Consider the following 72,089-nt stretch of genomic DNA (forward strand, 5'->3'; position numbering starts at 1 on the left):
TCCCATGGGGCTAAAACATTGTATAAGGCAACATCTTGTTGTGTGCCTTCAAGTTATTTCCAACTCCTGATGACTTCAAGATGAATTTAGTGTAGGGTTTTCCTGGCAGGACTGGTTCAGAGTGGGTTTGCAATGGTTTTTCTATGAAGCTGAGAGAATGGAACCCTCTTGAAGATGAATTGACATTTATAGAATCACTAGCTGTGGCCGGCCACGCGTTGCTGTGGCAAAGTGGTGGTGGTATTGGTTAAAAAAATTATTGTGGAATTTTTATTTGTATTTTTTAAATTAATTTTGTTATAACTTATCTTTTTTATTTATTATATTTTATTATTTTGCTGTATTATTTTTAGTTATTTTGTTATTATAGTATTTTGTTGTATTAATTTTTTAGTGTTTTTTATTATTTTTATTGTATTATTTGTATTTATTTTATTTTTTTATTCTTTTATTAACACTGGGCTGAGTGGGTTGCTTAGGAGACCAAGTGGGCGGAGCTTAGCCTTCTAACTGGCAGCAATTGGATAAAAACAATTACTCCTCTCCCTCTAATTAGGACTTTATTTTTCTTTTCTTTTTGTTGTCGGAACCTAGGGGCAAGGATGGTGGGTTGTGTTGCTAAATTTCTAGGTTCTGGGGTTTGTACTTTTGTTGTTTAGTGGGAGGGACGGACACCATTACTCTTTTATATATATAGATAGAGCTGGAAGAGACCTCATGGGCCATCCAATCCAGACCCATTCTGTCAAGAAGCAGGAAAATCCCATTCAAAGCACCCCCGACAGATGGCCATCCAGCCTCTGTTTAAAAGCCTCCAAAGAAGCAGCCTCCATCACACTCTGGGGCAGAGAGTTCCACTGCTGAACAGCTCTCACAGTGAGGAAATTCTTCCTCATGTTCAGGTGGAATCTCCTTTCTTGTAGTTTGAAGCAATTCTTCCGCATCCTAGTCTCCAGGACAGCAGAAAACAAGCCTGCTCCCTCCTCCCTATGACTTCCCCTCACCTATTTATACATGGCTCTCATCATGTCTCCTCTCAACTTTCTCTTCTGCAGGTTAAACATGCCCAGCTCTCTAAGCCGCTCCTCATAGGGCTTGTTCTCCAGACCCTTGATCATTGGAGTCACCCTCTTCCTCTGGACACATTCCGGCTCCCTCAATTGTGGTACCCAGAACTGGACGCAGTGTGGTTTGACCAAGGCAGAATTGAGGGGTAGCATGACTTCCTTCCCGTGGTTCCCAAACTTATTTGGCCTACCGCCCTCTTTCCAGAAAAAAAATATTACTCAGCGCCCTGGAAATTATTATTTTTTTAATTTTAATAGCAATTAAACAGAAAGATATATGTACCTGTGGCCATCACCGCTCACCTGGATTGCTGCTGTGCCCACCAGGGGGCGGTAGCACCCACTTATGCAGGTCAAAAACTGCATTGGCTTTTTTAGTTGCCGCATCACATTGCTGGCTCATGTTTAACTTAACTTTATTTGGAATTGGTTCTGGTACCTACCTCTCCCTTAATTACATTTTACATTGCACTACACGCACTTTCTCTGGCCCAATCCTTTTTTAGGAGCCTACCCAGGATTTTATCTTAGTATGCTAACTGTATATGTGATTTTATGATTTTATGTTTTATTGATTTGTATTATATTGTTGGGTTTTTATATTGTCTGTTCCGCTGGGGCTCGGCCTCATGTAAGCCGCCCCAAGTCCCTTCGGGGAGATGCGGCAGGGTATAAAATAAAGTTATTATTATTATTATTATTATTATTATTATTATTATTATTATTATTATTATTATTATTATTATTTTATGACACAGCAAACAAGATAGATATGCTGGATTTCATATCACAAAATCCCAAGTCGAACACTTCCCAAGTGTCTAGGACTGTGTGATGTATTTTCAGATGATGCGCGCAGATCCCAGTAGGGTGGCCTTTTGAAGTTGGCAGATCGTAATTTTGTCAATGTCTATTGTTTCCAAATGCCGGCTGAGATCTTTTGGCACGGCACCCAATGTGCCCATCACCACTGGGACAACCTGCACTGGTTCCTGCCAGAGTCTTTGAAGTTCAATTTTGAGGTCCTGATAGCAGCTGAGTTTTTCCTGTTGTTTTTCGTCAATGCAACTGTCACCTGGGATGGCGACATCAATGATCCAAACCTTTTTCTTTTCCACAACTGTGATGTCTGGTGTGTTGTGTTCCAGAACTTTGTCAGTCTGGATTCGGAAGTCCCACAGTATCTTTGCGTGCTCATTTCCCAATACTTTTGCAGGTTTGTGATCCCACCAGTTCTTTGCTGCTGGGAGGTGGGACTTCAGGCATAAGTTCCAATGAATCATTTGGGCCACATGGTTGTGCCTCTGTTTGTAGTTTGTCTGTGCGATTTTCTTACAGCAGCTGAGGATATGATCAATGGTTTCGCCAGTTTTCTTGCACAGTCTGCATTTTGGGTCATCAGATGATTTTTTGATCTTGGCCTTAATTGCATTTGTTCTGATGGCTTGCTCCTGAGCTGCAATAATAATAATTAATTATTATTAATTATTATTAATAATAATAATCATAATCATAATTATCATCATGATCATGATCATTATATTAATTTATTTGTCCCTGTGGGAACTCAAGGCAGCTAACAACCTTTACCAAAAAAAGGTAGTATGCATTATTGCTTTCAGTAACAACAATGGTTGTATTACAACATCGAATTCCTTGTCCCAATGTATAATGCTGAGTTTGCCCCAAATGAACCCCATCTCCTTGCTTTCCCGATGTTCTCTCTTGTAACCAATCCACCCCTTTGCATTTCCATGAGTTCCAACAGGTTGAATTCTTCTCTCTTGGATTCTCTTTCTTTTTTCCCCCCCACGTTTATCATTGGATATTTGGCTTAAGTACATTTTTTTCCCCCTTTAGAGGTTAAATTACAAAATTCTCTTTTCGGCAACAAAAGCCCCCCTGACCTACCACCAAAAAAAAAATTCTCTTAGCAACCAATCTCTTAGCAACAAGGAGTACCTTTATAAGAGAAAGAAATAAAGATGCTACATAAAGAGCGATCACCAGAAAGTCTTTTCTGATCTTTGAAAGGACCGCATCATTAGCCAAGGTAGCCGACTTCCCGGGTAGAAAGAAACCTAGGACAAGGTAACTTTTAAAAACTTTTTAAATTAATATTATCATATGTCTGGAGGGATGAGAAAAAAAAACATATTGTACAAATGTTGGAGTTTTTCGGAGATAATCGAGTTGTCTTTCGGCAGCATGTTCTGGTTTTACACTTTACAATTCAGTGCAGATTTCTAAACATACTTGTGAATATTTTTGAAAGTATTTCTGTCTCTTTTAATGCTAAGTCTTTCAAGAGGGAAAAAGCAGTCTTATTTCTGTCCTTCATTCACTTGGGAACCCATTCCCATTCATTAAAATTCTATGTTTACATTATTTAGCAATTTGAAAAGAGATTCTGAAATTCAGTTTCTGGAACAAGAATCCAATTGAGAGAATTGGTGATTATTTTTTTTTTTTTAAAAGAGACTTTTTAAAATTAAATTGATCATTGATCTAATAACTCCCTGTTCATGGTACTGATATTAGTATCAGCAACACTTAAAAACCTATAATTATTTGACAGTTTTTCATCTGATACTATTTTTAAAAGTACAGTAGAGTCTCACTTATCCAACGTTCTGGATTATCCAACGCATTTTTGTAGTCAATGTTTTCAATACATCGTGATATTTTGGTGCTAAATTCGTAAATACAGCAATTACAACATAACATTACTGCGTATTGAACTGCTTTTCCTGTCAAATTTGTTGTATAACATGATGTTTTGGTGCTTAATTTGTAAAATCATAACCTAATTTGATGTTTAATAGGCTTTTCCTCAATCGCTCCTTATTATCCAACATATTCGCTTATCCAACGTTCTGCCGGCCCGTTTATGTTGGATAAGTGAGACTCTACTGTATCGGCAACACTTAAAAACCTATAATTATTTGACAGTTTTTCATCTGATACTATTTTTAAAAGTACAGTAGAGTCTCACTTATCCAACACTTGCTTATCCAACGTTCTGGATTATCCAACGCATTTTTGTAGTCAATGATTTCAATGCATCATGATATTTCGGTGCTAAATTTGTAAATACAGTAATTGCTACATAGCATTACTGCGTATTGAACTACTTTTTCTGTCAAATTTGTTGTATAACATGATTTTTTGGTGCTTAATTTGTAAAATCATAACCTAATTTGATGTTTAATAGGCTTTTCCTTAATCGCTCCTTATTATCCAACATATTCGCTTATCCAACGTTCTGCCGGCCCGTTTATGTTGGATAAGTGAGACTCTACTGTATTGTGCAACAATGTGAAATAGAAAGTGTCAACTTCCAGGAGTGTTGAATTAAATGACACTGACCAAAAACACTAGAATTATTTGGTACCATTATTGAATAAATTGTTTCACATTATCCATAAGGACATATCAAACCCGCCAAAATAAAATTAGCCTGAAACTGTTTTTGTAGGAAAATTGATTTTGGTTCTTAAACATCTTGTCCCTTTTGTTTTGGTATCTTCACGTTGTTTCTTTTCCATCAGTGATCCTTTCAAATGCATTCACATCCCTGCAAACTGCCTCCCATTCATGAATTCCAAGTTTCTTGCATTCTGTTGGCATTTTCATGTCGGATGTCGATTGTTTGCTTTGAACAACAACAACAACAACAACAAGAAATATTCAGGTTCCACATCCAAGGATGTTGAGACACTTTCGAGATTAACAGATGTGTTATCATCATCATCATCATCATCATCATCATTTAATTACTTATTAATCGCCCTCCATCCAAGATGCTCTAGGCGATTTACAAGATAAAATAGTAAAGGATAAAAATACATACAAACAAATATTGATAAAATTAACATAGATTAAAAGCTCTAGTAAAGAGCCAGGTCTGTGTTATGACACAGGCTTTTGTGGATGAATTTCGAACATAGCACATTTTATGTTTCAAAATACTATTTGTATTTTTCATGTTGTGTTGTTCTTGTTGCAACAGATAGACTCTCCTGTCTTTTTAAAAGGCTTCAGGCTGTTGTTCTTGTTATCTGCTATCATGTTGACTTCAACTTATGACAATTCTATGAATGAGTGAACTCAAGTCACTCTGTGTTGTCGAAGGCTTTCATGGCCGGAATCACTAGGTTGCTGTGAGTTTTCCAGACTGTATGGCCATGGTCCGGAAGCATTCTCTCCTGACGTTTCTCCCATATCTATGGCAGGCATCCTCAGAGGTTGGGAGGTATATGTATGTTTGTTTTCTGTAGAGGTTGGGTGTTGGAAACTAGGCAAGTCGGGTTTATATATCTGTGGGAGAAAGAACTCTTGTCTGTTTGAGGCAAGTGTGAAAGTTGCAATTGATCACCTTGTTTAGCATTTAATCTAATCTGGCTACTGGTATTAAAAAAAACCTCTAAAGTCAGGACAGTAAATAAAGAGCAACACTCTGAAAACAAGGGAATTCCAGACAGGAAACAATCAGGGCCAGCTAACACCTCTCAACAAAGGATTCCCCCAGGCAGGAAGCAGCCAGGCTTTATTTATTTATTTATTTATTTATTTACTACATTTATATCCCGCTCTTCTCACCCCTGGAATTAACAAATCAAATGTACATGCAATATATTATTAGTATAGCACAATATAAGCATTAAATTACTATATTGTACTATATCATTATATGGTAATATTATTAGGAATATTATATTTAATATATAATATATAATTAATATTATTATATTATATTATTAGTATAATATTGTATTACATTGTAATATTATTATCAATATTATAAGTATATACAATATATTATATATTTATAAATTATCGTTTATTATATATATGTATGTATGTATGTATGTAAAATTAGCATAGTATGTTACTTTGGCACAGGAGACAAGATGGAACCATCTTTGAAGCTTTGAAGCCACAAAGTCATTAAATGCTAAACAAGGTGGCCAAATACAACATTCACACTTGCCTCCAACAAGACAAGAGTTCTTTCTCCCACCCTGGACATTATTCCACAGATATATAAACCCCACTTGCCTAATTTCCAACAAACCTCACAATCTCTGAGGATACCTGCCATAGATGTGGATGAAATGTCAGGAGAGAATGCTACTGGCTGTTAAGAATTGTGGGAGTTGGAGTCCAAAACACATAGAGGGCCAAAGTTTGCCCATGCCTGGGCTAGAGTCTATGTAAAGCTACAGCTCCCTTGATTTCATAGCATTGAGCCATGGCAGTTAAAGTGATGTCAAACTGGAGTAATTCTGCAGTGTAGATCCATCCTAAGAGCTGTCCTCCAGGATTGATATATGGTACAGTAGAGTCTCACTTATCCAACATTCTGGATTATCCAACGCATTTTTGTAGTCAATGTTTTCAATACATCGTGATATTTTGGTGCTAAATTCGTAAATACAGTAATTACTACATAGCATTACTATGTATTGAACTACTTTTTCTCCCAAATTTGTTGTATTACATGATGTTTTGGTGCTTAATTTGTAAAATCATAACTTAATTTGATGTTTAATAGGCTTCTCCTTAATCTCTCCTTGTTATCCAACATATTCGCTTAGCCAACGTTCTGCCGGCCCGTTTATGTTGGATAAGTGAGACTCTACTGTAGTTAAAAGTACTTTTTGGATAGGAAAAAAAATAGGAAAGAAGATAGAGATGTACTTACACACACCTTCCAAAAAAATAGATGTATCTGTCAAGGTACTAATTGTACTGGCTGTAATTGGTTCTTATCTATCTAATGAGACCATGCCTTTCTGATTCTCTTTTCAATGGCCCATGTTTGTGAAGCAATGTTCCCAATGTTCTCCCATAATAAGTCGTGGAGGCGAGAAAAGTACAAGGCGAAATTGTCACCTTTTTTGGAAGGGACTTCTCTTTATTGTTGGCCACGTGGAGGGCCTCTCTTCAACTCAAAGGTAACAAAGCCACCCTAATGGATGGGCTTTCAAGAGGGGACGAACAGGAAGGTATCGCGGTGGAATTAACACTTTGAGACGGAACATCTTGCCTTCTTCTTTGAGACGAGAGAGGCATCATCCGAACCGGTTTTTGTGCCAGGTTTCTGAATAGTATGTCTTGTACTCACATCATTGCTCTCTCTTATATAAAAATAGCCACTTAGATGTCATAATAGGTAGGTTGATGGGTGCACGTAATGCTCAGAACTGTGAGGTCTTCTAGGATTATATACAGTTAAGGTCTACCAATATCTGGTTATGCAGAAGATGTTTCTGTTGCTCCAGAAGACAGCTTGAAAGGGGACTTTGAAGAAGAATGGATGTAAAGACTGGTAGGATGATGCTCTGGGTGCCAAGGCAGCATAATAATAATAATAATAATAATAATAATAATAATAATAATAATAATAATAATTCTGGAACACAATACACCAGACATCACAGTTGTGGAAAAGAAAAAGGTTTGGATCATTGATGTTGCCATCCCAGGTGACAGTCGCATTGATGAAAAACAACAGGAAAAACTCAGCCGCTATCAGGACCTCAAGATCGAACTTCAAAGACTCTGGCAAAAACCAGTGCAGGTGGTCCCGGTGGTGATCGGCACACTGGGTGCCGTGCCAAAAGATCTCAGCCGACATTTGGAAACAATAGAAATTGACAAAATTACAATCAGCCAACTGCAAAAGGCCACCCGACTGGGATCTGCGTGCATCATCTGAAAATACATTACACAGACCTAGACACTTGGGAAGTGTTTGACTTGTGATTTTGTGATATGAAATCCAGCATATCTATCTTGTTTGCTGTATAATAATAATAACTACTACTACTACTACTACTACTACTACTACCATATATACTCAAGTGTAAGCCGACCCGAATATAAGCCGAGGCACCTAATTTTACCACAAAAAAATGGGAAAACATTGACTCAAGTATAAGCCGAGAGTGGTAAATTTCAGAAACAAAAATAGATACCAATAAAATTACATTAATTGAGGCATCGGTAGGTTAAATGTTTCTAAATATTTACATAAAGCTCAAATTTAAGATAAGACTGTCCAACTCTGATCAAATCATTATTCTCATCTTCTTCAATGTAAATGTGCTTATGTATCCTTTTAATAGTAATAAAGTAAAATAATACATGTAATGATAATAATAATAAATAATACAGGAAAATAATACAAGTAATAATAAATAGAGTAAAATAATAAATGTAATAATAATAATAATATTAGTGTGAAATAATAAATGTACTAATAAAAATAATAAAAATAGAGTCAAATAAATGTAATAGTAGCAACAATAATAGAGAATAATAATAATAATAATAATAATAATAAATGTACCATATACTGACCCAAATATAAGCCAACCAGGCTTATATATATTACATCCATTTCTCTTTGACAAGATTACTTTTCCAGCTCTGCTTTGGAGGGCAGGCTAGGACCGATGAGTAGAGAAAGGCAAGGAGAAAGACTTTAGTTGAACTTTGGTAGAAATGTCCTCAAAATTAGGGAGTTTTCTGTAATTTGGACCTAATTTCATAGGGTTTTTTGATGGAAAGACATAGATGGGATGACTATGTCTCTTGTGGCCAAATTTGGTGTGATTTGGTCCAGTGGTTTTGTTGTTTACTCCATGGAAATTATGCACATTTATATTTATATTTATATGGTTCAGTAGTAAAAGAGACAAACTGGAAATAACAAGGCCAAGGGAAATAAAACAGGACATCACAAGTGGGTTGTTTTCATTTTGTTTTGTTTTGCTTTTTCATGCAGAGATAGATTTTTCCATGGGCCAGATGGAAAAAAAAAGAAAAAAAAAGTCCCCTCCCTTAAGCAGTATTTTCTCTCCTCAAGTAACTAAAGTGAGAATTGCAATTGACTTTCATGGCCAGAATCACAGAGATGCTGGTTAGTTTCCGGACTGTATGGCCAATGTGTTCTAGCAGCACTTCTCCTGACATTTCGCCTGCATCTTCAAAGGATCTGAATTAGGGTGAGTTTTGAAAAAGTCGTAATTGAAAATAGCAAAAACAACTTTAATTAGATAATTGGTAGACTCGAGACGGAACAGTGCTTTGTGAGTTTCCAAACCACGTCTGGCCAAAATTGTTTTCTTGCCTGGCGCGTAAGAAAAGCTGCTTCTCACAATATGTCTTATAATGAACCTGGCAGGATGGTAATATTTTACATACTTTCCCATTGTTCTGGTATGGCTAGGCCAGTGCTGCTTAATCCTCTTTTTGTCCCATTTTTATGGCTCCTTATAAAATGTTCCAAAGTTTTCCTTTCCTCTTCCTCCTCCTCTTAGTTTCCGTCTTACTCCTGAACTTACTTCAATCTTTAAAAACTGAGTTCAAAGTGCAAAATAGTTTGTACTCAATTACATTCCATCTTTCATGTGTGAGATATTGGAGGGTCAGGATTTCCCTTTTAGGATTGCTGAGATTATGGTTGGGATCCTGTTGGTTTGCAAGTCTAGAGGTTATGGCTTTTCCACAGTGACACAATGCTGATTTCTGATAATATTTAGAAGCTGGAAGCTGATGCTCTCTTCTGCAGAACCATTAAAGTCCTGATCTTCATTCTTTCTGCTAAACTCCCAAAAAGATCATTCAAAACCACATGGGAGTGTTGTGTATATTTAATATGAAGTCTAAATAAATAGACACACTTTAGCTCCCGCTGCTGCCACATGTGCAGCAGACTTGCAGTTGAAAAACAGAACTGGATTGCTGTGCAAGATCCTCCATGAATGTAGTTGCATTTTCTTGGCTATCTTATGTCAAGATTCAGCTGGTTACAATAGTCCAGTTCATGCATATGTTGCCATTACATGTTATTGCACATCATTGTTGCCGCTTGTGCCTTGTTTGCATGGTTGGGCACGGTTGGGCTTGGCTGTACGTTGCACAGTATCCAAATTGGACCTCAAATCATAATTGTGTTGGAAACCCATACAAATGATGCTCTAGTCTGGATCAGGAGGAGAAAGTCTGCTTTGCTTCCCATTAGGGCTCAAGGAGGAGGATGTTTGTCCCAATGTTATGTTTTCGAAATCATATTCGCCCTGTGTGCCAAATAAATGGTGTTTCTTCAAGGAGAGCTGGTGTCCTTTTCAGTGGCTACATCCCACGCATTAGCTGCTCTTCGGCATCAAGTTCACCCATCATTTGTTATCCAAACAACCCTAGCCATGCAAGGACAATGGTACTCACTAGCTATCTCACCCTTTGTTTGGTTATCCAAAGAATAATATTTGAGGTAGCCAAACAAAAGTTCTTTCTACAACAGGAGTGGGCAGATCTTCCCACTCCCAGCAGCCCTAACCAACATTTCCAATTGGATTTGCAGACCAACAACAACAACAACAATAATAATAATAATAATAATAATAATAATAATAATAATAATCCAAGATCGAAAAATCAGCTGATGACCCAAAATGCAGACTGTGCAAGGAAACTGACGAAACCATTGATCATATCCTCAGCTGCTGTAAGAAAATTGCACAGACAGACTACAAACAGAGGCACAACTATGTGGCCCAAATGATTCATTGGAACTTCCCAGCACCTCCCAGCAGCAAAGAACTGGTGGGATCACAAACCTGCAAAAGTATTGGAAAATGAGCACGCAAAGATACTGTGGGACTTCCGAATCCAGACTGACAAAGTTCTGGAACACAACACACCAGACATCACAGTTGTGGAAAAGAAAAAGGTTTGGATCATTGATGTCGCCATCCCAGGTGACAGTCGCATTGACGAAAAACAACAGGAAAAACTCAGCCGCTATCAGGACCTCAAGATTGAACTTCAAAGACTCTGGCAGAAACCAGTGCAGGTGGTCCCGGTGGTGATGGGCACACTGGGTGCCATTCCAAAAGATCTCAGCTGGCATTTGGAAACAATAGACATTGACAAAATTACGATCTGCCAACTGCAAAAGGCCACCCTGCTGGGATCTGCGCGCATCATTCAAAAATACATCACACAGTCCTAGACACTTGGGAAGTGTTCGACTTGTGATTTTGTGATATGAAATCCAGCATGTCTATTTTGTTTGCTGTGTCATAATAAAATAATAATTATTATTATTTTATTTTTATACACCATCCCATCTCCCCGAAGGGACTCGGGGCGGCTTACATGGGGCCAAGCCCAGTCCACAACAATAAAACAAAGCAATAAAACAGATAAGTAACAATAAAAGCAAGTCATGAAAATCACATTCAAGGACAAAAGGTAAAATCTTGGATAAAATCTAGAAAAAACCTGGGCCAAAGTGCTAGTTTGTCAAAATCGTCATCCTGGAATGTGAATTCCACCGCAATTTAAAGTAACAGTAGAGTCTCACTTATCCAAGCCTCACTTATCCAAGTTTCTGGATTATCCAAGCCATTTTTTAGTCAACGTTTTCAATATATCGTGATATTTTGGTGCTAAATGTGTAAATACAGTAATTACAACATAACATTACTGCGTATTGAACAGCTTTTTCTATCAAATTTGTTGTAAAACATGATGTTTTGGTGCTTAATTTGTACAATCATAACCTAATTTGGTGTTTAATAGGCTTTTCCTTAATCCCTCCTTATTATCCAAGATATTCGCTTATCCAAGCTTCTGCCGGCCCGTTTAGCTTGGATAAGTGAGACTCTACTGTATCGGTGGACTTCTTACATTTGAAGCATCCCTGTCCACTGCCTCATCCCTAATTTTCACTATGTGCATGCACACACATGTGTACACTTAATGTTCCCAAGGCACACAATGCTAAAGAGACAGTGTTTCCACAAATAACCCAAACACTAAAGGATTGGAAGCATTGGATGCTTCCCAATGGACACCAGAATAGATTGGAGATTCCTCAACTATTTGGTTCGACCATATGCAAGACCTTGGTGAAATTTTCCATGTCTGCAGATCCATCTAGCACAGTGTTTCTCAACCTGGGGGTTGGGACCGCTGGGTGGGGGTCGCGAGGTGGTGTCAGAGGGGTCACCAAAGACCATCTGAAAATACATATTAATTCACAGTGCTCTCCGGAAGTGGGTGAACTACCTGTCCCCCAAATCACTGTCAATTCCTCCCAAATCTCTCCAGTATTTTCTATTACACATGGGAGTTCTGTGTGGGGAGTTTGGCCCAATTCTATCGTTGGTGGGGTTCATAGGGCTCTTTGATTGTAGGTGAACTATAAATCCCAACAACTACAACTCCTGGTGGTGGCACAGTGTGTTAAAGCACTGAGCTGCTGAACTTGCAGACTGAAAGGTCCCAGGTTCAAATCAAGGGAGCGGAATGAGCGCCTGCTGTTAGCCCCAGCTCCTACCAACCTAGCAGTTCGAAAACATGCAAATGTGAGTAGATCAATAGGTACTGCTCCAGCGGGAAGGTAACGGCACTCCATGTAGTCATGCCAATGGCCAGATGACCTTGGAGGTGTCTACGGACAACGCCGGCTCTTCGGCTTAGAAATGGAGATGAGCACCAACCCCCAGAGTCAATCACGACTGGACTTAATGTCAGGGGAAAACCTTTACCTTTACCTTTTTTTACAACTCCCAAATGTCAAGGTTTATTTTCCCCAAACTCCACCCGTGTTCACATTTGGGCATATTGAGTATTTGTGCCAAGTTTGGTCCAGATCCATCTTTGTTTGAGTCTACTGGATGTAGGTGAACTACAACTCCCAAAGTCAAGGTCAATGCCCACCAAACTCTTCCAGTGTTTCCTGTTGGTCATGGGAGTTCTGTGTGCCAAGTTTGGTTCAGTTCTATCATTGGTGGAATTCAAAATGCTCTCTGATTGTAGCTGAACTATAAATCCCAGCAAGTACAACTCCCAAATGACAAAATCAATCCTCCTCCCAACTTCACCAGTATTCTTTTTTTTAAATAATTTTTTATTTTTTAAAACACAAAAAATACATACCATAGACATACAAAACATTTTGCAATTCCCACCACCAACACGAGGATTGTTTCCTTTTTACATATTTGTTTCTTTGTGAGACAATCTTTATATCTTTATCCATTTCCATCCTATATACTATATAACATTTGTATCTTATTTCTTATGGCTTGATCTCCAGATTGATTCACGATATAGTTCTTTACCCATGTCCATCTTTCTTCCATTTCTCTTGTTCTATTTTCATTAGTTTTTACAACATTTAGTTTCACATTCATAATTTCAAATTCCAATAGTGGTACAGTAGAGTCTCACTTATCCAACATAAACGGGCTGGCAGAACGTTGGATAAGCGAATATGTTGGATAATGAGGAGAGATTAAGGAGAAGCCTATTAAACATCAAATTAGGTTATGATTTTACAAATTAAGTGCCAAAACATTATGTTATACAACAAATCTGGAAGAAAAAGTAGTTCAATACGCAGTAATGCTATGTAGCAATTACTGTATTTACGAATTTAGCACCAAAATATCATGATGTATTGAAAACATTGACTACATAAATGCGTTGGATAATCCAGAACATTGGATAAGCGAGTGTTGGATAAGTGAGACTCTACTGTATTAGGGAAAAGAGAGGAAATAGGAAATAAAAGGGAAATAAAAGAAGCAATAATTGAATGTGCACAAGCAGTAATAGTATTAGGGTGGAAAGATAAATCCAAATGGCCAGTAAGTAAATGGTACCAATATATGGTGGAGCAAACTTCACCAGTATTCAAATTTAGGCATATCGGGTATTTCTGCCAAATGTGATCCAGTGAATGAAAATACGTCTTGCATATCAGATATTTACATTATGATTCACAACAGTATGAAGGAGCAACCAAAATAATTTGATGGTTGGGGGTCACCACAACATGAGGAACTGGATTAAGGGTTCGCGGCATTAGGAAGGTTGAGTAAATACTAATGCTTTAGTATTATGTGATGTCCGTACATGAATCCATGGATGCAGGTTGAATTTCCCCACGGTGTGATGCCTGGGGAAAGACCTTCGGATATCTTCAAAGCCCAAGGCCATTGCAGACCCCCTACAGCAGATGTTGGAAGGTAATAAGCTTGAAAGAGAAGATAGAGCCTCTCAACCCACAGCAAAGGCTTTTCATTCCTGCTTTGATTAGGAACTTGGCACCGGGCCCTCTGGTCCCCATTTGATGGACTTCTCAAGGGTAGCCGAGGAGATAGGAACCCAAGTGTGGTGAGCAACCTGCGCTTCGATACCAAGGCCGGAGAGGCTGTCTTTGGTAGCGCAAGAAGCGTATCTCTTCCTACTCTTGTTTTGACTTGTCGCTTGTGTTGTCTAATCTAAACCTCCGGCTTTGTTATAAAACAAAGCGAAACGCGGAGCAGGTTTGCTCACTTCGCAGAATCAACAAACGAGTTGGTACAATATTGCTGGAGGATTCGGAGAAAAGGTTCTGACTCAATTCCCGATTCAGGGTTTGCTTTTTATCCAGCAGCGTTCCCACATCGGCTTGGACGAGATGGTCATGGAAGCCCTGAATCCCATGCACTACAACATCACCCGTGCCGTCTCGGAGACGATGCCAACGGCCACCCTACCCCTGCTGTTCTTCATGGGCTTCATTTTCCTAATCTGGACCTATGAAGAAACATCAACGATCCCAGGTGAGCTCTTCTGAAAGCTTGGTGGGTACTGAAGACCTGGTGGTGTCGGCAGGTTTTTCAGTACAGTAGAGTCTCACTTATCCAACATAAACGGGCCAACAGAACGTTGGATAAACGAATATGTTGGATAATAAGGAGGGATTAAGGAAAAGTTTATTACACATCAAATTAGGTTATAATTTTACAAATTAAGTACAGTAGAGTCTCACTTATCCAACACTCACTTATCTAACATTCTGGATTATCCAACGCATTTTTGTAGTCAATGTTTTCAATACATCGTGATATTTTGGGGCTAAATTCTTAAATACAGTAATTACTACAGTAGAGTCTCACTTATCCAACGTAAACGGGCCAACAGAACGTTGGATAAGCGAATATGTTGGATAATAAGGAGGGATTAAGGAAAAGTCTATTACACATCAAATTAGGTTATAATTTTACAAATTAAGTACAGTAGAGTCTCACTTATCCAACACTCGCTTATCCAACGTTCTGGATTATCCAACGCATTTTTGTAGTCAATGTTTTCAATACATCGTGATATTTTGGGGCTAAATTCTTAAATACAGTAATTACTACAGTAGAGTCTCACTTATCCAACGTAAACGGGCCAACAGAACGTTGGATAAGCGAATATGTTGGATAATAAGGAGGGATTAAGGAAAAGTCTATTACACATCAAATTAGGTTATAATTTTACAAATTAAGTACAGTAGAGTCTCACTTATCCAACACTCGCTTATCCAACGTTCTGGATTATCCAACGCATTTTTGTAGTCAATGTTTTCAATACATCGTGATATTTTGGGGCTAAATTCGTAAATACAGTAATTACTACAGTAGAGTCTCACTTATCCAATGTAAACGGGCCAACAGAACATTGGATAAGCGAATATGTTGGATAATAAGGAGGGATTAAGGAAAAGTCTATTACACATCAAATTAGGTTATAATTTTACAAATTAAGCACCAAAACATCATGTTTAACAACAAATTTGACAGAAAAAGTAGTTCAATACGCAGTAATGCTACGTAGTAATTACTGTATTTACGAATTTAGCACCAAAATATCATGATGTATTGAAAATATTGACTACAAAAATGCGTTGGATAATCCAGAACGTTGGATAAGCGAGTGTTGGATAAATGAGACTCTACTGTGATTACATTGGAATACCGCTAATTTCTGGGCCTGAATATATTGCACAAGATTTCTCTAACTTAAAATGATACATTTTAATATACAGTAGAGTCTCACTTATCCAACATTCTGGATAATGTGAGTAGATCAATAGTTACTGCTTCTGCGGGAAGGTAACGGTGCTCCCGGTGGTGCAGTGGGTTAAACCACTGAGCTGCTGAACTTGCTGACTGAAAAATCGGCGGTTTGAACCCGCGGAGCTCCCACGGTTAGCCCCAACTTCTGCCAACCTTGCAGTTCGAAAACATGCCAAATGTGAGTAGAACACACTTTTTTGTTACTCCCCCCATCATCTATCCTCCAGACTGTTTGCTATTTTATGTCTCTGCTCCCCGTGGTTTTATTCTTATCTTTTTCTCACCCCAGGTTTTAACTGAGTGTTCATGCGGCCCGCCCTGTTATATTGCTTTTTTGATTTTGTGTTGTACTGTACATGATTATTTTTGTATTGTTGTAATTGTATTATGATATGTTGTTTTTATATTTTGCTATATTGTATTGTTCTGGGCATGGCCCCATGTAAGCCGCCCCGAGTCCCCGTTGGGGAGATGGTGGCGGGATATAAATAAAGTTTTATTATTATTATTATTATTATTAGATCAATAGGTACCGCTCCGGCGGGAAGGTAACGGCACTCCATGCAGTCATGCCAGCCACATGACCTAGGAGGTGTCTGTGGACAACGCCGGCTCTTCGGCTTAGAAATGGAGATGAGCACCAACCCCCAGAGTTAATGTTAGGGGAAAACCTTTACCTTTAATTCTCTGATATTTTAGCCACAGTGTTGTGGTATAGTCCGGTACAGCAAGAGGTCTATGGAGGTGATGCGATGAGTTGCCACGTTGGGTGGAAATAGTACTGCCGATTAAAAAATGACACCAACAACATGACAAAAAATGACAAAAACAACATGTTTCCCCTCTTGTTTCTTTTTAGGACCTGGCTACTGTATGGGAATTGGTCCCTTGATCTCTCACGGCCGATTCCTCTGGATGGGAGTGGGCAGCGCTTGCAACTACTACAACAAGATGTACGGCGAATTCATGAGAGTCTGGATCAACGGAGAAGAGACCCTCATTATTAGCAAGTAAATCCCCACTGTTTGCCAAATAATGCGGTTCAGATTCATTGTAGGGTCAGTGTAGACCAGGCATGGTCCAACTTAGGCTCTCCGGGTGTTTTGGACTGCAACTCCCACCATTCCTAACAGCCTCAGGCCCTTTCCTTTTGCCCCTCAGCCGCTTAAGCGGCTGAGGGGCAAAAGGAAGGGACCTGAGGCTGTTAGGAATGGTGGGAGTTGCAGTCCAAAACACCCGGAGAGCCCAAGTTGGCCCAGGCCTGATGTCGATCCATATCATGCACTTTGAATGGCATTGAATTGCACTGGAGCTTTCCAACACTCTACTTTTGTCCCAAAAAAGTGACTAGATTGAGCTCCATAGTATAAAAATCTTCACCTGCCAATTTTGGTTTTTTTCTCACGGCAAATCTAAGTTCTAGGAAACTTCCTTTGGTGGATTACAGCTCCCATAATCCCCCACCCGTGTGAGCTGGAGGCTTCTAGATGTTATAATAAATGAAATAATATTAGACTCAGCTCCATAGTATAAAAATCTTCACCTGCCAATTTTGGTTTTTTTCTCACGGCAAATCTAAGTTCTAGGAAACTTCCTTTGGTGGATTACAGCTCCCATAATCCCCCACCCGTGTGAGCTGGAGGCTTCTAGATGTTATAATGAATGAAATAATATTAGACTCAGCTCCATAGTATAAAAATCTTCACCTGCCAATTTTGGTTTTTTTCTTATGGCAAAACTAAGTTCTGGGAAACTTCCTTTGGTGGATTACAGCTCCCATAATCCCCCACCCGTGAGGCTTCTAGATGTTATAATAAATGAAGTAATATGACTAGATTCAGCTCCATAGTATAAAAATCTTCACCTGCCAATTTTGGGTTTTTTTCTCATTTTTCTCAGTTCTAGGAAACTTCCTTTGGTGGATTACAGCTCCCATAATCCCCCACCCGTGAGGCTTCTAGATGTTATAATAAATGAAGTAATATGACTAGATTCAGCTCCATAGTATAAAAATCTTCACCTGCCAATTTTGGTTTTTTTCTTATGGCAAAACTAAGTTCTGGGAAACTTCCTTTGGTGGATTACAGCTCCCATAATCCCCCACCCGTGAGGCTTCTAGATGTTATAATAAATGAAGTAATATGACTAGATTCAGCTCCATAGTATAAAAATCTTCACCTGTCAATTTTGGTTTTTTTTTCTCATTTTTCTCAGTTCTAGGAAACTTCCTTTGGTGGATTACAGCTCCCATAATCCCCCACCCGTGTGAGCTGGAGGCTTCTAGATGTTATAATAAATGAAATACCGTATATACTCGAGTATAAGCCGACCCGAATATAAGCCGAGGCACCTAATTTTACCACCAAAAAAAAAACTGGGAAAACATTGACTCCAGTATAAGCCAAGGGTGGTCAATTTCAGAAATAAAAATAGAGGTCAATAAAATTACATTAATTGAGGCATCAGTAGGTTAAATGTTTTTGAATACAGTAGAATCTCACTTATCCAACATAAACGGGCCGGCAGAATGTTGGATAAGCGAATATGTTGGATAATAAGGAGGGATTAAGGAAAAGCCTATTAAATATCAAATTAGGTTATTATTTTACAAATTAAGCACCAAAACATCATGTTATACAACAAATTTGACAGAAAAGGTAGTTCAATACGCAGTAATGCTATGTATTAATTACTGTATTTACGAATTTAGCATCATGATGTATTGAAAACATTGACTACAAAAATGCGTTGGATAATCCAGAACGTTGGATAAGTGAGTGTTGGATAAATGAGACTCTACTGTATTTACATCAAGCTCAAATTTAAGATAAGACTGTCCCACTCTGATCAAATCATTGTTCTCATCTTCTTCAATGTAAATGTGCTTATGTATCCTTTTAATAATAATAGAGCAAAATAATACATGTAATAATAATAATACATAAGGAAAATAATACATGTAATAATAATAATAATAATAATAATAATAATAATAATAAATACAGGAAAGTAATACAAGTAATAATAAATAGAGTAAAATAATAAATGCAATAATAATAATAATAATAAGATCAGAGTGAAATAATAAATGTATTAATAATAATAATAAAAATAGAGCAAAATAAATGTAATAGTAGCAACAATAATAGAGAAAAATAATAAATGTAATAATACCAATAATAATAGAGAAAGATAATAAATGTACCATATATTCTCGAGTATAAGCTGACCCAAATATAAACCAACCAGGACCCTCACCCGAGTATAAGCCGAGGGGGGCTTTTTCAGTCTTAAAAAGAGGGTTGAAAAACTAGGCTTATACTCAAGTATATACAGTAATATTTTTCTGTGTTGAGAAATCCTGATTAGCAGCTTCAATTTCTGTGTTGCAGATCTGATCACTGTGGCATTTTTTAGCTTCTAGCTCCCTCTGAAGGAAATCCCAATTTGGTTTCGTTTTTGTTACGGATAGGATAAGTTATTCAGGAGCTAATAGTCTCCTTTTAATCTGTTTTTATTATAACATGTTTTAACTTTCTATTTGACCTTTATGGGAACTGTGATTCCCCTTTTCGGGCACCTGTGCCCATTTTCATATCTGCTGGTCATAGACCGTAATAAATTGCTGATTGATTTATTGATTGAGGATACGTTATTGGAGTCTATTTGCGATGAAAAAATCAAGCAATGTGATGCAGCGGGGAAAAAGTCAATGGGATTTTGGCCTGTATAAATAGTATAAATACTGTATTTAACAGTGCGTTAAAGCCCTGAGCTGCTGAACTTGCGGACCAAAAGGTCCCAGGTTCAAATCCCAGGAGCGGAATGAGCACCCGCTGTTAGCTCCAGCTTCTGCCAACCTAGCAGTTCGAAAACATGCCAATGTGAGTAGATCAATAGTTACCACTCCGGCAGGAAGGTAACGGCGCTCCATGCAGTCATGCCAGTGGCCACATGACCTTGGAGGTGTCTACGGACAATGCCGGCTCTTCGGCTTTGAAATAGAGATGAGCCCCAACCCCCAGAGTCGGACATGACTGGACTTAACGTCAGGGGAAACCTTTACCTTTACCTTTATTGTCACATACCTCTATTTTTTCTTGACATTGCACTTTGCTACATCCCTGGATATGTCCCTATTTGGTGCCATGTACACAAGGGAAACATTATTATTATTATTATTATTATTATTATTATTATTATTATTATTATTATTTCTCACATTTATATCCCGCCCTTCTCACCCGAAGGGACTCAGGGCGGCTTACAACAGTGGCATTTTGGTCCAATGTTTGAAAACAGATTACAGTAGAGTCTCGCTTATCCAAGTCTCACTTATCCAAGATTCTGGATTATCCAAGGCATTTTTGTAGTCAATGTTTTCAATATATTGTGATATTTTGGTGCTAAATTCGTAAATAAAGTAATTACAACATAACATTACTGCATATTGAACTACTTTTTCTGTCAAATCTGTTGTCTAACATGATGTTTTGGTGCTTCATTTGTAAAATCATAACCTAATTTGATGTTTAATAGGCTTCTCCTTAATCCCTCCTTATTATCCAAGATATTCGCTTATCCAAGGTTCTGCCGGCCCGTTTAGCTTGGATAAGTGAGACTCTACTGTATATTGAATCAATACTTGAATGAATATTTGAAGATAAAGGACTGCAAATGCCTACACTATTCTGCACTTTAAGTATGAATGAGAAGGAGCTGTCCAGAGTGCTGAACCTATTTTGAGAGACAGATTCAGTACTGTAGATAGCTCTGATTATTGGCCGTATTAAAACCAAGAGCACATTTCACTGCCATGGAAGCCAAGAATTACAAGAGTTGAGACTGTATCCTTGATCTTAAATAATAGGGATGGAAGGGACCACAAAAATCATCCTTCAAAATTCTGCTATACAAGAATACTAAGCATAGGCTAAGTATCCTCAGAGGTTGTGAGGTCTGTTGCAAACTAGGCAAATGTGGTTTATATATCCCAGGGTGGGAGAAAGAACTCTTTTCTGTTTGAGGCAAGTGTGAATGTTGGCATTGGCCAGCTTGATTAGCATTGAATAGCCTCGCAGCTTCAAAGCCTGTCTGCTTCGTCCCCCTTTGTTGGGGGGTGTCAGACTACACAGAGAAACCCACAAGCATGTGGGCAATTTCAACAGAAATGAAATGAAAATGAACAAAATCTGACTAACAATATCATTTTTTTAAAAAACTCTAAAATCAGGACAATAAATAAAGAGCAAGACTCAAAAAAAGGCGAATTCCAGACGTGAAACAAATCAGGGCCAGCTAACACCTCCAAACAAAGGATTCCCCCCCCCAGGCAGGAAGCAGCCAGGCTTTGATGCTGCATTGAGATTATTTATTTATTTATTATTTACTACATTTATATCCCGCTCTCCTCACCCCGAAGAGCACATGCTAAGGATTATTTCTGTGTTTGATTTATTAAAATATTCCCATCCAAACCCAAGTAACGAAGGTGGAAGCATTATTTATTTATTTATTTATTTATTTATTTTTGTAATATATTTTTATTGAAAATTTTGTATTAGAAGTTAGGAAGAGAAAAAAATTAACAAATAATAGAGTTTTCACATAGAAAGTGGGAGAACACTTATTGTTTATAGAAAAGTAGGAAATAAGAAATACAAAAAGCAAGGAAAAAAATTAAAAAAAATTATTCAGAGTTTGTTGACTTCCATACAACTTTAACTGGTTCATCATAATTAGATAGATAGATAGATAGATAGATAGATAGATAGATAGATAGTTTATTTATGTATATGGATATCCGTAAAAAGCTGGTACGTTACCACATCCCCTTCGTCATCAGCAGTCTCGAAGATTGAATCTAATTCAGCAGATAGGGTCCAATTTCATTTGTTTTAAATAATCCTTTATTTATTTATTTATTTATTTACTACTTTTATATCCCACTCTTCTCACCCCAAAGGGGACTCAGAGCAGCTTACAAATCAAATGAACATACAATATATTATTAGCATAGCACAATATAAGCATTAAATTACTATATTGTACTATATCATTATATGGTAATATTATTAGTAATATTACATTTTACATTTAATATATAATATATAATTAATATTATTATATTGTATTATTAGTAGTATAATATTGTATTCCATTATAATATTATTAGCAATAGTATAGGTATATACAATATATTATATACAGTAGAGTCTCACTTATCCAAGCTAAACAGGCCGGCAGAAGCTTGGATATGCGAATATCTTGGATAATAAGGAGGGATTAAGGAAAAGCCTATTAAACATCAAATTAGGTTATGATTTTACAAATGAAGCACCAAAACATCATGTTATACAACAAATTTGACCGAAAAAGTAGTTCAATACGCAGTAATGTTATGTTGTAATTACGACATTTACGAATTTAGCACCAAAATATCATGATATATTGAAAACATTGACTACAAAAATGGCTTGGATAATCCAGAGGCTTGGATAAGCGAGGCTTGGATAAGTGAGACTCTACTGTATTTATAATTGTTATAAATAGCTTTTCTGAAATACTTGGGACTAGAAGTGGCACAGCAGGTTAAACCACTGAGCTGCTGAACTTGCTGACCGAAAGGTCGGCGGTTCAAATCTGGGATGCGGGGTGAGCTCCCACTGCCAGCCCCAGCTTCTGCTAACCTAGCAGTTCGAAAACATGCAAATGTGAGTAGATCAATAGGGCATTTCTTGGGCAGAAATGCAATGCAATAATTAAACTGGATTGCAAAGCACTGTACTACAAAACTGCTCTAATAAAGGTAATGCTGTCCTGGAGTAATGATGTACTCATGTACTACATTAGTTTTAACCAAAAATGAATATGCTTTGTAAAATGCCTGGTTAGGATTTTCTAAAGAAAAGTTTTAAAATTAATCCTGAAAGTTGGCGAATGCAATCTGTTGACGCTATGTGCCTTTTCGCCCCTTTAATCAGATCGTCAAGCATGTTCCACATCATGAAGCACGGACACTACATCTCAAGGTTCGGGAGCAAGCCTGGTCTAAAGTGCATCGGCATGCACGAAAACGGCATCATATTTAATAATAACCCTGCGCTCTGGAAAGAAATCCGACCCTTTTTCACCAAAGGTAAACTAAAGGGTGGCCTATTGCAGCCTATCTTTTTTTTTCTTCTGCTTTTGTTCAAGTGCTATAAAGTATGTATAGTTGTCAAAGCTACACGTCAAAGGAACCGAAAGAGCTCGAAAACCATTGCGTTGCTCCCTCTGGCGGTCACAGTGATTTCTGGAAATGCTCAAAGTGATAGAATTCAGATATTTATTTATTCATTTATTTATTTGCAGTACAGTAGAGTCTCACTTATCCAAGCCTCGCTTATCCAAGCCTCTGGATAATCCAAGCCATTTTTGTAGTCAATGTTTTCAATATATCGTGATATTTTGGTGCTAAATTCGTAAATACAGTAATTACAACATAACATTACTGCATATTGAACTACTTTTTATGTCAAATTTGTTTTATAACATGATGTTTTGGTGCTTAATTTGTAAAATCATAACCTAATGTGACGTTTAATAGGCTTTTCCTTAATCCCTCCTTATTATCCAAGATATTCGCTTATCCAAGGTTCTGCCGGCCCATTTAGCTTGGATAAGTGAGACTCTACTGTATTTATATTCCGCCCTTCTTTCTCACCCCGAAGGGGACTCAGGGCGGATCACAATGTACATATAAGGCCAGGGGTCCTCGAACTTTTAAAGCAAAGGGCCGGTCTGCAATCTTTCAGACTGTTGAGGGGCCAAATTATCATTTGGAAAAAAATACGAACAAATGCCTATGTCTTATTTGTAGTGCAAAACAACAACAACAATGAAAGAACAATACAATATTTAAAAATGGAAACAATCTTAACCAACATAAACCTATCAGGATTTCAATGGAAAGTATGGGCCTGCTACTGGCCAATGAGATAGTCAGGTTAATTAGGATTGTTGTTTGTTGTTGTTGTGTACCTTCAAGTCATTTCAGAATTTGGGTGAGCCTAAGTCTAAAATTAATTTTTTATTTGCTTACTACATTTATTTACTACATTTATATCCCACCCTTCTTACCCCGAAGGGGACTCAGAGCAGCTGTATGTACATACAATCTATATATATAAAAGAGTGATGGCATCAGGGCAGCGGACAAAACAACAAAACCACAGGCCCCCCCAAACTCGAAATTTGACAACACAACCCATCATCCACGCCTCTAGGTTGATACAACAAAAAGAAAAGAAAAATAAAGTCCTAATTAGAGGGAGAGGAATAATTGTCTTTTATCCAATTGCTGCCAATTAGAAGGCTAAGCTCTGCCCACTTGGTCTCCTAGCAACCTACTCAGCCCAGGGCACAGGCAGAGTTAGGCCTCACTTAGGCCTCTTCCACAGATTATCAGATTTTAACTGGATTATATGGCAATGTAGACTCAAGGACCTTCCAAGCACTATATAACCCATTTAGATTCTTATATTATCTGCTTTGAACTGGATTATCTTGACTCCACACTGCCATATAATCCACTTCAGTGTGCATACTAAACATAAAGACAACCATACAACAGACATACAATACCACCACTACCTCAACAATTTCTCACCAACACCATCAGACAACGCTACAGCAACGGGTGGCCGGGAACAGCTAGTATATTATATTATTAGCATAGCACAATATTAGCATTATACATTACTATATTGAACTATACCACTATATTGTAATACTATATGTAATATATAACATATAATTAATATTATTATATGGTATTATTATTCATATTATATTGTATAACATTATAATATTTTATCAATATTATATGTATATACAATATATTATTAAAACTGATATAAAAATCTATATATATAAATGAGTGATGGCATCATGGCGACCCACAAAACAACAAAACTACAGGCCCCCCAACCTCGAAATTTGACAACACAACCCATCATCCATGCTTCTAGGTTGATACAACAAAAAGAAAAGAAAAATAAAGTCCTAATTAGAGGGAAAGGAATAATTGCTTTTATCCAATTACTGCCAGTTTAGAGGGCTAATCTCTGCCCACTTGGGCTCCTAGCAACCAACTCAGCCCAGGGACAGGCAGACTTAGGCCTCACTTAGGCCTCTTCCACAGATTATCAGATTTTAACTGGATTTTCACTGGATTATATGGCAGTGTAGACTCAAGGCCCTTCCACACAGCTATATAACCCATTTATAATGGACTTAATGTCAGGGGAAAACCTTTACCCTTTACCTTAACCACCACCAATTCCTCAATACTTTATTTCCCATACCACCATACTTCGCCACAGCAACGCGTGGCCAGGCACAGATAGTGTATTATAAAACTGATGTTGGGGGCCAGGTAAATGACCTTCGAGGGCCGCATTCGGCCCCTGGGCCTTAGTTTGGGGATCCCTGTATAAGGCAAACATTCAATGCCATAACATAGAACAGAGACAGACGCAGGCACGGGCAGGCCTCGAACTCATGATTTGTTGCAGCTGGCTGCTAACCAGCCTGCGCCACAGCCCGGCCTATTGGGTTGCTGTGGGTCACACAATTCTCGCTCATGTTTCTGGGTTTATAATGAATGGTCTTTGTGAAATTCCAGCTCTGTCGGGCCCAGGTCTTGTGCGGATGATCGCCATTTGCGTGGAATCCACCATCGAACACATGGACAAGCTGGAAGAAGTGACCACCAAGTGTGGCTACGTCAATAGCCTGAACCTTATGAGGCGGGTTATGCTGGACACTTCAAACAGGCTTTTCCTTGGCATTCCTCTGGATGGTAAGAAAATTATTTTCTTGAATTTCATATATGAATGCAGTGTGTCCAAAACAGATAAATACCGTATATACTCGAGTATAAGCTGACCCGAATATAAGCCGAGGCACCTAATTTTACCACCAAAAAACCTGGGAAAACATGGACTCCAGTATTAGCTGAGGGTGGTACATTTCAGAAATAAAAATAGATACCAATAAAATTACATTGATTGAGGCATCAGTAGGCTAAATGTTTTTGAATATTTACATCAAGCTCAAATTTAAAATAAGACTGTCCAACTCTGATCAAATCATTATTCTCATCTTCTTCAATGTAAATGTGCTTATGTATCCTTTTAATTAATAATAGAGTAAAATAATACATGTAATAATAATAATAATAATAAATACAGGAAAACAATACATGTAATTTTTTTTTCATGTCAGGAGCAACCGGAGTTGCTTCTGGAGTGAGAGAATTGGCCGTCTGCAAGGACGTTGCCCAGGGGACACCCGGATGTTTTTGATGTTTTGTGGGAAGCTTCTCTCATGTCTCCACATGAAGCTGGAGCTGATAGAGGGAGCTCATCCGCGCTCTCCCCGGGTGGGATTCAAACCTGGCAGCTTTCAGGTCAGCAACCCAACCTTCAAGTCCTGAGGCTTTTATCCCCTAGGCCACCGGAGGCTCCTAATATTGTAATAATAAATAGAGTAAAATAATAAATGCAATAATAATAATAATAAGATCAGAGTGAAATAATAAATGTATTATTAATAATAAAAAATAGAGTAAAATAAATTTAATAGTAGCAACAATAATAGAGAAAAATAATAAATGTAATAATACCAATAATAATAGAGAAAAATAATAAATGTACCATATATTCTCGAGTATAAGCTGACCCAAATATAAACTAACCAGGACCCTCACTCTAGTATAAGCCGAGGGGGGCTTTTTCAGTTTTAAAAAAAGGGCTGAAAAACTAGGCTTATACTTGAGTATATACAGTAAATATGGCTCTTTTTCCCAACTAAACAGGATTATCTATATACACCATTAATTAATTAATTCATTCATTCATTCTTTCATTCAAATTTATTCATTTACTAGCGTTGCCTGGGTTATTTGAAAAAGTCATTTTTAATTGTACAAAATGCATATGGTTGTGGGTGAACTACAACTCACATCATGCCAGATTAAACCCAAGAAACTCCATTAGTACTTAAAAGTTTGTTACACTGGGCAACTTTGCTCTAGATGCATCATCATTGGGGTTCAGTGTTCTCTCTGGCTGTAGGGTGAACTACAACTCCCACTATGTTGAGTCAGTCTCATCGAACCCCCTCCAGTTGGTTGAATTAGTCATGGGGGTTCTGTGTGCCAAGTTTGGTCCAGATCCATTATTGGCGGAGGTCACAGTTTCCTTGATTGTGGGTAAACTACAACTCCCAGAAGGGAAGATCAGTTATCTGCAAACCCCTCCAGTAACCACTTTTCGGCACATCAGATATGTGTGCCAAGTTTGGTCCAGATCCATCATCAGTGCAGGTCACAGTTTTCCTAGTTGTGGGTAAACTACAACTCCCAGAAAGAAAGATAAGTTATCTGCAAATCCCTCCAGTAACCGCATTTTGGCACATCCGGTATGTGTGCCAAGTTTGGTCCAGATCTATCTGTGTTTGGCTTCACAGTACTCTCTGGATGTAGGTGAACTACAACTCCCTTAAAACAAGGTGAATTTTCCCCAAAGACCTCCAGTATTTGTTGCTAGTCATGGAGGTTCTGTGTGCCAAGTTTGGTCCAATTCCATCTTTGTGGAATTCAGAGTGCTCATTGATTGCAGGCAAACTATACATCCCGGTACCTACCTACAACTCCAAAATGTCCAGGCCAATTCCCCTCAAAACCCACCAGTATTCAAATGTGGGCATACTGGGTATACATGCCAAATGTGATCCAGATCCATCATTGTTTGGGTTCATAGTGAGCTCTGGATGTAGGTGAACTACAACTCCTATAATTCCCTCTACAGACCGCTAGTATTTTTTTCTCTCTTGGTCATAGGGGTTCTATGTGCCAGGTTACAATGTAAATGACTTGAAAGGTGGGGAATTGCATTGTTAGCCAGGAATATTATGGATAGAATTAGTTTTTTAGGGACCCCATTCTGTCGTCGGCTCCAAAGCGAGTCCCTAACCCTATTTCTCTTGTATTTTATCCGTATCCAATTCCAGAAGACGCCATTGTACTTAAGATCCAGAATTACTTTGATGCCTGGCAGGCACTTCTGCTGAAACCCGATATCTTCTTTAAGTTTTCTTGGCTGTACAAGAAATACGAAAAGTCCGCGTAAGTAGCACTGGCGAGACGTTTGCTATTATAAGTGATGCTATTGAGCGAAAAAGGCAGGGAAATGACAGCTCTTTCCATTGATGTAAATGCATGATGCCAGAATTGTTGAAACCTGGCTGCAAAGGCAGATAGGAGTTTGAGACTCGAGAGCTGAACAAATATCTACCTTATGTACTGATTCAGCATTTAACAATTGATTTAAGGAGTCTGAATAATAATAATAATAATAATAATAATAATAATAATAATAATAATAATACGCAAAGATACTGTGGGACTTCCGAATCCAGACTGACAAAGTTCTGGAACACAACACACCAGACATCACAGTTGTGTAAAAGAACATGGTTTGGATAATTGATGTTGCCATCCCAGGTGACAGTCGCATTGATGAAAAACAACAGGAAAAACTCAGCCGCTATCAGGACCTCAAGATTGAGCTTCAAAGACTCTGGCAGAAACCAGTGTAGGTGGTCCTGGTGGTGATGGGCACACTCGGTGCCGTGCCAAAAGATCTCAGCCGGCATTTGGAAACAATAGACATTGACAAAATTACTATCTGCCAACTGCAAAAGGCCACCCTACTGGGATCTGCACGCATCATCCGAAAATACATCACACAGTCCTAGACACTTGGGAAGTGTTCGACTTGTGGTTTTGTGAAACGAAATCCAGCATATCTATCTTGTTTTCTGTGTCATACAACGTCGTTGTGTCAATAATAATAATAATAATAATAATAATAATACTCTGGCAGAAACCAGTACAGGTGGTCCCAGTGGTGATCGGCACATTGGGTGCCGTGCCAAAAGATCTCAGCCAGCATTTGGAAACAATAGACATTGACAAAATTACGATCTGCCAACTGCAAAAGGCCACCCGACTGAGATTTGCACGCATCATCTGAAAATACATCACACGGTCCTAGACACTTGGGAAGTATTCGACTTGTGATTTTGTAATATGAAATCCAGCATATCTATCTGGTTTGCTGTGTCATAATAATAATAATAATAATAATAATAATAATAATAATAATAATAATGGATCACACATCAGACTGTGTGATTTATTTATTACTATGATTATTGTATGACAAGGGTGACAGCGAAGTTTGGGGTGAAAGAGGTGGTAAAATGTTGCCACCTCTTTCAAACTCAAAACTTTTAATTCTGATAGTTCAGACTCCCAATCCATCATGCAAACCAGACAGGAAAACATTCCAGATCGTAGTGACGGATAAAATCCCCTCTGTTCTAGGAACGATCTGAAAGAAGCCATCGAGGACCTAATAGAGCAGAAGCGGCAAAAGCTTTCCACGATTGACAAACTGGAGGACCATATGGATTTTGCATCCCAGTTGATTTTTGCGCAGGTAATCTTTCCCGTTTCTACACAATTGGATCCCTTGCTGTTCTCCAAGGACCACTGAAAGAAGGGGAAAGTGGATTTGCTGCTCTTCTAAGAAGTTGTCTTCTTTTAAAAGTAGCTAATCTGGGCTGTTTTTGACCAACAGGAGTTCTCCAAGTCTCAAGCAAAGCTCTTTCACAATCGTTTAATGAAAGGGATTGAACTCAAGTTGTTTACAAAGCAGGTGTCTGGTCACAGAGCTATGATCTTTTCTAGTCCCTGATCAAACAGATTGCTCTATTTGTCCATGGCTTCCCAGTTGAAAATACACCTGTGTATTGCTTACCCGAAAGAATTTATTTACAGTATTTATATTCCACCCTTCTCACCCCAAAGGGGACTCAGGGCAGATCACATTGCACATATACATGGCAAACATTCAATGCCATTAGACATATAACATATAGACAGATACAGAAGCAATTTAAGATTTTCCAGCTTCCGGCTTCATGAGGGTATACTCGATTCCGGCCACAGGGGGAGCTGCGGCTTCATCTTCCACTTGTGACACCAAGTCCTTGATGGAGTACTTCCTCATTCCTTTCCACGCGCTGCTGGAAGTTTTTATGGTGTTGTAAATTAGTTAAATTAGCCTCCCCACATAATGCGGTATCTAAATTTTTTACTCGACAGATGCAACTGTCTTTTGAGCTGCTTAGGTCAACAGTGAGCTAGGCTATTAAGTGGTCAGGAGGTCAATCCGACCCAGGCTGGCTTCAAACTCATCAGTAGTGATTTATTGCAACTGGCTACTAACCAGCTGTGCCACAGCCTAGAATGATATATAACTCCAGATTCTAGCTTGATTTTCCCCACACTGTGAGACTCTCCTGAGCTGAGTCTGACTTTACAATGTTGTTGGCACCTGGATCTGTAAGTCATTATCTACTTGGTTCAACTTTATAGAGCCGCGGGGAGCTGACTGCTGAGAATGTCAACCAGTGCGTTTTGGAGATGCTCATCGCTGCCCCGGACACCCTTTCGGTGACTCTGTTCTTCATGCTGGTGCTGATCGCAGAGCACCCCCAAGTCGAAGAGGCCATGATGAAGGAAATACAGACCGTGATAAGTAAGGACGTGGCCGTTGCTCATATCATCTCATTGTGCTTTCCATTCGAACAGGTCCAAAGTAGAAGTAGTCCTGAGTGAGCACATGGCTTCCCAATTGGGTAGAGGGACAAAAACAGCCGGATCTATCCTTATACACATACCAGAAGCCCATGAGATATATCCTGAATAGTTTATCTAAAGGAATAGTCGAAGTTATCCTGAAAAATACAGACACGATCTTTTCTTATGATAGGTTCTTAAACTGAATTTGTATATATGTCAGAACAGGGACATTTTTAAGTGTAACTCTAGCCAAAAATATAATAATAATAATAATAATAATAATAATAATAATAATAATAATAATAATAATAGTATAAAAGGGTAATGAAATTTTGGCCTAGGACAAAACAACAAAACTACACATTCCAGAAACACTAAACTTGGCAGCACAACCCCTCATCTATGCTTCTACGTTCATACAACAAAAAGAAAAGAGAAATAAACTCCTAATTAGAGGGAGAGGAATAATTGTTTTTATCCAGTTGCTGCCAGTTAGAAGGCTAGGCTCCGCCCACTTGGTCTCCTAGCAACCCACTCAGCCCAGGGGACAGGCAGAGTTAGGCCTCACTTAGGTCTCTTCCACACTGCCTATAAAATACAGATTATCTGATTTTAACTGGATTATATGGCAGTGTAAACTCAAGGCCCTTCCACACAGCTATATAACTGACTTAATATCAGGGAAAACCTTTACCCTTGACCTTAACTACCACCAATTCCTCAATACTTTATTTCCCATACCACCATACTTCGCCACAGCAACGCGTGGCTGGGCAAAGCTAGTAATATATATATAATATATAATATAATATAATATAATATAATATATAATAACAACACACCAGACATCACAGTTGTGGAAAAGAAAAAGGGTTGGATCATTGATGTCGCCATCCCAGGTGACAATCGCATTGACAAAAAACAACAGGAAAAACTCAGCCGCTATCAGGACCTCAAGATTGAACTTCAAAGACTCTGGCAGAAACCAGTGCAGGTGGTCCCGGTGGTGATCGGCACATTGGGTGCCATGCCAAAAGATCTTAGCCGGCATTTGGAAACAATAGACATTGACAAAATCACGATCTGCCAACTGCAAAAGGCCACCTTACTGGGATCTGCACGCATCATCTGAAAATACATCACACAGTCCTAGACACTTGAGAAGTGTTCGACTTGTGATTTTGTGATACGAAATCCAGCATATCTATCTTGTTTGCTGTATCATAATAAAATAATAATAATAATAATAATAATAATAACAACAACTACCACTACTACTACTACTACTACTACTACTTTATTTTTGTATCCTGCCACCATCTCCCCATGGGGACTCGAAGCAGCTTACATAGAGCCAAGCCCAACAACACAATTAAAATACAGTAGACAAAAGCATAATGTTCAAAATTGGATTTTGGAAAAATTGGCTTGTTGTGGAAACAAGGAGTGGTGAGAAAGCTTCAGTGGAGACACCTTTTCCCCATGATAACATTTCCAGGAGTGAATTTCCCTTCCAATGGGTAGATTTCTTTCACTTCCTATTGTCCACAAATAGAAACCTTTATATGTCTACTCTATAGCCTAGTAAAATGAACAGTTTCACCCACCAACATAGTTTGAAAAACATTAGAAGGTATTTTGGGTTGTTGTTGTTGTTTTTGTTGTTGTTGTTGTTGTACAAGAGGTACATTCAGCCACACAGTCGTGTTATCTGTTCTTTGAACTGGAAACTTTGGGAATTATTAACATATGTTTCAAAGAGGAAACATTATTCTGGCTCTTGCTTAAAGGTGATAAATACAGTAGAGTCTCACTTATCCAACATAAACGGGCCGGCAGAACGTTGGATAAGCGAATATGTTGGATAATAAGGAGAGATTAAGGAGAAGCCTGTTAAACATCAAATTAGGTTATGATTTTACAAATTAAGCACCAAAACATCGTGTTATACAACAAATTTGGCAGAAAAAGTAGTTCACTATGCAGTAATGCTACGTAGTAATTACTGTATTTACGAATTTAGCACTAAAATATCACAGTGTATTGAAAATATTGACTACAAGAATGCGTTGGATAATCCAGAATGTTGGATAAGTGAGACTCTACTGTACCAGTGACCAGCGATTTGTCTTCCTTGATTCTTGAAGGTGACAGAGACATCCAAAGCGAGGACATGCCGAAGCTGAAGGTGGTTGAGAATTTCATTCTGGAGAGCATGAGATACCAGCCGGTCGTGGACTTGGTCATGCGCAAAGCTCTGCAAGATGATGTGATTGATGGCTATCCGGTGAAAAAAGGCACCAACATCATTCTCAACATCGGGCGCATGCATCGGCTTGAGTTCTTCCCAAAGCCCAATGAGTTCTCGCTCGAAAATTTTGAAAAGAGTGTGAGTGTGTGTTGCGGTGGCAAACAACTTCAATTTACATCAGTTACAGCACAGCGTTCAGTGACAATGGAAATCAAGTAGCATCAGAAGTACTTGGGTTGACTGACCCTTCGGTTAGGATTTTGCTTTGGGATGGGGAATACAAAGTTCTACAGTTGTACGAGAGTTATCCAGAAAGTAGATTACATTTTGGAATTAAAAATGAACAAAGTATAGGAGAAAACATTTACCATATGCAGTTGAAAGCCAGACCCAAATACCACTTCTCAAGATAGTCCCCATTGAAATCTAGGCACTTATCATAGCAATGAATGAGCTTGGCAACTCCTTCCCCACAAAACTCTGCCGCTTGCATCCTCAAAAAGTATAGGAGAAAACATTTACCATATGCAGTTGAAAGCCACACCCAAATATCACATCTCATGTAGTCACCATTCAAATCTAGGCACTTATAATAGAGATGAATGATCTTGGCAACTCCTTCCCCACAAAACTCTGCCGCTTGTGTCCTCAACGCAGCGTTTTGGCGAATATGTGCAGCTGCGGCACATTGAGGACGCAAGCGGCAGAGTTTTGTGGGGAAGGAGTTGCCAAGCTCATTCATCGCTATGATAAGTGCCTAGATTTGAATGGCGACTATGTTGAGAAGTGGTATTTGGGTGTGGCTTTCAACTGCATATGGTAAATGTTTTCTCCTATACTTTGTTCATTTCTAATTCCAAAACGTAATCTATTTTCTGGATAACACTCGTAGGTTGCATCCACATGGTAGAATGACTGCAGTTTTACACCACTTTAACTGCAATGGCTCAATGCAACGGAATCCTGGGAGTTGTAGTTTTACAAGGTCTTTAGCCTTCGCTGCCAAAGAGTGCTAATATATCAAGAGATACAAAAGCAAAGAATAGGTAAAGAGTAAAGGGCAAGCCCAGGTTTGCCTAGGCCTGGCCTAGCTCCATGCTATGGGAGCTTGAGCCATGAGGAGAGGCGGGTAAGACACAAAATAATAATATTTTGTTAATATTAGTAATAAAAGGTAAAGGTTTCCCCTGATGTTAAGTCCAGTCGTGTCTGACTCTCGGGGTTGGTGCTCATCTCCATTTCTAAGCCAAAGAGCCGGTGCTATCCGTAGACACCTCCAAGGTCGTGTTGTCACCATGACTACATGGAGCTCCATTACCTTCCTACTGGAGCGGTACCTATTGATCTACTCACATTTGCATGTTTTCGAACTGCTAGGTTGGCAGAAGCTGGGGCTAACAGCGGGCGCTCACTCCGCTCTCCAGATTCGGACCTGCGACCTTTTGGTCCGCAAGTTCAGCAGCTGAGCGCTTTAATACGCTTAGCCACCGGGGCCTCCAAATAGTAAACTAGAAAGGTAGAATAGTAAAGTAGAAAAGAATAGTAAAGTAGAAAGGTAAAATAGTAAACTAGAAAAGAAAAGTAAATTAGAAAGGTAAAATAGTAAACTAGAAAGAATAGTAAACTAGAAAGGTAAAATAGTAAACTAGAAAAGTAAAATGGTAAACTAGAAAGAATAGTAAACTAGAAAGGTAAAATAGTAAACTAGAAAGAATAGTAAATTAGAAAGGTAAAATAGTAAACTAGAAAAGAATAGTAAACTAGAAAGGTAAACTAGTAAACTAGAAAGAATAGTAAACTAGAAAGGTAAACTAGTAAACTAGAAAGAATATTAAACTAGAAAGGTAAAATAGTAAACTAGAAAGAATAGTAAACTAGAAAGGTAAAATAGTAAACTAGAAAGAATAGTAAAAAAGAAAGGTAAAATAGTAAACTAGAAAAGAATAGTAAACTAGAAAGGTAAACTAGTAAACTAGAAAGAATAGTAAACTAGAAAGGTAAACTAGTAAACTAGAAAGAATAGTAAACTAGAAAGGTAGAATAGTAAATTAGAAAGAATAGTAAACTAGAAAGGTAGAATAGTAAACTAGAAAGAATAGTAAACTAGAAAGGTAGAATAGTAAACTAGAAATAATAGTAAACTAGAAAGGTAAAATAGTAAACTAGAAAGAATAGTAAACTAGAAAGGTAAACTAGTAAACTAGAAAGAATAGTAAACTAGAAAGGTAGAATAGTAAATTAGAAAGAATAGTAAACTAGAAAGGTAGAATAGTAAACTAGAAAGAATAGTAAACTAGAAAGGTAGAATAGTAAACTAGAAAGAATAGTAAACTAGAAAGGTAGAATAGTAAACTAGAAATAATAGTAAACTAGAAAGGTAAAATAGTAAACTAGAAAGAATAGTAAACTAGAAAGAATAGTAAACCAGAAAGGTAAAATAGTAAACTAGAAAGACTAGTAAACCAGAAAGGTAAAATTGTAAACTAGAAATACAGTAGAGTCTCACTTATCCAAGCCTCGCTTATCCAAGGTTCTGGATTATCCAACGCATTTTTGTAGTCAATGTTTTCAATACATCATGATATTTTGGTGCTAAATTCGTAAATACAGTAATTATTACAAAGCATTACTGCATATTGAATTACTTTTTCTGTCAAATTTGTTGTATAATATGATGTTTTGGTGCTTAATTTGTAAAATCATAACCTAATTTGATGTTTAATAGGCTTTTCCTTAATCCCTCCTTCTTATCCAACATATTCACTTATCCAACATTCTGCCGGCCCGTTTATGTTGGGTAAGTGAGACTCTACTGTATTTAAATATGTGGATCCTTCTTCATTTCTTTTGGGGCATTTTATGGTGAACATTTTCAAAGTTTGCCAGAACTGTTTCTGACTGTTTTGTTTGCCTGTTTTCCGTATCCTATGTGTGCAGGTCCCTTACCGCTATTTCCAGCCCTTTGGCTTCGGCCCGCGTGGCTGCGTTGGGAAGTTCATCGCCATGGTCATGATGAAGGCCATCCTGGTGACTCTCCTGAGAAGGTGCCGCATCCAGACTGAGAAGGGCGAAGGGCTGAACGACATCCCCAAAAACAATGACTTGTCGTTGCATCCCAATGAAAGGCAGCCGTTGCTGGAGATGCTATTCACACCGAGAAGTAATGAGAGCAAGAAGGAATAAAAACAGCCCGCCGAGTTGTGGGATGCCGATAGGTTGGACTATGCTAACCGAAACTGATTGGTCGGGCTCCTCGAATCAAAGGGGAAAGTCATCCATGCCATTTCCATTTTCTCAGTAATTCAGCGAAACGTTTTGTTTTCTCCAAACCGATTGCTGATACAAGTGGTTATTTGAAAGAAGGTGGGTCCTAGGAAGAGAATCGTTTTTTTTTTTTTTCTGGAGCTCTGTTAATAGTTAAATAATGACACGCAAGAGAACCTCTTTGCAAACCATCCTGTTCAAGTGAAATTATGTGTTGGATATTCCGTTCTGGCAAATGTGTGATGGTCCACTGAGATGAGAGGCATCCAAAGATGCTGGTTGAGAAGTCAATGAATTTGTGTGCAGTGTTCACCAGGAAGCAGACTTCATGTTTTGAGACAATCAATAAGGTTTCATTTCAGAGCAAGAAAACAATTTGAATGTATTGTGATGCTGCCTGCATGTAACTGAAGGCTGTGCTAAGCTGCTCAAAGCATAGCATTTGTATTCATTATCTCTTAAGTGTGCCTATATTTTTCTGGATTATAGAGACCTGCTCTTCCCCACAGTTCTCCCAGTGTTAGGTTAGGTCTTATAACCGTTTTGCTGGAATTAGAATATAATGTGAGCTAGTGATAGCATTTGTTTTCAATAAAATGCATCACCATCTTTTCCATGTATCATCATAGATAGGCAGACAAAGAAACATCCAGTTCAGCTTGGATGCTCATTGCAAGACCAACAGAGACGTGCATCTACAAGGCTTTCTCTCTTGTTCTTGTATTGTCCATCTTAGGCCTTTTCCATACAGATGTATAAAATCCACATTGAGCAGTGCGGACTCAAATAATCCAGTTCGAAACAGATATTGTGGATTATCTGCCTTGATATTCTGGCTGTGTGGAAGCGACCACAAAGGCCACCGAGTCCAACTGAACCTTCCTCAAGTCAACCAACCTCAAAGCCATCTAGATCAGTGGTTCTCAACCTGTGGCTCCCCAGATGTTTTGGCCTTCAACAGCTGGTAAAGTGGCTGAGATTTCTGGGAGTTGTAGACCAAAACACAGGTTGAGAACCACTGATCTAGATGAAGCCAGATGAATTACAGAAGGACCTCTACTCTGTTATCACTCCTGACTAGAGTTGACCTATATAATTAGAGGTATATGTCTATATCTTGACTTAAAATTCAATCATTGATTGGCTAAGTCTTTCTAGTTGGGACTAACCAACAGGTTGTTAGACAAGGTCAACTTCAGGACTTCGGGACAGTCCAACTTATGGACTCTATAGGCTCCAAGAATTGATCCACTCCAAGAATTCCAAATACAGTAGAGTCTCACTTATCCAACACTCGCTTATCCAGCGTTCTGGATTATCCAACGCATTTTTGTAGTCAATGTTTTCAATATGTCGTGATATTTTGATGCTAAATTCGTAAATACAGTAATTACTACATAGCATTACTGCGTATTGAACTACTTTTTCTGTCAATTTTGTTGTAAAACATGATGTTTTGGTGCTTAATTTGTAAAATCATAACCTAAGTTGATGTTTAATAGGCTTTTCCTTAATCCCTCCTTATTATCCAACATATTTGCTTATCCAACATTCTGCTGGCCCGTTTATGTTGGATAAGTGAGACTCTCCTTTCATCCCAATCTTCCTATTTTGAATTGATATCGACATATTTACCTCCACGCACCTAGATTAGAGCCTCCGGTGGCTCAGTGTGTTAAAGCGCTGAGCTGCTGAACTTGCATACCTAAAGGTCCCAGGTTCGAATCCGGGGAGCGGAGTGAGCACCCGCTGTTAGCCCCAGCTCCTGCCAACCTAGCAGTTCGAAAACATGCCAATGTGAGTAGATCAATAGGTACCACTCCAGTAGGAAGGTAATGGGGCTCCATGTAGTCATGGTGGCAACACGACCTTGGAGATGTCTATGGACAATGCCGGCTCTTTGGCTTGGAAATGGAGATGAGCACCAACCCCCAGAGTCGGACACCACTCCGGCGTTCCATGTAGTCATACTGGCCACATGACCTTGGAGGTGTCTATGGACAATGCCGGCTCTTCGGCTTAGAAATGGAGATGAGCACCAACCCCCAGAGTCGGACACAACTAAACTTAACGTCAAGGGAAACCTTTACCTTTTAACTAGATCTGACCCAATGGTGTTGTTCCCAGCTGCTCTTCCTAAACCCATGCATATCCTGATATGCAGAACTTTCTATTGTAATTTGTGGCTGTAATTGGAGGGGAGAAAGTCCCAATTCAATAGCTTCAGATTTTTATCTATAGGTCATAATGGCTTTTGATAGACTAGGGTATGACAATGACGAAATACCAAACTATTAGGGAGTAGTCACTTAGACTAGGATCTAATAGATGTCTTCTAAATTTCTCTTCTGTCTCAAACCTTCTCCATAGAGCTGAGAAACTTCCCAGAGCAGATTTTCAGGTGGAAAGGAAGACCCAAGTCATAATCGTAGTAGCTTGAACTAGAATAGATTCATTGACTCAACTATGACAGTCAACACATCGGTAAATTCAATAGATCTAGGACTTCCAGTTTAGTCGAGACAGCCAATGGGATTTAGGCCTCCAATGGACAAGAAAGGAAAAGAAATCCCACTGGTCCACCAGTTGACCACTAGCTTTACGTGGCATTTCAGTTATTGTAGTTTTGCCCCAAGTCAGCTTTAATAAGCATCTCATGAATCTGGTTGGAGAATCCAGTCTACATCCCTCTAAACACAAAACCATTGTGAGAAAGGCATTTTAGACTGTTTCTTCTCAGGGGCGATGGAAAGTTTTGTTTTGAAATCTTGTATAAAATCATGTGTTCAAGCGCTGGAAAAAAAAAAAAAGCAAATCTGTGAACTTGTAAATGCTTTATTTATTTATTTTGTATATGAGAAACAGCACTGCGTATGGACGTCTTCAGCTAATGTCGTGTCTTTCTTTTTAAAAAATAAAAAATGTATTAAAGTTGTAAATACGTTGTGAAACTGTGGGTGGACGTCGAGCTAAAAGAAGCCTTTGGAATGGTAGCAATAGTGTCACGATTGGGGATGCATCCACACTTTCGGATTAATGCACTTTGATACCACTTTAACTGTTTTGGCTAAGTGCTATGGAGTTCTAGTTTGTTGAGGCATGAGCACACTTTGCAGGGAAAACTAAAGACCGTGGAAAACTACGACTCTTGTGATTCCATAGCAGAGTCATAGGAGTCAAAGTAGTGCAAAGACAGATTAATTCTGCAGTGCAGATGCACCTTAGTTTGCAATTGTGACTATGGTGCAGGTATGGCTGAGTAGTGGGGTGGGTCAAACCGCTGAGCTGCTAAACTTGCTGACCGAAAGGTTGGTGGTTCGAATCCGGGGAGCAGAGCTCCTGCTGTTAGCTCCAGCTTCTGCCAACCCAGTAGTTTGCAAATGTGAGTAGATCAATAGGTACCACTCCATTTCTAAGCCGAAGAGCCAGTGTTGTCCGTAGACACCTCTAAGGTCATGTGGCCAGCATGACTGCATGAAGCGCCGTTACCTTCCTGACGGAGCGGTACCTATTGATCTACTCACATTTGCATGTTTTCGAACTTCAGCCAACCTAGCAGTTCGGCGGGAAGGTAACGGCCCTCCATGCAGTCAAACCGGCCACATGATCTTGGAGGTGTCTATGGACAAAGCCGGCTCTTCGGCTTAGAAATGTAGATGAGCACCAACCCCCAGAGTCGGACACGACTAGACTTAATGTCAGGGAAAAGCCTTTACTTTTACTATGGGTGAGTAAATTTAGATAACTGCTACACATTCACAAAGACTGTATAAAATCATGTGTACAAGCGCTGGAAGAAAAAAAAGCAAATCTGTGAACTTGTAAATGCTTTATTTATTTACTAGCTGTGCCCAGCCACGTGTTGCTGTGGCAAAGTGGTGGTGGTATTGGTTAAAAATTGTTGTGGAATTTTTATTTGATGTTATTTGTATTTTTTAATTAATTTTATTGTAAGTTATCTTTTTATTTATTATATTTTATTATTTTCTTGTATTATTTTTAGTTATTTTCTGTTATTATAGTATTTTATTGTATTAATTTTTTAGTGTTTTTTATTATTTTTTATTGGGTTGCTAGGAGACCAAGTTGGCGGAGCTTAGCCTTCTAACTGGCAGCAATCGGATAAAAGCAATTATTCCTCTCCCTCTAATTAGGACTTTATTTTTCTTTTCTTTTTGTTGTATCAACCTTGAGGCGTGGATGAAGAGTTGTGCTGTCAATTTTTGAGGTTGTGGGATATTTAGTTTCGTTGTTTTGTCTGGTGCCGTGATTCCATCACTCTTTTATATATATAGACTAGCTGTGCCCGGCCACGCGTTGCTGTGGCAAAGTGGTGGTGGTATTGGTTAAAAATTGTTGAGTAATTTTTATTTGACTTTATTTGCGCTTTTTAATTAATTTTATTGTAAGTTATATTTTTATTTATTATATTTTATTATTTTCTTGTATTCATTTTAGTTATTTTCTGTTATTATGGTATTTTATTGTATTAATTTTTTAGTGTTTTTTATTATTTCTTATTGGGTTGCTAGGAGACCAAGTTGGCGGAGCTTAGCCTTCTAACTGGCAGCAATTGGATAAAAGCAATTATTCCTCTCCCTCTAATTGGGACTTTATTTTTCTTTTCTTTTTGTTGTATCAACCTTGAGGCGTGGATGAGGAGTTGTGCTGTCAATTTTCGAGGTTGTGGGATATTTAGTTTCGTTGTTTTGTCTGGTGCCGTGATTCCATCACTCTTTTATATATATAGATTAGGCATTTGTGATAATGAATCAACTTCAGATTTTAATCCTGAGTTTAAGGGAGCTTTCCAAAGTGCTGAACCCTATTGGACAGCTCTTTTGAAAACAGGCCAAATCCTGGAAGAATGAGAAGAGCACCAGTTCTGTATTAGACAGACTTTGGCTTGAAAACTATGGTAACTGTCTACCGGCAGATGGCACACTTGGCTCTTTTCATAGCCGCAATAGCGCATGGCTAGGTGGCAAAATTCGGTACATGACGGCCATCCATTTAAAGCAAAACTGAGCCATCCAAAACATAAGTATTAATGTCTTCAAGTCTGTGCAACTCCCCAGTGATATGTTTGATCATTGCAGTGTCACAAACTGACATTCAATCTACAGTGTTTCAAGGAAAACAATAAATCCTACCATTGCTAAGTCAAGAAGGCAGCAGCATGAATGAATGTGGCTACTTGGCGCAGTCCTGGCCGATGAGAAAGAGACAAAATTCAACATTAATACCACTGACTTCAATGCAAGGAAACCACTCACTGTTCATTCCTTGCTTTATAAAGTTTACCTCTAAGTTCTACATCCTTCTTAAATTGAATTCCGCACCCAACCACGGACTAATGCATGGCAACATAAAGTACTTAGGAAACATACTTAGGAAATGATGTGTTGTGTCATGCAAGAAAATAAAGGTCACTGATTTCTGAACATCACCTAGGTAAAGGTTTCTCCTGACGTTAAATCCGACTCTGGGGGTTGGTGCTCATCTCCATTTCTAAGCCGAAGAGCCGCCGTTGTCCGTAGACACCTCCAAGGTCATGTGGCTGGCATGACGACATGGAGCCGTTACCTTCCCGCCGGAGTGGTACCTATTCATCTACTCACATTTGCATGTTTTTGAACTGCTAGGTTGGCAGAAGTTTGAAAACATTCAAATGTGAGTAGATCAATAGGTACCGCTCCGTCAGTGTATTTACCAGTGTTTACAAGTAAGAAAGGCATTTCTCTGCCCTTGAGTTCCCATGTGTTTGCCAGCTATTGTAAGGGAATTTCTGGGCCGATGAACCTTCAACCTCAACCTTGTCTGAGGAAGATTCCTCTGACTCGCTACCCGAAACACCTGGAGCTTGTTGATGTTCTGAATTTAGTGAAAGGTCACCCTTATCATTGTTTCCTGTTTCCTCGCCAGCTTGCAATTCAGAGCCAGAGCCTTCAACATTCCCAGGATCAGAGCCTTCAAGATTTCCCACATCAGAGTCTTCAAGATTTCCCACATCAGCATTGCTTTGGTCAGCCTGCATAAACCCAAATCCCCCTTCATCATCAGACTGAACCACAACAACATGCTTGCTGCCCAGTTTTATATCCATAGCTTTTCATCATCAGTCAGGGACTCATCATGCCTATCACATGGTCATGACTCAGTTTAACCCTTCAGTAATTGTGTGGCCACATGTCCATTAGAACTGTATTTTCCAACCGTTTTTGCACAAAAGGGCTACAGTCAATGCATTCCTATCTAACAGTGCATTATCTACCTAACAGAGCAAGTCACAGCTTTCTGCCTCAAAGGAAGACAGTGGTAGAAACAGCTTTAAATAAAGAGCCTTGGAGTGGCATAACAAAAGTAACTTTCCAAACTCTAGATGCTGAACTATGGGCCATTCCCATACCTGATTGCATTTGACTTTGACTGAAGTCTTCGCTTTTATCGACCCCTCCTCCATATGTTCACAATATCATTATGAATGGTATTTGCTATTCCTGCTACGACTCCGTGACGGCACATACACTAACAGATAACAATTTCTTCTATTTTGATCATCTTTAATTGAAGACAGCTTTCCTAAAGAGTCCCAAACAAAGAACACTCCATGTGCAAGAGATGCTTAAGTCTCTCATTGAACAAAGGCTTGCTTGAATGAGACATTGGAAATAAAACAAAATGTCCTTCTTTGTTCTGGCAGGATGATAAACTATTAGCGGATCACAGGTTTTTCTTTTCTCTTCCAGCTGAACCAAAGTCTTCTAAAGATGACTCTGACATGTGCACGCCTTTTCGTGTGCCTTTGTTTTATTTAAACAGCCACAAAGTGTGGATATGGATTATATGGAGAGGGTTTAACCCAGTCCTGGGCAAACTTCAGCCCTCCAGATGTTTTGGACTTCAACTCCCACAATTCTTAACAGCCTTATCTACCTATATATCTCTATCTATCTATCTATCTACATTAATTTTATATATGTTTGTAGGTCTTTGCAAATCCTATATACATATAGATCCATGTACCTGTATATCTGTAGCCATACATATACATTATTTTATATATGAATTTAACCTCATAAGTCTCTGAAAATCCTATATAGATATATTTATATAAAGAGAGATGCCTGGATAGATATGGATATATTCTTACCTACCTATATATAGGGCTTGCAAATATTACAGGGGGAAATGAACACACACATAGAGAGAGAGAGGATTTACAAACGTTTCAGGGGGAAATGCATATGTGAAATTAATATCTATAATTATAAATCTATACCTAGCTCTGCATTGTTTATATAAGCATTGAATGTTTGCCTGTTACTACGTTGGAAGCTGGCCTGAGTCCCCATGGAGAGATAGGGTGGGATCCAAATGAAGTTGTTTATTATTATTATTTTATTGTATGACACAACAAACAAGATAGATATGCTGGATTTCATATCACAAAATCACAAGTCGAACACTTCCCAAGCGTCTAGGACTGTGTGATGTATTTTCGAATGATGCGCGCAGATCCCAGCAGGGTGGCCTTTTGCAGTTGGCAGATCGTAATTTTGTCAATGTCTATTGTTTCCAAATGCTGGCTGAGATCTTTTGGCACAGCACCCAGTGTGCCCATCACCACCGGGACCACCTGCACTGGTTTCTGCCAGAGTCTTTGAAGTTCCATCTTGAGGTCCTGATAGCGGCTGAGTTTTCCTGTTGTTTTTCCTCAATGTGACAGTCACCTGGGATGGCAACATCAATGATCCAAACCTTTTTCTTTTCCACAACTGTGTTGTGTTCCAGACCTAGTGCATCTTTGGGAGCAAAAATTAATATAAGACACTGTCTTATTTTCGGGGAAACACGGTAGTAAAGATAAAGGTTTCCCCTGATGTTAAGTCCAGTCGTGTCTGACTCTGGGGATTGGTGCTCATCTCCATTTCTGAGCCGAAGAGCCGGCATTGTCCGTAGACACCTCCAAGATCATGTGGCCGGCATGACTGCATGGAGCGCCGTTACCTTCTCACCGGAGCAATAATAATAATAATAATAATAATAATAATAATAATAATAATAATAAACTTTATTTATGCCCCGCCACCATCTCCCCAACGGGGACTTGGGGCGGCTTACATGGGGCCATGCCCAGAACAATACAATATAAACAGCATATAAAAGAGCAACACAGCAGTACCTATTGATCTACTCACATTTGCATGTTTACGAACTGCTAGGTTGGCAGAAGCTGGGGCTAACAGCGGGTGTTTACTCCGCTACCTTGGTCTGCAAGTTCAGCAGCTCAGTGCTTTAACACACTGTGCCCTTCAACCCAACTAGCCCCACATAAATCCATTAAATGGTTGTATCACTCTCACTCCTGCTTCTGGGTCTCTCTTCCAGGGCAGGAAGGAATGACAGGATTGTCTGCACCAATGCTTATTTGTCTCCAGGCTCATCTAAGATGCGTGCCCACACCACTTAGTTTCTTTTCTGGAACTGGCCTTGAATTTCCCGAGAAATATTTCATTGTTGTCACTGTCGATGGCAATGGCAACGTCCTTGTTTGCTCTGCGAAAATGCAAGACTTTGTCTTCATTTCCAGCACAGATGAGAGAGACCTTGCTCAGAATATATTCCTTTGGACATAATTTAGGTACTGTATATACTCGAGTATAAGCCTAGTTTTTCAGCCCTTTTTTTAAGACTGGAAAAGCCCCCCTCGGCTTATACTCGGGTGAGGGTCCTGGTTGGCTTACATTTGGGTCAGCTTATACTCGAGAATATATGGTACGTTTATTATTTTTCTCTATTATTATTGGTATTATTACATTTATTATTTTTCTCTATTATTGTAGCTACTATTACATTTATTTTACTCTATTTTATTATTATTATTAATACATTTATTATTTCTCTCTGATCTTATTATTATTCTTATTGCATATATTATTTTACTCTATTTATTATTACATGTATTATTTTCCTGTATTTATTATTATTATTATTACATTTATTATATTTCTCTGTTATTGTTGCTACTATTACATTTATTTTAATCTATTTTTATTATTATTATTAATACATTTATTATTTCACTCTGATCTTATTATTATTCTTATTGCATATATTATTTTACTCTATTTATTATTACATGTATTATTTTCCTGTATTTATAATAATAATAATAATTATTATTACATGTATTATTTTTCTCTGTTATTATTGGTATTATTACATTTATTATTTTTCTCTGTATTGTTGCTACTATTACATTTATTTTAATCTATTTTTATTATTAATAATACATTTATTATTTACTCTGATCTTATTATTATTCTTATTGCATTTATTATTTTACTCTATTTATTATTACATGTATTATTTCACTCTATTATTATTAAAAGGATACATAAGCACATTTACATGGAAGAATATGAGAATAATGATTTGATCAGAGTTGGACAGTCTTATCTTAAATTTGAGCTTGATGTAAATATTCAAAAACATTTAACCTACTGATGCCTCAATTAATGTAATTTTATTGGTATCTATTTTTATTTCTGAAATTTACCACCCTCGGCTTATACTGGAGACAATTAGGTGCCTTGGCTTCTATTTGGGTCGGTTTATACTCAATTATATACGGTAAATGTATATTTTGGGTTACAGAAACCCCTAGCAAGCATAAAACAAGTGCCCATTCTGACCGTGGTTTTCTGGATATAAATTAATATGATCAGGCTTAGGGGGGCCCGGTGGCGCAGCGTGTTAAAGCGCTGAGCTGCTGACTGAAAGGTCACATGTTTGAATCCGGGGAGCGGAGTGAGCACCCGCTGTTAGCCCCAGCTTCTGCCAACCTAGCAGTTCGAAAACATGCAAATGTGAGTAGATCAATAGGTACTGCTCTGGTGGAAAGGTAGCGGCACTCCATGCAGTCATGACCTTGGAGGTGTCTACGGACAACGCCAGCTCTTCGGCTTAGAAATGGAGATGAGCACCAACCCCAGAGTCAGACACGACTGGACTTAATGTCAAGGGGAAAACCTTTACCTTTAACTTTAATGATCAGGCTTTGCTCCTAAATAAATGTACATTTATGAAAGAGACAGTTGGACAAGATATTGAGTCCTGCTCCCAAAAGTCATAGCACTGGTCTGATTCGTAGCAGAACTAAGCAGTTGCCCGAGGATGACGTATCTTTTTATGGGGCACTTCCATACAATCATGCTAGCATCCTGTTAGTAACACACAAAAGTACAAGGGCTTTATGAAAAGTAATATATTGTATATACATATAATATTGATAATAATATCATAATGGAATACAATATTATACTACTAATAATACAATATAATAATATTAATTATATATTACATATTAAATGTAATATTATTAATAATATTACCATATAATGATATAGTACAATATAGTAATTTAATGCTTATATTGTGCTATGCTATTAATATGTTGTATGTTCATTTGATTTGTAAGCCGCTCTGAGTCCTCTTCAGGGTGAGAAGAGCGGGATATAAATGTAGTAAATAAATAAATAATGCCTCCACCTTCGTTACTTGGGTTTGGATGAGAATATTTTAATAAGTCAAATGCAGAAATAATCCTTAGAGTGTGCTCTTTAACTACCACTATTCATTTTTCCACATCATCACCAGACAATTGGATACATTTCTGCCAACAATGAACAAGTTTTCTGAAACCGTCACAGAAGTCAACACTCTGTTTCTGCAACCAGCGTCTCACAGGACTCATCGTGCACAGATCTTCCGATAGCCAAACAAAGCAATAATGTGACCCACACATTCTTGTGAAATGCTGATTATGCTTGAAATTTCTCTCTGAGTGATACAACGATCGTCCTGAATCAATCTGTCAACCTTTTGCTTATGAAACTCGGTGGTTCCTGTCACAGGACATCCCACACTTTGTTTGTCATGCAAGTCAGATGTTCCCAAATCAACATCTTTAAACTTACTCACCCAACGACGCACAGTACTCACATCAACACAATCACCATAAACAGCTTGCATTCTCTGATGGATCTCCTTTGGGGTGACACCTTCTGCTGTCAAGAATTCAATGACTGCACGTTGCTTAAGTTGCATTGACCAACCGTCTGTGCAGGGTTCCATACTTCGCACTTTAACAACACAACCGTTCAATGCTAAGGCTTCCCGCCAAATGGAACCATCTGCGCAAAGTTCCATACTTCGCACTTTAACAACACAACCGTTCAATGCTAAGGCTTCCCGCCAAATGGAACTGTCTGCACAGAGTTCCATACTTCGCACTTTAACAACACAACCATTCAATGCTAAGGCTTCCCGGCAAATGGAACCATCTGCGCAAAGTTCCATACTTCGCACTTTAACAACACAACCGTTCAATGCTAAGGCTTCCCGCCAAATGGAACTGTCTGCACAGAGTTCCATACTTCGCACTTTAACAACACAACCATTCAATGCTAAGGCTTCCCGCCAAATGGAACCATCTGCGCAAAGTTCCATACTTCGCACTTTAACAACACAACCGTTCAATGCTAAGGCTTCCCGCCAAATGGAACTCTCTGCGCAGAGTTCCATACTTCGCACTTTAACAACACAACCGTTCAATGCTAAGGCTTCCCGCCAAATGGAACTCTCTGCGCAGAGTTCCATACTTCGCACTTTAACAACACAACCATTCAATGCTAAGGCTTCCCGCCAAATGGAACTCTCTGCGCAGAGTTCCATACTTCGCACTTTAACAACACAACCATTCAATGCTAAGGCTTCCCGCCAAATGGAACTCTCTGCGCAAAGTTCCATACTTCGCACTTTAACAACACAACCGTTCAATGCTAAGGCTTCCCGCCAAATGGAACTCTCTGCGCAGAGTTCCATACTTCGCACTTTAACAACACAACCGTTCAATGCTAAGGCTTCCCGCCAAATGGAACTCTCTGCGCAGAGTTCCATACTTCGCACTTTAACAACACAACCATTCAATGCTAAGGCTTCCCGCCAAATGGAACTCTCTGCGCAGAGTTCCATACTTCGCACTTTAACAACACAACCATTCAATGCTAAGGCTTCCCGCCAAATGGAACTCTCTGCGCAAAGTTCCATACTTCGCACTTTAACAACACAACCGTTCAATGCTAAGGCTTCCCGCCAAATGGAACTCTCTGCACAGAGTTCCATACTTCGCACTTTAACAACACAACCGTTCAATGCTAAGGCTTCCCGCCAAATGGAACTGTCTGCACAGAGTTCCATACTTCGCACTTTAACAACACAACCGTTCAATGCTAAGGCTTCCCGCCAAATGGAACCATCTGCGCAAAGTTCCATACTTCGCACTTTAACAACACAACCGTTCAATGCTAAGGCTTCCCGCCAAATGGAACTGTCTGCACAGAGTTCCATACTTCGCACTTTAACAACACAACCATTCAATGCTAAGGCTTCCCGGCAAATGGAACCATCTGCGCAAAGTTCCATACTTCGCACTTTAACAACACAACCGTTCAATGCTAAGGCTTCCCGCCAAATGGAACTGTCTGCACAGAGTTCCATACTTCGCACTTTAACAACACAACCATTCAATGCTAAGGCTTCCCGCCAAATGGAACCATCTGCGCAAAGTTCCATACTTCGCACTTTAACAACACAACCGTTCAATGCTAAGGCTTCCCGCCAAATGGAACTCTCTGCGCAGAGTTCCATACTTCGCACTTTAACAACACAACCGTTCAATGCTAAGGCTTCCCGCCAAATGGAACTCTCTGCGCAGAGTTCCATACTTCGCACTTTAACAACACAACCATTCAATGCTAAGGCTTCCCGCCAAATGGAACTCTCTGCGCAGAGTTCCATACTTCGCACTTTAACAACACAACCATTCAATGCTAAGGCTTCCCGCCAAATGGAACTCTCTGCGCAAAGTTCCATACTTCGCACTTTAACAACACAACCGTTCAATGCTAAGGCTTCCCGCCAAATGGAACTCTCTGCGCAGAGTTCCATACTTCGCACTTTAACAACACAACCGTTCAATGCTAAGGCTTCCCGCCAAATGGAACTCTCTGCGCAGAGTTCCATACTTCGCACTTTAACAACACAACCATTCAATGCTAAGGCTTCCCGCCAAATGGAACTCTCTGCGCAGAGTTCCATACTTCGCACTTTAACAACACAACCATTCAATGCTAAGGCTTCCCGCCAAATGGAACTCTCTGCGCAAAGTTCCATACTTCGCACTTTAACAACACAACCGTTCAATGCTAAGGCTTCCCGCCAAATGGAACTCTCTGCGCAGAGTTCCATACTTCGCACTTTAACAACACAACCATTCAATGCTAAGGCTTCCCGCCAAATGGAACTCTCTGTGCAGAGTTCCATACTTCGCACTTTAACAACACAACCGTTCAATGCTAAGGCTTCCCGCAAATGGAACTGTAGAGGAGAGTAACTGAACATGCCGACACCTGCCGCAGACCAGGACTGACATCTGTTGGTGAGCTATGAAGGTGGAGGCATTACTTTTCATTCAACTCTCGTATATTTTCAGAGCAAAGCAAATGGCTGCAGACCCTCCTAACTTGTGGGTTCTTCGTTAATAGCTTTCCCCATCTTGATCACATTCAGATGGAATTTGACCACAGTCTATATCTATATATATAAAGGAGTAACGGTGTCCGTTCCTCCCACTAAACAACAAAAGTACAAGCCCCAGAACTTAGAAATTTGGCAACACAACCCACCATCCTTGCTCCTAGGTTCCGACAACAAAAATAAAAATAAAATCCTAATTAGAGGGAGAGAAATAATTGTTTTTATCCAATTGCTGCCACTTAGAAGGCTAAGCTCCGCCCACTTGGTCTCCTAGCAACCCACTCAGCCCAGTGTTAATAAAAGAATACAAAATAAAAGAAATACAAATAATACAATAAAAATAATAAAAAACACTAAAAATTAATACAATAAAATACTATAATAATAAAATAACGAAAAATAATACAACAAAATAATAAAATATAATAAATAAAAAAGATAAGTTACAATAAAATTAATTAAAAAATACAAATAACATCAAATAAAAATTCCACAACAACTTTTAACCAATACCACCACCACTTTGCCACAGCAACGCGTGGCCGGGCACAGCTAGTTACTGTATATGCATGTATTTGACTAAGTTTCTGTGGGATCACTACTTGTGTATGTGTGTGTTAAGGGAAAAACACCTGGTCAATTACAACTCATAGTTGAGTAATTAGAACAATCAAGGCTAACAAGCTTGAACCACTCCCTGAATGAGGTATAACTTTGGGAAATGTTTGTTATGTCTTTTGGGGACTTACTGAATATTTGCTGAGAGCCTACTATGAAGATGCATGAGTTTAATGCAAGGAACTTTATGTGAGTTTTGTTCCTGGAGGTTCTATTGTGTTTCTTTTTTAACTCTGCTACTTAAGAGTAATTTTTTTTATTTTTCTTCCATTTTCCTGGCTTGTTTTCTTTTGCTCATTGTGGATGCAACAAAGGGCTGGATAAGTCTGGACAGGACTGCACGCAGGTTTTTTTCCCCCAACAAACCCGTAACAGTCTACACTGCCATATAATCGAGTTCAAACCAGATAATCTGGATTTTATATGGCCTGACTCCTCGCTCTTGATCTCAAAACTGAGTCTCGCTCTCCTTCCACTCCGGAGTGCCGCACTCCCTTCTTTGCATTGAGCAATATCAGAATTCCAACCGACATCTGTTCCCCGTTAACTCAAATTATCATTGACACAGAAAGTTGTGGGTTTTTATAGCAGGGATAAAACGGAACATTTGGGCTCGCTCAAGTCTCAGACAGCTGGCGGGCGTCATTAATGACTGACCTGAAGCTTTGTCAGTTTGTTTTCCTATTTTTTCAGTGATGAAGTCCCACTTTTCTTAAGAATACAATGAGGACAACACATACAAATACAGGGCTGGTCCCATATTAGTCAGAGGAAAGCAGCCAATTTAAGTAACAGCATCCTGTTTGTGACATTATTGTTCTTGGGTTGCTGCGAGTTTCCCAGGCTGTATAGCCATGTCCCGGAAGCATTCTCTCCTGAGATTTCGCCCACATCTACAGCAAGCATCCTCAGAGGTTGGGAGGTCTGTTACAAACTAGACAAGTGGGATTTATATATCCCAGGGTGGAAGAAAGAACTCTTGTCTGTTTGAGGCAAGTGTGAATGTTGTCATTGGCCACCTTGATTAGCATTGAATGGCCTTGCAGCTTCAAAGCCTGGCTGCTTCCCGCCTGGGGGAGTCCTTTGTTGGGAGGTGTTAGCTGGCCTTGTTCTTGTTGTGTGCCTTCAAGCCACAGTTGACTCTATTGTGAATTTTATTGGCATCATTTATTCAGCAGGGAGTTGCCCGTGTCTTCTTCTGAGGCTGAGAGAGTGTGACTTGCCCAAGATCGGTCAGTATGATTCCATGGTCACACAGAGATTCAGACCCTGCTCTCCCAGTGTCTTAAGGTGCATCTACAATATTAAATTAATGCAGTGTGACAATGGGTTAAACTCTTGTGCCGGCAGGACTGCTGACCTGAAGGTTGCTGGTTTGAATCCAATCCAGGGAGAGCACAGATGAGCTCCCTCTGTCAGCTCCAGCTCCCCGTGGTGGGGCATGAGAGAAGCCTCCCACAAGGATGGTACAAACATCAAAACATCCGGGCAATGTCTCCTGGGCAATATCCTTGCAGATGGCCAATTCTCTCACACCAGAAGCGACTTGCAGTTTGACACGAAAAAATAAAATCCCATGACAATAATCCATATTATCCCTGACTACTTGCAAATTTATGTCAAACATTAAGAAAAATGTTCCAAATTTTCTAAATGTAATTTGTTTGTGAACACGAACATCATTTATATCATTGTCATATAAATATTTAGCTAATTCTGGCCACACATTCATGCTGGCTTTAGATGCCCGGACCTGATCTGAAAGATCAATACAAGCAAGTAAAAGTGAATATGAGTTGTTTCAACAAAACTCTGAATTATATAACCTGCGCCAATGTGCCGGTTCCCTGGCCACACCAGTGCCTCCGAAGTGTCAGCTTGAATCCAAGTTCTCGGATAATGCTTGATCAGATTGGGCATGCTGATGCTCCCGAACAGTGAAGTCCCCAAATTGATTAAATTGAGGGGTAGGGAATCTAATTAAGGCTGCCGGCAAGGGCTATAAAAATAGCCTCGCATTCTTGAGGTAATCTCGTTTTATGAGCAATGGTGAGGATAATACAGGGGAATTAATGGAAGCAGCTGTTCTGTCCCTTATAGCCAGGATAGAGAGAGGGGAGAATCGATAATTAATTCCTAACATGCACAAATTGAATCCTCGTGCCTCTCAATCCAAGTGCTAATGGCACAGCGAGTTTGTTACAAATGTGAGTGTCGTGTTTTCCTTTTTACCCCGTGGACGTGGAAACATGGGACTCGGGGACTATTCAAAAAGAGGTTCTCTTTATCGACTGATAGCATAGCAAGCATACAAGTCGATTTTATTTTGCAAGTGGCTCTGACTTGTTGCGTATGTGCCTTCAAGTCATTCCCAACATATAGTGGCCCTAAGGCAATGCATCATGGCACTATCCAAGGTGATGTCAGGGGCTGAGAGAGTGTGAAACACCCAAGATCACTTGGTGGGTTTTAATAATAATAATAATAATAATAATAATAATAATAATAATAATAATGGGATCTGCACGTATCATCCGAAAATACATCACACAGTCCTAGACACTTGGGAAGTGTTCGACTTGTGGTTTTGTGAAACGAAATCCAGCATGACTATCTTGTTTGCTGTGTCATACAACGTCGTTGTGTCAATAATAATAATAATAATAATAATAATGTCATAAGATATACTGCTGGCATCATAAACTGGACACTGGTGGAACTGGACAATTTGAACAGAAAAACAAGAAAACTCATGAGCATCCATCATTCCCTGCACCCTCGCAGTGATGTTGACCGGCTATATCTGCCTAGAAGATCAGGTGGCAGAGGACTCTTGCAAGTAAAAAAAGCAGTCAAAGAAGAAGAACATGCCCTGGCAGAAGATGTCAAGCAAAGTGAAGAACCTGCTTTGACTGGAGTCAAAAATGAAAAACTCCTCAAAGCACAGCAGACAAAGAATCAGTACAAGAAAACCGCACTACAAACTAGAGTTGACAGCTGGCACAACAAAACATTGCATGGAAGGTTCCTTGACAAAATTGAAGGAAAAGCTGATAAGGAGAAGACCTGGCTCTGGCTCACGAATGGGACCCTGAAGAAGGAGACAGAAGGCCTGATCCTTGCAGCCCAGGAGCAAGACATCAGAACAAAGGCCATTAAGGCCAAGATTGAAAAATCAGCTGATGACCCAAAATGCAGACTGTGCAAGGAAACCGACGAAACCATTGATCATATCCTCAGCTGCTGTAAGAAAATCGCACAGGCAGACTACAAACAGAGGCACAACTATGTGGCCCAAATGATTCATTAGAATTTATGCCTCAAGTACCACCTCCCAGCATTAAAGAACTGGTGGGATCTCAAACCTGGAAAAGTATTGGAGAATGAACTGTGGGACTTCTGAATCCAGACTGACAAAGTTCTGGAACACAACACACCAGACATCACAGTTGTGGAAAAGAAAAAAGTTTGGATAATTGATGTCGCCATCCCAGGTGACAGTCGCATTGACGAAAAACAACAGGAAAAAACTCAGCCGCTATCAGGACCTCAAGATTGAACTTCAAAGACTCTGGCAGAAACCAGTGCAGGTGGTCCCAGTGGTGATGGGCACACTGGGTGCCGTGCCAAAAGATCTCATCTGGCATTTGGAAACAATAGACATTGACAAAATCACGATCTGCCAACTGCAAAAGGCCACCCTACTGGGATCTGCGCGCATCATCCGAAAATACATCACACAGTCCTAGACACTTGGGAAGTGTTCGACTTGTGATTTTGTGAAACAAAATCCAGCATAACTATCTTGTTTGCTGTGTCATACAACGTCGTTGTGTCAATAATAATAATAATAATAATAATAATAATAATAATAATAATAATAATAATAATAATTTTTTTCATGTCAGGAGCAACTTGAGAAACTGCAAGTTGCTTCTGGTGTGAGAGAATATATCTAGAGTATGGAGAATCATACTCACTTAGAGAATAAGGAGAAATTGCATATCCTTCTACAGGGTTCAGATAAAAACTCTATTTTAAAACTGGCTCTTTTTACGCAAAAAGCGCTGGCCATCCACGAGAAGATGGAAGCTGAGAGCTGACACATTATTGCCATTAACAAAATCCAAACTTAAAATTTACTATGGACAAGACACTTGTTTTACTTACCCCTGTCCTCGTTCAAATCTTATCTTAGGAAATTACTAATTTTAACCTTTTTACTCTGTATTTGTCTAGGAGTGGGTTATTAGGCCACCGGTCGGGATGTTTTGTATCTTCACATGGTTTTATTGTATGTATGCATAAGTGTGTACGTATTGTATGTTTTACATGTTTTGATAGGGTCAAAAGTGACTAATCAATAAAGAATTGTATTGTATTGTATTGTACTGAATATACCCTGAAAGAGGACTAACAAAATGTGTGTTGACCAGTGTTATCATTGAATATCCGCTCTTGTGAGTTTCCTTTTGCATCATTATCATCATCAGTCCACATCTAACCTTTCCGTTCAAAATACCAAACACGATCCTTCTGACCTTATATTTACATATTCCAAGGAAATTGCTTTCGGTTCCTGTGTTGAAGGATCCCTTTTTTCCCTCCTGTGATCATTTTAATGAACTACTTTTGGCCTTTGCCTTTTTTTATGCCATTTTTCGGTGGTCTGCCGCTCGCAAATGATGTGCAAGACCCCGTCCATTGGAACCGCATTCGGATCGCTCATTGCAAATGAGGAGGGCGGGGAGGTGTCATATTATTTTTAATTAGAGTTCCAAATTAGTTATTAGTGGAGGGTTTGGCACATGAATGTTCTCATAGGAACAGGAGTGTGGAGGCGGGTGGACAGACAGCAGCGCATTGCCTAAGAAACTGCGTGATGCGCTGGTCTGCTGAGAAAGGAATGGCATGCGCATTCAAAAACATTTTTAATGAATGTATCCCCTTATTTAATCTTGGCAACTGTGAGCCTATATTTGTGTGTGTGTGTGTGTGTGTATATATATATATACACATACATACATATATATATTTAAATATATATGCACCATATATACTTGAGTATAAGCCAACCAGAATATAAGCCGAGGCATCTAATTTTACCACAAAAAAACTGGGAAAACATAGACTCCAGTATAAGCCGAGGGTGGTACATGTCAGAAATAAAAATAGATACAGTAGAGTCTCACTTATCCAACATAAACGGGCCAGCAGAATGTTGGATAAGCGAATATGTTGGATAATAAGGAGGGATTAAGGAAAAGCCTATTATACATCAAATTAAGTTATGATTTTACAAATTAAACACCAAAACATCATGTTTAACAACAAATTTGACAGAAAAAGTAGTTCAATGCGTAGTAATGCTATGTAGTAATTACTGTATTTACGAATTTAGCACCAAAATATCACGATATACTGAAAACATTGACTACAAAAATGCGTTGGATAATCCAGAATGTTGGATAAGCGAGTGTTGGATAAGTGAGACTCTACTGTACCAATAAAATTACATTAATTGAGGCATCAGTAGGTTAAATGTTTTTGAATATTTACATAAAGCTCTAATTTAAGATAAGATTGTCCAACTCTGATTAAATCGTTATTCTCATCTTCTTCAATGTCAATGTGCTTATGTATCCTTTTAATAATAATAGAGTAAAATAATACATGTAATAATAATAATAATAAATACAGGAAAATAATACATGTAGTAATAAATAGAGTAAAATAATATATATAATGGGGCCCCTGGTGGCACAGTGTGTTAAAGCGCTGAGCTGCTGAACCAAAAGGTCCCAGGTTCAAATCCCGGGAGCGGAATGAGCACCCGCTGTTAGCCCCAGCTCCTGCCAACCTAGCAGTTCGAAAACATGCCAATGTGAGTAGATCAATAGGTACTGCTCCGGCAGGAAGGTAACAGCGCTCCATGCAGTCATGCCAATGGCCACATGACCTGGAGATGTCTATGGACAGCGCCGGCTCTTCGGCTTAGAAATGGAGATGAGCACCAACCCCCAGAGTTGGTCATGACTGGACTTAATGTCAGGGGAAACCTTTACCTTTACTTAATAAATATAATAATAATAATATCAGAGTGAAATAATAAATGTATTAATAATAATAATAATAATAATAATAATAATAATAATAATAATAATATAGTAAAATAAATGTAATACAGTAGAGTCTCACTTATCCAACATAAACGGGCCAGCAGAACGTTGGATAAGCGAATACATTGGATAACAAGGAGAGATTAAGGAGAAGCCTATTAAACCTCAAATTAGGTTATGATTTTACAAATTAAGCACCAAAACATCAAGTTATACAACAAATTTAGCAGAAAAAGTAGTTCAATATGCAGTAATGCTACATAGTAATTACTGTATTTACGAATTTAGCACCAAAATATCACAATGTATTGAAAACATTGACTACAAAAATGCGTTGGATAATCCAGAATGTTGGATACATGTAATAATACATGTAATAATACCATTTTTTTTCATGTCAGGAGCAACCGGAGTTGCTTCTGGAGTGAGAGAACTGGCCGTCTGCAAGGACGTTGCCCAGGGGACGCCTGGATGTTTTGATGTTTTTACCATCCTTCTGGGAGGCTTCTCTCATGTCCCCGCATGGAGCTGGAGCTGATAGAGGGAGCTCATCTGCACTCTCCCCAGGTGGGATTCGAACCTGGCAGCTTTCAGGTCAGCAACCCAACCTTCAAGTCACTTAGTCCACTACGCCATCTGGGGGCTCAATAATACCAATAATAATAGAGAAAAATAATAAATGTACCATATATTCTCGAGTATAAGCTGACCCAAATATAAGCCAACCAGGACCCTCACCCGAGTATAAGCCGAGGGGGGCTTTTTCAGGGCTGAAAAACTAGGCTTATACTCAAGTATATACAGTATTTTGCTTTATTGTAATTGCCTGGGCTTGACCTCATGTTAGCTGCCGCGAGTCATAAATAGATCATTTGCCACCAAATAACACTGAGGGTTCTCTTGGAAACTCTGTGGAATAACAACCCATTCCCGCCTAACTCCCAAATATCTGACTCATTACTCTCTTCTTGGCTTGTGCTGAAAGGGAAACACTGAGAAGGTACAGGAAGTAACAGCGGTTTGTGCCAAAAGAATATTCCTTGTGTTCATATGTGGAACAAATTGGCGTCGCCTCTTGCTTTTGCCGGCAGTGAGAGCAGATGGGTGATGATTATTACTGTATATTATTGTTGACTATACTGCGGTATGTATTGTTGCTGGCAATACTGCTTTATATATTGCACATTGTTGTTGTTTATACCAAAAGGTCACAAATCCGGGAAGTGAGCGCCTGCCGTTAGCTCCAGCTTCTGCCAACCTAGCAGTTCGAAGACATGCAAACAGGGGCGGTTCAACCACGAGGCAAACTAGGCAGTTGCCTGTGGCACCATCCTGTAGACGTTCGCCGCTTCTCTGCTCCGCAAAGCGGCAAATACCTTTCTTCTCGCCCTTTCCTCGAGACCAGGTCTCCGGGCTGCCTGGCCATGTTCCAGAAGCATTCTCTCCCGACGTTTCGCCCACATCTATGGCAGGCATCCTCAGAGGTTTTGAGTTCTGTTGGAAGCTAGGTAATTATTTATATTATATTATTTATTTATTTATTTATTTACAGTATTTATATTCCGCCCTTCTTTCTCACCCCGAAGGGGACTCAGGGCGGATCACATTACACATATAAGGCAAACATTCAATGCCTTTAACATAGAACAAAGACAAAGACAAACGCAGGCTCCGAGCTGGCCTCGAACTCATGACCTCTTGGTCAGAGTGATTAGTCTCAGCTGGCTGCAGCTGGCTGCTCACCAGCTTGCGCCACAGTCCGGGCCTATATCTGTGGAAAGTCCAGGGTGGGAGAAAGAGCTCTTGCCTGTTTGAGGCTAGTGTGAATGTTGCAATTGGCCAGCTTGATTAGCATTTAATGGCCTTGCAGATTCAAAGCCTGGCTGCTTCCTCCCTGGGGGCGTCCTTGGTTGGGAGGTGTTAGCTGGCCCTGATTGTTTCCTGTCTGGATTTCCCCTCTTTTCATAGTGTTATTCTTTATTTAGGCTTTTTTAAAATCCCTCCTTATTATCCAACATTTTCACTTATCCAACTGCATATAAATGTGAGTAGATGAATAGGTACCGCTTCAGTGGGAAGGTAACGCTGCTCCATGCAGTCATGCCAACCACATGACCTTGGAGGTGACTATGGACAACGCCGGCTCTTCGGCTTAGAAATGGAGATGAACACCACCACCCAGAGTCAGACATGACTGGACTTAACGTCAGGGGAAACCTTTACCTTTTACTAGGTTGGCAGAAGCTGGAGCTAACAGCGGGAGTTTTATTATCCCATTTTCAAATATTTATTAATTAATTTATTTACTACATTTATATCCCGCTCTTCTCACTCCGAAGGGGTCTCAGAGCGGCTTACAAATCAAATAAACATACAATATATTATTAGCATAGCACAATATAAGCATTGAATTACTATATTGTACTACAGTAGAGTCTCACTTATCCAAGCCTCGCTTATCCAAGCCTCTGGATAATCCAAGCCATTTTTGTAGTCAATGTTTTTATTACATGTATTATTTTCCTGTATTTATTATTATTATTATTCCATGTATTACTTTACTCTATTATTATTAAAAGGATACATAAGCACATTTACATTGAAGAAGATGAGAGTAATGATTGGATCAGAGTTGGACAGTCTTATCTTAAATTTGAGCTTGATGTAAATATTCAAAAACATTTAACCTACTGATGCCTCAATTAATGTAATTTTATTGGTATTTATTTTTATTTCTGAAATTTACCACCCTCGGCTTATACTGGAGTCAATGTTTTCCCAGTTTTTTTGTGGTAAAATTAGGTGCCTCGGCTTATATTTGGGTCGGCTTATACTTGACTATATGCGATACAGTAGAGTCTCACTTATCCAACACTCACTTATCAATTGTTCTGGACTATTCAACACATTTTTGTAGTCAATGTTTTCAATACATCGTGATATTTTGGTGCTAAATTCGTAAAGACAGTAATTACTACATAGCATTAATGTGTAATGAACTACTTTTTCTGTCAAATTTGTTGTAAAACATGATGTTTTGGTGCTTAACTTGTAAAATCATAACCTAATTTGATGTTTAATAGGCTTTTCCTTAATCCCTCCTTATTATCCAAGATATTCGCTTATCCAAGCTTCTGCTGGCCCGTTTAGCTTGGATAAGTGAGACTCTACTGTATATCATTATATGGTAATATTATTAGTAATATTACATTTAATATATAATATATCCTGCCAACCTAGCAGTTCGAAAACATGCCAATGTGAGTAGATCAATAGGTACCGCTCCGGCGTTCCATGTAGTCATGCTGGCCACATGACCTTGGAGGTGTCTATGGACAACGCCGGCTCTTTGGCTTAGAAATGGAGATGAGCACCAACCCCCAGAGTCGGACACAGCTGGACTTAACGTCAGGGGAAACCTTTACCTTTACCTTATACGTGAACAATGATAAAATAAAATGCTGATCGTCAACACTGGGGAAATTCATTTGGGGGGGGGGGGGTGGCAATACAAGTCAAAAAGCCAACTCTCTCCACGGACTGCCACTATGAATAGTGTTGATCTACTAAATAGTTCTTCTCTCCCAGAAATAATAACTGCCTTTATAACAGGAATAATAACAGGAAGACGGTTTTGGGATGGGTGCCACAGACATCGCTCAAGGGGCAGAGGCCTGGACAGTAAATCCCTAGCTAATCTTATTTCCTATATTCGGAAAATTGTAGAATACATATAATTTGATTTCTGCGTGCTTCACGTCCCCAAGTTATATCATCAAGACGTGTATGTCTGGCATGGTGGCACGTTATTTATACAGGACGGCTTTATTGGGTATGTGTGTTCCTTATTTGTCAGTGCCATTCTGGCTAAATGGCACAGCCCTATCATGCCTGGATCGCATTGGCCTTTTCTGCAGCTGCGCCACCTTCTTGGCTCATGTCCAGCCATATATATCACTATTGTCAAGCCATGGCTGTATTATTTCCCTTCATTCAGATACCGGACTTTCTTGCAATTCATAGATTGTAAGCATGAAAGCAAGGAACTGTTCAGTTATTGGACTTCTATTGACACAGCCCAGGATCGCATTGGACTTCTATTGACATAGCCCAGGATCGCATTGGCCTTTTCTGCTGCTGAGCCACCTTCTTGGCTCATGTCCAGGCATATATATCACTATTGTCAAGCCATGGCTGTATTATTTCCCAGGCCAGGATCACATTGGCCTTTTCTGCTGCTGCGCCACCCTCTTGGCTCATGTCCAGCCATATATATCACTATTGTCAAGCCATGGCTGTATTATTTCCCAGGCCAGGATCGCATTGGCCTTTTCTGCTGCTGCGCCACCCTCTTGGCTCATGTCCAGCCATACATATTACTATTGTCAAGCCATGGCTGTATTATTTCCCTTCATTCAGATACTGGACTTTCTTGCAATCCTTAGATTGTAAGCATGAAAGCAAGGAACTGTTCAGATACTGGGTTTCTATTGACACAGCCCAGGATCACATTGGCCTTTTCTGCTGCTGCAACACCCTCTTGGCTCATGTCCAGCCATATATATCACTATTGCCAAGCCATGGCTGTATTATTTCCCTTCATTCAGATACTGGACTTTCTTGCAATCCTTAGATTGTAAGCATGAAAGCAAGGAACTGTTCAGATACTGGACTTCTATTGACACAGCCCAGGATCGCATTGGCCTTTTCTGCTGCATAAAAAATCAACATTGACACTGAAATACATGGCTCAATGTTATGGAATCCTGGGAGATGTATTTTGGTGCAGCACCAAAGAGAAGGCGTAAATACTTTGTAAAACTACAATTCCATTGCACTAAAGTGGTCTTAAGCAATATTAATTGGTTGAGGCTCCTTCTTTGGAAGCTTTTAAGCAGAGGCTGGATGGCCATCTGTCGGGGTGCTTTGAATGAGATTTTCCTGCATCTTGCAGGGGGTTGGACTGGATGGCCCAGGAGCACTCTTCCAACTCTACGATTCTATGATTTTATGATTTCATGATTCTAATTCTACAGTGTTGAATTAATGTCATTTGAGACCAGATTATGAAAAAGCTTCTCTAAGGACTATGGGAATTGCAGCCTCCAAGATCACGTGGCCATAGGCATGACTGCATGGAGCGACGTTACCTTCCTGCTGGAGCGGTATCTATTGATCTACTCACATTTGTATGTTTTCAAACTGTTAGGTTGGCAGAAGCTGGGGCTAACAGCGGGTGCTCACTCTGTGCCTCAAATTTGAACCTGCAACCTTTCGGTCCGCAAGTTCAGAAGCTCAGTGCTTTAACACACTGGTGTATGTGGCTCTCCTTCTCTCCACAACAACCCTGCGAGGTAGACCAAGTCATTGCTCACTACTTAGTGGAGACATATCCACATATTGACAGTCCTGCAGGAAATCTGTTGACCAGAGGGTTCGACAGTTCAAAGCCAGGAATCGGGGTGAGCTCCCAACTGTCAGCCCGAGCTTTTGGCAACCTCCCGAACCTTTCCATCAGTCCCCAAATCTCTGAAGTGTCTGAATGTTCTGTCACGCGCTGGGCCTGTAACTATTGTCTTTTGTATAGGACGTATACTTTATGCCCAGCGGGAAGCCAGGGTGCCTAAAGAGAGGTTCTTGAGGATTTTCCTGAAAGGGATGGTCTTTTGAGTCTTTAATGAGATAACAAAGTCTTTATTGATGAAGAAATAATAAATCTTCAAGGAGTCAAATAACACTTCAAGGTTTTCTTAATAAACTGTTGGCTTTTCAATCTTGTCCCCAGGGGACGGGCAATTGGCTTTGGATAACTGTACTTTCTCTGTAAGAAGCAAACCCCCTTATAACCTCTCCCAGGCTGTCTATCATATGGGCCTAGCTGATGTGGGACCTACTACCAATTCCAAATGTGTCTGGGCATCGAGTGGACCTACCAACCAAGGCCTGCAGATGTTTCAGTTGGGGTTCCATGGATCTGTGATGCTGTTCTCTCTCCGAGGTTTCTTTGGAAACTTTAGGGCTGTTTCCCTCAGGAGCTGTGAGGCTGAGAGGCTGTGAGATCTCAGCCAGAGCTTTTGGGACTTTTCCCCTGGAATTTCTGTTTCTGTTTCCTTGGATGTTCTATATCCCCGGATGTTCTTGAGATACGAAGCTTTTCTACGGGACGAGCTGGTCTACATCCTATAGCTTAGCTTCCTTAAGTGAGACTGACTTAAAAGTGGCTCCTTCCCTCCCAGAGCCCTGAACAAGGGGCAGAACCAAACTTAGTGGCGCCCAAACAAGAGTCAAAGAACATGAAAGGCACTGCAGTCTAATTCAACCAGAGAAATCAGCCATAGCAGAGCATTTGATGAATCAGCCTGGACACAGAATACTATTTGAGAACACAAAAATGCTGGACCATTCTAACAACTATCATGTCAGACTACACAGAGAAGCCATTGAAATCCACAAGCATGTGGACAACTTCAACAGAAAGGAAGAAACCATGAAAAATGAACAAAATCTGGCTACCAGTATTAAAAAACTCAAGAATCAGAACAGTAAATAAAAAGCAATACTCTGAAAACAGAGGATTTCCAGACATGAATCAACCTAGGGCAGTTAACGACTCTAAACAAAGGATGCCCCAGAGGCAGGAAGAAGACAGCAGATAAGCTTTTCAATGCTAATTAAAGTGATTAACTACACATTCACACTGACCTCTCTCACCCTAGACTTTCCACAGATATATATTTACCTCTTTGCTTAGTTTTCTCCATACCTCACAACCTCTGAGGATGCCTGCCATAGATGTGGGCGAAACGTCAGGAGAGAATGCTTCTGGAACATGGCCACACAGCCCGAAAGACACACAACAACCCTGTGATCCTGGCCATGAAAGCCTTCGACAACACATTAAACTTAGTGATGATTGACAGGCGGCCTGTCCTATGACTGCAAACATTAGCAGCAAGAAAATAAAGTCGGAGCTTCTGGTACAGCCGTACCAGCACACTGAAGTTCTCCAAATCTCTTATACATCAGTTTGGAAGCATCTCAAAGCTTCCAAACATCTTCCAAAGAAGCCATCCTCACTAGCAATTGTCACTCAATCCTTGCCCATCGGCTTTACTGGGCCCTGTTGAAGAATGATGTAGAAGTTAGCAGATCTTTATGAGAAAAAGAAGATATATCACCTCTACAGTTTCCTAGCAACCAGCATCCCCCAGCTTTGGGAGGATAACATGAGGATGAGGCACCAGAAGGTCAACTTGTGCACAAAAACTGTTTCTGCAACCTGATAAAACATGGCTAAGGGTCAAGGCAAGCAGCCTTCTGGAAGCTTAATGGGCTTGGAAGTAAACATTGCAGGTTGGCTTCGCAGTGGTTGGCTGCAAAGAAACAACTCTAAAAATACAGTGAATGGGACAAAGAAAATCAATGGGAAATCATGTTTCTTTGGAAGTGTACAATGAACTAGTGGGTAGTGAAATAATTTATTTTTATGCATTCGTGCAAAGTCACCTTGCCTGCCCTAATAGATTTCAGAATATATTTACATTGTAGAATTAATGCAGTCTGACACTGCTTTACTACCATGGCTCAGTGCTATGGGAATTGGGGTTTTACAAGGCTTTCTCTACTGATACCTCACCAAACTATAATCGAGTATAAGCCGACCCGAATATAAGCCAAGGCAACTAATTTTACCACAAACAAACATTGACTCCAGTATAAGCTGAGATACAGTACCAATAAAATTACATTCATTGAGGCATCAGTAGTTTAAATGTTTTTGAATCTTTACATCAAACTGTAATTTAAGATATGACTGTCCAACTCTGATTAAGTCATTATTTTCATCATCTTCTATGTAAATGTGCTTATGTATCCTTTTAATAATAATAATAGAGTGAAATAATAAATGTAATAATAATAATAAGAAGAAATGCAGTAAAACAATACATGTAATAATAAACAGAAATAATAAATGTAATAATAAGAAATGCAGTAAAATAATAAATGTAATAATAAATAGTGTAAAATAATAAATGTATTAATAATAACAAAAATAGAGTAAAATAAATGTAAAAGTAACAACAATAGAGTAAAATAATAAATGTAATAATACTAATTAATAGAATAAAATAATAAATGTAACAATAATGATAAAAATAGAGTAAAATAAATGTAAAAGTTACAACACTAATAGGGTAAAATAATAAATGTAATAATAATAATTAATAGAGTAAAATAATTAATGTAACAATACCAATAATAATAGAGAAAAATAATAAATATACCCTATATACTTGAGTATAAGCCGACCTGAATATAAGCCCACCAGGACCCTCACCTGAGTATAAGCCAAGGAGGGTTGGTTTTTTTTTTCAGTCCTAAAAAAGGCTTATACTCGAGTATATACACTACTTCTCCTATGATTCCATAGCTTCTCGCCATGACTGTTTAAATTGGTGTCAAACTGTATTCATTCTACAGTGTGGTCTACCCTTGGACTTTTGTTCATGCATGCTTTAAAAAGAGTTTTATATGCTTTTTATAGATAGCATGCCAAGCTTTGATTCTTTATTTGGAACGATGGGGAGTTTTTCTTTCTCAATTTTTTTTTTAAAACCCAACACACAGCCATAATCTCCTTGCAATGTAATATATCATTTTTTTTATGTTATGCTTTGGGAAAAGGCCAGGTGCGGTCTCTGTGCAAGAGCAATGAATTGTTGAGACAAGCGAGCTGCCACGAATGTCCCAATGGAACCATTTTTAATTTTCTTTCTTTTCTCTTCTCTTCTTTTTCTTTCAGATGGGAAGCAGTACAAAAGATCGGCAGGTGACATTTGTTCTTAGAAGTTCGAAGGAAGATTAAAAACATTCTCATAAGAGACTGAGTCTGACCCAGAGGTTAGCAAAGTTGGGTCGCGGTGCGTTTTCCAGGCTGTATGGCCATGTTCAAGAAGCATTCTCTCCTGACGTTTTGCCCACATCTATGACAAGCATCCTCATAGTCTGTGAGGTCTGTTGGAAACTTGTCAAGTGGGGTTTATATATCTGTGGAATAATGTCCAAGGTGGGAGAAAGAACTCTTGTCTTTGAAACAAATGTGAATGTTGCCATTGGCCACCTTGATTAGCACTGAATGGCCTTGCAGGTTGATTCCTGCCTGGGTGAATCCTTTGTTGGGAGGTGTTAGCTGGTCCTGTTTGATTCATGTCTGAGTGTTGTTCTTTATTTACTGTCCCAGTTCTAGAATTTCTTAATACTGGTAGCCAGAATTTGTTCATTTTCATGGTTTCCTCGTTTCTGTTGAAATTGTCCACATGCTTGTGGATTTCAATATCTCGATATATTGAAAACATTGACTACAAAAATGCATTGGACAATCCAGAACCTTGGATAAGCGAGTCTTGGATAAGTGAGACTCTGCTGTACTGCAACAGTGTTTACAATTTATACCTTTGCACTTTGTTCCAGACCACTTTCTAATTTTATCTATCTACCGGTAATTGCCTTAATTGGTGGTTTTGCTTTTATCATGTTGTATTTTAGTGTTTTATTGTATTGTTTTGTATTTTGTGGTTTTGATTTTGGTCACTTTATTTGTATGACGATGTTGGCTATACTATATTTGCATTTTATTCTGTTTGCTGTTTGTTCTTCGGGCTTGGCCCCATGTTAGCCGCCCCGAGTCCCTTCAGGAAGATGGAGGCAAGATAGAAAAATAAAGTATTATTATAATATTGGAGCCTCCAGTGGCACAGTGTGTTAAGGCGTTGAACTGCTGAACTTGCAGATCAAAAGGTCCCAGGTTCAAATCCGGGGAGTGGAGTGAGCACCTGCTGTTAGCTCCAGCTTCTGCCAACCTAGCAGTTCGAAAACATGCCAATGTGAGTAGATCAATAGGTACTGCTCCGGTGGGAAGGTAACAGCATTCCATGCAGTCATGCCAATGGCCACATGACCTTGGAGGTGTCTATGGACAATGCCGGCTCTTCGGCTTAGAAATGGAGGTGTAGATTTACATACAATATATTATATTATACAACTACAGTAGAGTCTCACTTATCCAAGCTAAACGGGCCAGCAGAAGCTTGGATAAGTGAATATCTTGGATAATAAGGAGGGATTCAGGAAAAGCCTATTAAACATCAAATTAGGTTATGAATTTACAAATTAAGCACCAAAACATCATGTTATACAACAAATTTGACAGAAAAAGTAGTTCAATACGCAGTAATGTTATGTTGTAATTACTGTATTTATGACTTTAGCATCAAAATATCATGATATATTGAAAACATTGACTACAAAAATGGCTTGGATTATCCAGAGGCTTGGATAAGCGAGGCTTGGATAAGTGAGACTCTACTGTATATTGCAATATTATTAGTAATATTGCATGTAATGTAAATAAACAATTATAATAGTGAATATATTTGAAAACAGCCAAATGTGAGTAGATCAATAGGTACTGCTCCGGTGGGAAGGTAACGGCGTTCCATGCAGTCATGCCAGTGGCCACATGACCTTGGAGGTGTCTATGGACAACGCCGGCTCTTTGGCTTAGAAATGGAGATGAGCACCAACCTCCAGAGTCAGACACGACTCGACTTAACATCAGGGGAAACCTTTACCTTTTTTATTATAATATTATTATTACAGAAATTGAAACCATTTGCAGATTTATGTGAACTTTTCCCAATTATCAAAATTAGCAGAAACAGTCGATCTATATATATATAAAAGGGTAATGAAATTTCGGCCTTGGACAAAACAACAAAACTACACATCCCAGAAACAGTAAACTTGGCAGCACAACCCCTCATCCATGCCTCTACGTTCATACAACAAAAAGAAAAGAAAAATAAAGTCCTAATTAGAGGGAGAGGAATAATTGCTTTCATCCAGTTGCTGCCAATTAGAAGGCTAAGCTCCGCCCACTTGGTCTCCTAGCAACCCACTCACCCCAGGGGACAGGCAGAGTTAGGCCTCACTTGGGCCTCTTCCACACTACCTATAAAATACAGATTATCTGATTTCCCATACCACCATATTTCGCCACAGCAACGCGTGGCCGGGCACAGCTAGTATTTTCTATTGAATTTGGCACAAAGTTGCATACGCTTCACAAAGCATCCGTGTAGGATTTACTTGCCGAAAGCCTGCGGGTCAACTGTTATGGCAGAAAACCTATATCATTTTTAAAGATTACATTCCTTTAAAAATACCTTTGCAATTGGCAGGACTTTTATGGGTTGCATTCCAAACAGAATTGCCAAGTGATGGTTAAAAAGGAGGTTGCCAACTGATCCATCGACAACGTCCTCTTGTGTTTCCAATCACAATTCCATTTCGCAGGATAGAAATACACGTCTCCACTCTCACCTTTATTGCTCGCCTGCCAGTAAAGCTCTTATTTAAAAAAAAAAAAAAAAACCTCGAAAAAGTATAAAAATTGGCTGCTCTATCGGTAAGTCATCCTGGGTTGTGAATTCCTTATGGCGATACGAAGAATGACGTTACGTCAAAAGTGTTAACTCTTATTAACAGCCGTAGGAGCTGCTCTGCTCTGCCAGAGAGCTTTTCCAAAAGCCAAAAATGCTTTTGTACCACCGGGAAGCCAGATGGAAAGTATTTATACAAACCGGGGAGGGCTAATTATTACCATTGGGTCGAGACCAACTTTTCCCCTTTAACGCCAATTAATCAGCAAATATAAAGCAGGACTTTCTTCCCGCATCTGTCACTTACTTATTTCCTGCCCTGTGCCGTCGCTTATGGATTTGGCCCTGGAAAAAAAGAAGGGATGAGACGTCAAAGAGAAGGAAATTCGGAGAGAGAAAATGTTTGTAGAGAAAGAGACCAAAAGCAGAACATTAGATATATTCACTTAAGTACATACAAACTTTCCAATATATCAAAGATTAAACCCAGGACTCATGTGGCCAAGCAACATTTTGCCACTGCAAAAGCAAAGAGAAGTTGCAGCAGTGTTATTATTACTATTAGTACTATAGTAGTAGTAGTAGTAGTAGTGCTGTTGTTGTTGTTGTTATTATTTATTTATTTATTTATTTATTTATTTACATCACTTTTACCCCGCCTTTCTCTCCGAGGAGACTCAAAGCGGCTTACAGTAAATGGCAAAAATTCAATGCCTAAAAACAATGTAAAAACAACAATTCATATAAAACAATCTACAAAACAATAGTTCATATAAAACAGATACCATTACAAAATAAAATCACATTATATAAAATTTTAAAGAATAACCAAATTATTATCATCATTTATTACAAAGGCTGGATGGCCATCTGTTGGGGGTGCTTTTATTGTGCTTTTCCTGCATGGCAGAGGGGAATTGAACTGGATGGTCCCTGGGGTTTCTGCTATTATTATTATTACCATTATTATTATTATTTACCATTATTATTATTACTACTAGTAATAGTAGTACTACTACTACTGCAAAGGCTGGGTGGCCATCTGTTGGGGATGCTTTTATTGTGCTTTTCCTGCATGGCAGAGGGGAATTGAACTGGATGGCCCCTGGGGTTTCTGCTATTATTATTATTATTATTATTATTATTATTATTATTATTATTATTATTATTATATTACAATTATTATTATTATTATTATTACTGCTAGTAGTAGCAGTACTACTACTACTACTACTACTACAAAGGCTGGGTGGCCATCTGCTAGGGATGCTTTGATTGTGCTTTTACTGCATGGGAGAAGGGGGTTGGACTGGATAGCCCCTGAGATTACTCCTATTATTATTATTATTATTATTATTATTATTATTATTATTATTATTTTATTGTATGACACAGAAAACAAGATAGACATGCTGGATTTCGTATCACAAAATCACAAGTCGAACACTTCCCAAGTGTCTAGGACCATGTGATGTATTTTCGGATGATGCGTGCAGATCCCAGCAGGGTGGCCTTTTGCAGTTGGCAGATCGTAATTTTGTCAATGTCTATTGTTTCCAAATGCCGGCTGAGATCTTTTGGCACGGCACCCAGTGTGCCCATCACCACCGGGACCACCTGCACTGCGTGCAGATCCCAATAGGGTGGCCTTTTGCAGTTGTCAGATCGTAATTTTGTCAATGTTTATTATTATTATTATTATTATTATTAATAGTATTATTATGGCAAAAGCTGAATGGCCATTTGTTAAGGGTGCTTTGCACCAAAAAGTTTGCCCATGCCATTCATATAATATACACACACACATTATATATAATATAACATAACATAATATAATATAATATAAACATTTCTTGGGGCTCCACAAGAAAGCTTTGCTTCAAAAAGGGCTCCGTGGCAATCCGATCCCCTTCTGGCACAAACCGCTTTGACCATGGAATATTATGTATGTTCCATCGTTGTTTCCCGGATTGACTGCTGATGGAGTGGGGAAGGAAGAGAAGCATGTCACACATGTTTTCCACATGTTTATTCCAATAAGTGTAACATTTTTGCCACTAAATTACTTCTGAATACATTTGAATGGCAGCACTGTTCATTCCTTAGCCTCAGGGCACATTTGTTCTCATTTTAAGGATGCATCCACACTGTAGAACTAATGCAGTTTGACACCGCTTTAACTGCCACGGCTCAATGCTACGGATCCGGGGAGCTGCAGATTTGCGAGGCTTTTCGCCTTCTCTACCAAAGCAAAACTAGCAAAACTACATATCCCAAGATGTTGTGGCATCGAGCCATGGTAGTTAAAGTGGTGCAAAACTGCATTAAATCTATAGTGTAGATGCACCCTGTATAAAGGGTAAAGGTAAAGGTTTTCCCCTGACATTAAGTCCAGTGGTGACTGATTCTGGGGGTTGGTGCTCATCTCCATTTCTAAGCCGAAGAGTCAGCGTTGTCCATAGACACCACCAAGGTCATGTAGCCAGCATGACTACATTATATAATACATTATGAATAATAAATGATTATTAGGTTATATAATAATATATTATTAATAATAATATTCGGAAACAATAATAATATAATAATTATATTTAAATATAATTATAATTAAATATAATATAATAACAATATAATAATAATAATAATAATAATAATAATAATAATAATAATAATAATAGGAAACAATAGACATCGACAAAATCACGATCTGCCAACTGCAACTGGGATCTGCACGCATCATCCGAAAATACATCACACAGTCCTAGGTACTGGGGAAGTGTTTGACTTGTGATTTTGTGATACAAAATCCAGTATATCTATCTTGTTTGCTGTGTCATAATAAAATAATAAATATAAATAATAAATATAAAATAATAATAATAATAATAATAATAATAATAATGCTTTTATGTTTAGCTACTTTGAGATTGAGATAAAGCAGAATATAAATAAATATAATAACAACAATATATTACAGAATTATTGTTGTTTTTATTATTATATTATACAGTAGAGTCTCACTTATCCAAGCTAAACGGGCCGGCAGAACGTTGGATAAGCAAATATGTTGGATAATTAAGGAAAACGCCTATTAAAAATCAAATTAGGTTATGATTTTACAAATTAAGCACCAAAACATCATGTTATACAACAAATTTGACAGAAAAAGTAGTTCAATACACAGTAATGGTATGTAGTAATTACTGTATTTACGAATTTAGCACCAAAATATCACGATGTATTGAAAACATTGACTACAAAAATGTGTTGGATAATCCAGAACGTTGGATAAGTGAGTGTTGGATAAGTGAGACTCCACTGTATCATCCTGGATGATGGAATAATTCAATATTATAACTACCATGGCTGCATGGAGTGCTGTTACCTTCCCGCCGGAGTGGTACCTATTGATCTACTCACATTTGCATGTTTTCGAACTGCTAAGTTGGCAGAAGCTGGGGCTAACAACAGGCACTCACTCCGCTCCCTGGATTCGAACCTGTGACCTTTCGGTCCGCATGTTCAGCAGCTCAGCGCTTTAACACGCTGAGAAAGAACAGGAACAAGAAAAAAAAATATCTGGGATTTTTTTCCCCAGTCTTTGATGTGTCTCTACAACAGATTTCACTGGGCTTTGCAGGCTCTTCCTATCAAGCAAGTGTTTCAAAGATATAACCAATGTTTATTTTTTGTGTGCCAATTTCGATGCAATGGCCGGTCAGCGTTCCCAGATCGGCGAGACATGCTTTGCAGATTGATGAACTCAAGACCGTTTGTAAAATAAGCCCAAACGCTGAAAGGCCTCTCTGTTTTAGCTGCTGTCGCTGGAAGAATGCAAAAGAGACGCAGAACTACGTAAACATTTGGAAACGAGCTTGAAGTGTGATGTTGAGGAAACTTATTTTAGAGGTGCACAAAGTTTGCTTTTAGGTCTTTCACTTATTCACGCAAATCTATTTTGATATCTTGCCAACATCGTATCCCAGGTTTTTGGATTATCCAACGCATTTTTGTAGTCAATGTTTTCAATACATCGTGATATTTTGGTGCTAAATTCGTAAATACAGTAATTACTACATAGCATTGCTGCATATTGAACTACTTTTTCTGTCAA

At 39.0% G+C, this 72,089-nt stretch overlaps 1 protein-coding gene across 7 annotated transcripts; it reads left to right on the forward strand.

Annotated features, from left to right (window-relative positions):
* The first annotated feature begins 2,861 nt into the window (after positions 1-2,861).
* On the forward strand, positions 2,862-38,341 carry cyp19a1 (cytochrome P450, family 19, subfamily A, polypeptide 1). 7 transcript variants are annotated; one of them, XM_062963194.1, is made up of 11 exons: positions 2,862-3,158; positions 8,863-9,082; positions 14,527-14,698; positions 16,839-16,989; positions 22,963-23,117; positions 25,647-25,823; positions 28,037-28,151; positions 29,415-29,529; positions 30,471-30,633; positions 32,825-33,066; positions 35,866-38,341. In XM_062963194.1, the coding sequence occupies exons 3-11, from the start codon at positions 14,554-14,556 to the stop codon at positions 36,109-36,111; spliced, it is 1,509 nt and encodes a 502-aa protein (XP_062819264.1). In that variant the 5' UTR covers positions 2,862-3,158; positions 8,863-9,082; positions 14,527-14,553; the 3' UTR covers positions 36,112-38,341. The 7 variants fall into 7 exon arrangements, with proteins under 7 accessions (XP_062819264.1, XP_062819262.1, XP_062819266.1 ...); XM_062963191.1 differs by lacking the exon at positions 2,862-3,158 and adding an exon at positions 7,273-7,401; XM_062963193.1 differs by lacking the exon at positions 2,862-3,158 and adding an exon at positions 7,273-7,401 and having other exon boundaries at positions 14,530-14,698.
* Positions 38,342-72,089: the final 33,748 nt, after the last annotated feature.

The sequence above is a fragment of the Anolis carolinensis genome, unplaced genomic scaffold (genome assembly GCF_035594765.1).
Source record: "Anolis carolinensis isolate JA03-04 unplaced genomic scaffold, rAnoCar3.1.pri scaffold_11, whole genome shotgun sequence".
Lineage (NCBI taxonomy): Eukaryota > Metazoa > Chordata > Lepidosauria > Squamata > Dactyloidae > Anolis > Anolis carolinensis.

Bases quoted from the DNA above. Each gene is read 5' to 3' on its own strand.
- cyp19a1 (XM_062963194.1), top strand. From the start codon at position 14,554: ATGGTCATGGAAGCCCTGAATCCCATGCACTACAACATCACCCGTGCC. The intron at 25,824-28,036 runs GTAAGAAAATTA...ATCCAATTCCAG, and splicing joins CCTTGGCATTCCTCTGGATG to AAGACGCCATTGTACTTAAG. The intron at 28,152-29,414 runs GTAAGTAGCACT...CCTCTGTTCTAG, and splicing joins AAGAAATACGAAAAGTCCGC to GAACGATCTGAAAGAAGCCA.